Source organism: Nerophis ophidion, linkage group LG17 (genome assembly GCF_033978795.1).
Source record: "Nerophis ophidion isolate RoL-2023_Sa linkage group LG17, RoL_Noph_v1.0, whole genome shotgun sequence".
Taxonomy (NCBI): domain Eukaryota; kingdom Metazoa; phylum Chordata; class Actinopteri; order Syngnathiformes; family Syngnathidae; genus Nerophis; species Nerophis ophidion.
In genome coordinates, this window is record NC_084627.1 from 20,386,436 (window position 1) to 20,458,524 (window position 72,089).

Here is a 72,089-nt window from a genome sequence, read left to right on the forward strand (position 1 = left end):
CTGGGGATAGGTTGATTGGCAACACAAACTTGGCCCTTGTGTGTGAATGTGAGTGTGATTGTTGTCTATCTGTGTTGGCCCTGTGATGAGATGGCGACTGTTCCAGGGTGTACGCCCCCTTCCGCCCGAATGCAGCTGATAGGTTCCAGCACCCCCTGCTGCCCCAAAAGGGACGAGCGGTGGTAAATGGATGGATGGAAGAATTTGCATTACATCGCTTTTGTGTCGATGAGACATTCCTCCCACAAACCAGATGCACAAATAAATGTGACCTACACACTCCCCTGAACAACCAGCAGAGGGCACTGGAGCCAAAGGTCATAGACACGGTCAGACACTGGCGAGCCAATCAAGAGGCAAACTCGAGAGGGTCATATGATGATTGATATATGATGATGACTTGACACACATCAGTATCTACATCGGGACAAGGTCATTAAACAGCATTGTTACAATAAAATAAGCAGCTAGCACGGACTTTCAGTTCAATAGCTACTACAACCTTAACGTTAGCAAGCTCAGGCCCATTATGTGTTCTCTCTGTAAAGACGTGGATTGTTTATGTGCAGAGAACTCCAGGCATTTTGCATATGAGGCATATAATGCTCTGTGGCCCAGACTGCTTTGGCTTCAATGCCCTTTGCTGGTTGTTCAGGGGAGTGTGTAAGTCACATTTATTTGTGCGCCTAGTTTGTGGGAGGAATGTCTCATCGACACAAAAGCAAAAAAGCGATCCAATGCAAATTCAATACAAATACAAAAATCAAGCATATTTATATTCAAATCTCAAAAATACATATAAAAATACACATTTATTCATCCAAATTCTTGATTTATTTGCATGTCACAATTTTATATTTATACATTTTATTTGTATATATTTTCAAATCTCAAAACTATATTTACAAATACGTGTTTATTTATACAAATTAATGTTTTTGTATAGCACATTTGTATTTGTATATTTATTAATATATGCATATGTTTTAATATCATATTGATATATATAAGTTGATTTGACAATATTTTCCTTATATATATATATATTGCATTCCATTTTAGTTACTTTATTATTTAGTTATTTATCTACAACCCCCTGGCGCTGTTTTTTTTACTGTTTCTGTACTTGTTTTGTTTATTATTTCTTGATTGTATGTAAATGTTGTTTATTATAAATACAGGTTTATAATTAAAAAAACAAATTAATAAATAAATAAAAAATAAACATATTTGGCTCAGACTATCAGTAGTGAAGTGGAAATTAATAATTTTAAAAAGCTCAAATAAATATAACTTATAAAAATGTATCTATTTTTTTTAAATAAAAAAACAAATTGCTTGGTGTAAGTTCATCTTTCCATCTTTATCAATAGAGCTTGTACAACAAGTAATACAAATTTCCAAAATATTTTTTACATTTCATTGAAATAAGTACACATAAAATATAAAGATTAATAAATACATAATTTATTTAATTCATGGTTACACATTGTTTGATTTTCTTATAAATTACTTACAATTATTTTCTCTCTTCAGAATGGTAGCAATTGTTCACAAGTAAAATTAGTAACAATATGACGAAAAATAATTCAAAAGAAATGTCATTTGAAATTATTTACTAATTTGACTTTGTAAAGACAACAGGGAATATTTACAGTTTTATAGATGGAATGCAAATAATTAAAGAATGATCAGTTTGTCTTCTTATCTTCCTGTTCAGTCGATTCATTGGCAGTGGCCTCTTCATTGTGCTCAGGCTGAAAGAAAGAATGAATGAAATGTAAAAAACAAATTAACTACAGTTTGGATTAACTTAAACAGATATACATAATCATGTGTCATGTGAACCTTACCTCCAAATTAATGTTTATAATATCTAAAAGCCAATAATTTTTCAATACATTACCATTACACTAGTTTTGGGGGAGTATGCTTGGCTGGAGCTGTATGATACAACTTAATGTCCTATCTTCTGTGTTCTGTTTGCTTTCCAGGAGGGGAGGACAATTATGTAAAACTGCATTTATTAGTCCTAATATTTTTGGGGTCCCAAAGGTAACCCGGTCTTTTGCAATCAGCCAGTTGGCGACCCATTAAATACAGTCAAGAAAATAAGTATTTGAACACCCTGCAAATTTGCAAGTTGTACCACTTAGAAATCATGGAGGGGTCTGAAATGTTCACGGTAGGTGCATGTCCACTGTATGAGAGATGACCCAAAAAGAAAAATCCAGAAATCACAATCTATGATTTTTTTAACAATTTATTTGAGCGATACAGCTGAAAATAAGTATTTGAACACCTGTATATCAGCTAGAATTCTGACAATCAAAGACCTGTTAGTCCGCCTTTAAAAGTCCTCCTCGACACCACTGTATTATCCTGAATCAGATGCACCTGTGTGAGGTCGTTAGCTGCATAAAGACACCTGTCCACCCCATACAATCAGTGAGACCCAAACATTCAGCATGGCTAAGAGCAAAGAGCTGTCCAAAGACACCAGAGACAAAATTGTACAACTGTATTATCCTGAATTAGATGCACCTGTGTGAGGTCGTTAGCTGCATAAAGACACCTGTCCATCCCATACTAACAGTAAGACCCAAACATTCAGCATGGCTAAGAGCAAAGAGCTGTTCAAAGACACCAGAGACAAAATTGTACAACTCCACAAGGATGGAAAGGGCTACGGAGAAATTGCCAAGCAGCTTGGTGAAAAAGGTCCACTGTTGGAGCAATCATTAGAAAATGAAAGAAGGTAAACATGACAGTCAATTTCAATCGGAGTGGAGCCTCATGCAAGAGATCACCTCGTGGGGTCTCAATGATGCTAAGAATGGTGAGGAATCAGCCCAGGACTACACAGCAGGACTTGGTCAATGACCTGAAAAGAGCTGGGACCACTGTTTCCAAGGTCACTGTTGGTAATACACTAAAACGTTATGGTTTGAAATCATGCATGGCACGGAAGGTTCCCCTGCTTAAACCAGCACATGTTAAGGCCCGTCTTGAGTTTGCCAATGACCATTTGGATGATCCAGAGGAGTCATGGGAGAAAGTTTTGTGGACAGATGAGACCAAAATTGACCTTTTTGGTCATAATTCCACTATGCGTGTTTGGAGGAAGAAGAATGATGCGCACCATCCCAAGAACACCATCCCTACTGTGAAGCATGGGGGTGGTAGCATCATGTTGGGGGTGTTTTTCTGCTCATGGGACAGGACGACTGTACTGTATTAAGGAAAGCATAACTGCAGCCATGTATTGTGAGATTTTGGCCAAAAACCTCCTTTCCTCAGTCAGATCATTGAAGATGAGTCATGGCTGGAGCTTTCAACATAACAATAACCCAAAGCACACAGTCAGGAAAACCAAGAAGTCGCTTTGTAAGAACCATATCAAGGTTCCGGAGTGGCCTAGCCAGTCTCCAGACCTAAATCCAATTGAAAATCTTTGGAGGGACCTGAAAGTCTGTGTTACTCAGCGACACCCCAGAAACTTGACTGATCTTAGGTAGAAAAGCGCTATACAAGTACAACCCATTTAACCCATTTATTTTGAGAAGATCTGTGTGGAGGAGTGGGCCAAAATCCCTCCTGCAGTCTGTGCAAACCTGGTAAAGAACTATAGGAAACGTTTGACCTCTGTAATTGGGAACAAAGGCTACTCTACCAAATATTAATGTTGGTGTTCAAATACTTATTTTCAGCTTTATCACACAAATAAATTGTTAAAAAATCATAGATTGTGATTTCTTGATTTTTCTTTTTAGCTTATCCCTCATACAGTGAACATGCACCTACTGTGAACATTTCAGACCCCTCCATGATTTCTAAGTGGGAGAACTTGCAAAATAGCAGGGTGTTCAAATACTTATTTTCTTCACTGTAGGTACTTAAAACAGGAGGATCATACACTCTTTGACCAATGTAAACATATAGCCTATGCTTTACATCATTATTTTAAAATGTGAAGGTATGGCAGACCCTTGCATTGACAGAATAGAATAGAATGTATTTTATTGTCACTATACACAGGTACAATGAGATTAAAAGCAACTCCAGTATCAGTGGGACAGTCTACAAATTTTGCAAAACGTAGGAAGAAAAGAAAAAGAAAAATAGTGCAAAAGGAAGTAAGGTGCACAGTCCAGTCCTTAGAAATATTTATGTATGTATTTATGTATTGCTGTATAAAACATAAGAATATTAGTTTCTTAGTTTTCAGAAAATGTGGCCCCTAAAACAATTTAGTTGAATACCCCTGAAATAGGTGGTTAGTATTGGTTAACGTGTGTGTTATTGGGATAATCAAAACAAAATTTTAACAATATCAGCATTCTAGGGCTTCACGGTGGCAGAGGGGTTAGTGCGTCTGCCTCACAATACGAAGTTCCTGCAGTCCTGGGTTCAAATCCAGGGTCGGGATCTTTCTGTGTGGAGTTTGCATGTTCTCCCCGTGAATGCGTGGGTTCCCTCCGGGTACTCCGGCTTCCTCCCACCTCCAAAGACATGCACCTGGGGATAGGTTGATTGGCAACACTAAATTGGCCCTAGTGTGTGAATGTGAGTGTGAATGTTGTCTATCTGTGTTGGCCCTGCGATGAGGTGGCGACTTGTCCAGGGTGTACCCTGCCTTCCGCCCGATTGTAGCTGAGATAGGCGCCAGCGCCCCCCGCAACCCCAAAAGGGAATAAGCGGTAGAAAATGGATGGATGGATCAGCATTCTACAACATATTTATTCTGCTTTACATCATTATTTAAAAACGTGGAGGAATGAGAGCATTGCATTGACATTCCTGTATAAACATAAAAACATTTGTTTGTTAGTTTTCTGAAAATGTGGCCCCCAAAACAATTTAATTGAATACCCCTGAAATAGGTGGTTAGTATTGGTTAACTTGTGTGTTATAGGGATAGTCAAAACAAAAACTTAACATTAATATTCTACAACATATTGATTCTGCTTTACATCATTATTTAAAAATGTAAAGGTATGGCAGAGCCTTGCATTGACATTGCTGTATAAACATAAAAATATCAGTTTGTTAGTTTTCTGAAAATGTGGCCCCCAAAACAATTTAGTTGAATACCCCTGAATCAGGTGGTTAGTATTGATTAATGTGTTATTGGGATAGTCAAAACAAAAACTAAACATTAATATCAATATTCTACAACATATTTCTTCTGCTTTACATCATTATTTTAAAATGTGAAGGAATGCCAGAGCCTTGCATTGACATTCCCGTATAAACATAAAAATATTTGTTTGTTAGTTTTCTGAAAATGTGGCCCCCAAAACAATTCAATTGAATACCACTGAAATAGGTGGTTAGTATTGGTTAACTTGTGTGTTATAGGGATAGTCAAAACATAAACTTAACATTAATATTCTACAACATATTGCTTCTGCTTTACATCATTATTTAAAAATGTAAAGGTATGGCAGAGCCTTGCATTTGACATTGCTGTATAAACATAAGAATATTAGTTTGTTAGTTTTCTGAAAATGTGGCCCCCAAAACAATTTAATTGAATAGCCCTGAAGTAGGTGGTTAGTATTGGCTAATGTGTGTATTATTGGGATAGTCAAAACAAAAACTTAACATCCATTTATCCATTTTCTACCGCTTATTCCCTTTTGGGGTCGCTGGCGCCTATCTCAGCTACAATCGGGCGCAAGGCGGGGTACAAAAACATAACATTAATATCAATATTCTATAACATATTTCTTCTGCTTTACATCATTATTTAAAAATGTCAAGGTATGACAGAGCCTTGCATTGACATTGCTGTATAAACATGAGAATATTTGTTTGTTAGTTGTCTGAAAATGTGGCCCCCAAAGCAATTTAGTTGAACACCCCTGAAATAGGTGGTTGGTATTGGTTAACGTGTGTGTTATTGGGATAGTCAAAACAAAAAACTTAACATTAATATCAATATTCTACAACATATTGCTTATGCTTTACATCATTATTTAAAAATGTGAAGGCATGGCAGAGCCTTTCATTGACATTGTTGTATGAACATAAGAATATTAGTTTGTTATCCATCCATCCATTTTCTAACACTTGTCCCTTTTGGGGTCCCAGGGGATGCTGGAACCTATCTCAGCTGCATTCGGGCGGGAGGCCAAGTACAACCTGGACAAGTCACCACCTCATCACAGGGCCAACACAGATAGACAACATTCACACTCACATTCACACACTAGGGACCATTTAGTGTTGCTAGTTTTCTGAAAATGTGGCCCCCAAAACAATTTCATTGAATACCCCTGAAATAGGTGGTTAGTATTTGTCAACATGTGTGTTATTGGGATAGTCAAAACAAAACAACTTAACATTAATAGCAATATTCTATAACACAGTGGTTCTCAGATGTCGGTACGCGTACCCCTGGGGGTACTTGAAAGTATGTCAAGGGGTACGTGAGATTTTTTTTTAAATATTCTAAAAATAGCAACAATTCAAAAATCCTTTATAAATATATTTATTGAATAATACTTCAACAAAATATGAATGTAAGTTCATAAACTGTGAAAAGAAAGGCAGCAATGCAATATTCAGTGTTGACAGCTAGATTTTTTGTGGACATGTTCCATAAATACTGATGTTAAATATTTCTTTTTTTGGGAAAACATGTTTAGAATTAAGTTCATGAATCCAGAAGGATCTTTATTACAATCCCCAAAGAGGGCACTTTAAGTTGATTATTACATCTATGTGTAGAAATCTTTATTTATAATTGAATCACTTGTTTATTTTTCAACAAGTTTTTAGTTATTTTTATACCTTTTTTCCAAATAGTTCAAGAAAGACCGCTACAAATGAGCAACATTTTTGCACTGTTATACAATTTAATGAATCAGAAACTGATGACATAGTGCTGTATTTTACTTCTTTATCTCTTTTTTTCAACCAAAAATGCTTTGTTCTGATTAGGGAGTCCTTGAAATAAAACAATATTCACAGGGGGTACATCACTGAAAAAAAGTTGAGAACCACTGCTTTACCTCATTATTTAAAAATGTGAAGGTATGACAGAGCCTTGCATTGACATTCCTGTATAAATATGAGAATATTAGTTTGTTAGTTTTCTGAAAATGTGGCCCCCAAAACAATTTAATTGGATACCCCTGAAATAGGTGTTTAGTATTGGTTAACGTGTGTGTTATTGGGATAGTCAAAACATAAAACCTAACAAAAATATCAATATTCTACAACATATTTCTTATGCTTTACATCATTATTTAAAAATGTGAAGGTATGGCAGACCCTTGCATTGACATTGCTGTATAAACATAAGAACATTAGTTTGATATCCATCCATTCATTTTCTACTGCTTGTCCCTTTTGGGGTTGCGGGGGCTGCTGGAGCCTATCTCAGCTACATTCAGGCGGAAGCCGGGGTACACCCTGGACAAGTCGTCACCTCATCACAGGGCCAACACAGATAGACAACATTCACACACTAGGGCAGTGGTTCTTAACCTTGTTGGAAGTACCAAACCCCACCAGTTTCATATATACATTCACCGAACCCTTCTTTAGTGAAAAATAGAATGTTTTTTTTTCAAATTCAAGACAAAGTTCTATGTTTTTGGTAACACTTTAGTATGGGGAACATATTCTAAGTACCGTATTTTTCTGAGTTTTTCGAAAATGCATAATAAAGAAGGAAAAAAACATGTAAGTCGCACTGGAGTATAAGCCGCATTTTTGGGGGAAATTTATTTGATAAAACCCAACACCAAGAATAGACATTTGAAAGGCAATTTAAAATAAATAAAGAATAGTGAACAAAAGGCTGAATAAGTGTACATTATATGACGCATAAATAACCAACGGAGAAGGTGGCTGGTATGTTAACGTAACATATTATGGTAAGAGTCATTCAAATAACTATAACATATACAACATGCTATACGTTTACCAAACAATCTGTCACTCCTGATTGCTAAATCCGATGAAATCTTATATGTCTAGTCTCTTACATGAATGAGCTAAATAATATTATTTGATATTTTACGGTAATGTGTTAATAATTTCACACATAAGTCGCTCCTGAGTATAGGTCGCACCCCCGGCCAAACTATGAAAAAAACTACGACTTATAGTCCGAAAAATACGGTAACGAAGACTTAATTTAGAGTTATTTGGACACTAGGGGAACATATTCTAAGTGATAAAGACTTAATTTAGAGTTATTTGGTTAGGGTAAAGGTTAGAGGGTTAGGCCATGCCGAATAGGGCATTAATAAGGACTTAATGACTAGTTAAGAGCCAATATGTTACTAATTTGCATGTTAATAAGGACCTATATTAATGGTGAATATGTTCCCCATACTTAAGTGTTACCATGTTTTTTGTACTGGTGCAAAAAATGAACCGTGCATGATCATCACCTTGTTCAAACAACAAAATCAACAGTGCATAAACTCACAACAAATTACACACCTGCAAATCAGTCAGCTGTTGCCTTATCCGTAATACACCGATAGGGAAAAGTTTGCATTTACACGTTGAGTCGGGTGTGTTTTGACCTTCACCGAACCCCTGAGGTTGACTCACCGAACCCAGGTTAAGAACCACTGCACTAGGGCCAGTTTACTGTTGCTAGTTTTCTGAAAATGTGGGCCCCAAAACAATTTAATTGAATACCCCTGAAATAGGTGGTTAGTAGGGCTGCGAATCTTTGGGTGTCCCACGATTCGATTCAATATCGATTCTTGGGGTCGCGATTCGATTATATAGCGATTTTTTCGATTCAATGCAATTCTTGATTCAAAAACGATATTTTTCCGATTTAAAACAATTCTGTATTCATTCAATACATAAGCTTTTATAATTGTAAAGGACAATGTTTTATCAACTGATTGCAATAATGTAAATTTGTTTTAACTATTCAACGACCCAAAAATATGACATATTTTATCTTTGTGAAAACATTGGACACAGTGTGTTGTCAAGCTTATGAGACGCGATGCAAGTGTAAGCCACTGTGACACTATTGTTCTTTTTTATTTTATTTTTATAAAAGTCTAATGATAATGTCAATGAGGGATTTTTAATCACTGCTATGCTGAAATTATAACTAATATTGATGCTGTTGTTGATAATATTAATTTTTGTTTCACTACTTTTGGTGTTTGTGTCTCCTCAATTGCTCTGTTTATTGCAGTTCTGAGTGTTTCTGGGTCAGGTTTGGTTTTGGAATTGGATTGCATTGCTTTGGTATTGCTGTGTATTGGTTTGTTGGATTGATAAAAAATAAATACATTAAAAAAAAAAAAAATCGATTTTTATAAAAATGAGAATCGATTCTGATTCGCACCACGTGAGAATCGCGATTCGTATTCAAATCAATTTTTTCCCACACCCCTAGTGGTTAGTATTGGTTAACATGTGTGTCATTGGGATAGTCAAAACAAAACAAAAATAACATTAATAGCAATATTCTATAACACAATTGTCTTCACTTGTCAACCTACCACTTTGGAAGTCCCATTACACTTTTCACCAACATTTGAGTCCCCGGTCCCTGATTCTTGTACTGCTTTTTTGGTCCAGAATGTATTGATTATCGGGGAAATAAAAGGATAAAGGATGGGCTCCAGGAACCTCTTGTAGACCCACAACAGAACAGGAATGACAATACAGGGGATGCAAACCATGACTGCAGACTGTTCAAAGTGAAGACCCTGCAATACAGATCTGAGATTATTAACTTGCTGATTAAATGTTCTTGGATCAAAACACTCATTGCATTTAACACCAAACAAATTTGTGTTTTCCATGAAAAGTCACACTTATTCACCCCCATATATTGTGAAATGAATAGAAAATAGAGTCAAGATATTGACAAGGTTAGAAATAATGATTAGTATTTGAAATAAGATTTTTTTACACATAAACATTTGCTTTCATCCAAGAATTCTCCATTTGCAGCAATTACAGCATTGGATACCTTTGGCATTCTAGCTGTTAATTTGTTGAGGTAATCTGGAGAAATTGCACCCCATGCTTCTAGAAGCAGCTCCCACAAATTGGATTGGTTGGATGGGCACTTCTTGCGTACCATACGGTCAAGCTGCTCCCACAACAGCTCAATTGGGTTCAGATCTGGTGACTGCGCTGACCACTCCATTACCGATAGAATACCAGCTGCATGCTCCTTCTCTAAATAGTTCTTGCACAATTTGGAGGTGTGTTTTGGGTCATTGTCCTGTTGTAGGATGAAATTGGTTCCAATCAAGCGCTGTCCACTGGGTATGGCATGGCATTGCAAAATGGAGTGATAGCCTTCCTTATTCAGGATCCCTTTTACCCTGTACAAATCTCCCACCTTACCAGCACCAAAGCAACCCCAGACCATCACATTACCTCCACCATGCTTAACAGATGGCGTCAGGCATTCTTCCAGCATCTTTTCAGTTGTTTTGCGTCTCACAAACGTTCTTCTTTGTGATCCAAACACCTCAAACTTTGATTTATCTGTCCACAACACTTTTTTCCAGTATTCCTCTGTCCAATGTCTCTGTTATTTTGCCCATCTTAATCTTTTTCTTTTATTGGCCAGTCTCAGATATGGCTTTTTCTTTGCCATTCTGCCTTGAAGCCCAGAATCCCGCAGCCGCCTCTTCACTGTAGATGTTGACACTGGTGTTTTGCGGGTACTATTTAATGAAGATGGCAGTTGGGGACCTGTGAGGAGTCTGTTTCTCAAACTAGAGACTCCAATGTACTTATCTTCTTGCTCAGTTGTGCAATGCGGCCTCCCACTTCTTTTTCTACTCTGGTTAGAGCCTGTTTGTGCTGTCCTCTGAAGGGAGTAGTACACACCGTTGGGGGAAATCTTCAATTTCTTAGCAATTTCTCGCATGAAATGGCTTTCATTTCTAAGAACAAGGATAGACTGTCGAGTTTCAGATGAAAGTTCTCTTTTTCTGGCCATTTTGAGCGTTTAATTGACCCCACAAATGTGATGCTCCAGAAACTCAATCTGCTCAAAGGAAGGTCAGTTTTGTAGCTTCTGTAACGAGCTAAACTGTTTTCAGATGTGTGAACATGATTTCACAAGGGTTTTCTAATCATCAATTAGCCTTATGAACCAATGAGCAAACACATTGTACCATTAGAACACTGGAGTGATAGTTGCTGGAAATGGACCTCTATACACCTATGTAGATATTGCACCAAAAACCAGACATTTGCAGCTAGAATAGTCATTTACCACATTAGCAATGTATAGAGTGTATTTCTTTAAAGTTAAGACTAGTTTAAAGTTATCCTCATTGAAAAGTAAAGTGCTTTTCCTTAAAAAATAAGCACATTTCCATGTGATCCGAAACTTTTGAACAGTAGTGTATATATATTATGTTGATGCCGTATTTCATGTTTACTGGACGTGTTGCCGTGTGGCTACGGCTAACTAGTATTACGTCAGCAGGTTCGCTGCTAGGCTAACACTACCTAGCATCTTGCTTTAAATAACTGATGCGTTTTGATATAATGATGTAGTTATAACAATTGAATAGTAAACAACCGTACTTAAATGGGTAATAGACCTCACCTTTCGGAAGAATGACCTACACTAAACGTTGACACTTCAAGCAGTATTTATCATGAAGAATGTTTGCGGTAACGACTGGCACAACTATAAACCAACACGCATGCGCATAGTCTGTTTCCGCTGAAAGAGATGTCGTAAAGCGGAAGTTGTCAAATAAAAAGAGGAACGGGCGGAAGTAGTGATATAAACATGAGGGGCGCCCGTCTTTAAAACACCACCGAATGGATTTCTGAATTATTACTCCGTGAGTTACATTTGCTTTTTAAGAAATGTGAAAATGTAAATAATCAGTGTTATTTTTGTTGCTGTACACGCTACTGTTAGATATTTAGTGCGCTTTATGTAATAGTTGTAAACAAGCTAGGTAATCACACATAAAAACACAATTAAGAGAGCTTCATCCTCTACCATCAGTTTAAGTGTTCAAACTCAAACTGTTTACTGGTGCCTATCTCAGCTACAATCGGTCGGAAGGCGGAGTACACCCTGGACAAGTCGCTACCTCATCACAGGCCAACACAGATAGACAGACAACATTCACACACTAGGGACCATTTAGTGTTGCCAATCAACCTATCCCCAGGTGCATGTCTTTGGGGCTTCACGGTGGGAGAGGGGTTAGTGCGTCTGCTTCACAATACGAAGGTCCTGCGGGGTCAGGGTCCAATCCCAGGCTCGGGATCTTTCTGTGTGGAGTTTGCATGTTTTCCTCATGACTGCGTGGGTTACCTCCAGGTACTCTGGTTTCCTCCCTCTTCCAAAGACATCTCATAATGTGAATCAGAATTTATTTGACTGTTTATGAAGAACTTTACTATGTTTGGATTAAAATTGTGTACACATTTAGAACAGGAAGTGAACAAATGTCCCATTAATTGCTATGAAATGGAAAGGAGGTAAGTTAAAGTTAAAGTACCAATGATTGTCACTCACTCACTAGGTGTGGTGAAATTTGTCCTCTGCATTTTGACCTCTGTTCACCCCCTGGGAGGTGAGGGGAGCAGTGGGCAGCAGTGGTGGCCGCGCCCGGGAATCATTTTTGTTGATTTAAAGGCCTATACTGAAATGCCCATCCATCATTCCCTTTGGGGAGATTTTCTTATTCAAACGGGGATAGCAGGTCCATTATATGTGTCATACTTAATCATTTCGCGATATTGCCATATTTTTGCTGAAAGAATTTAGTAGAGAACATTGACGATAAAGTTTGCAACTTTTGGTCGCTAATAAAAAAGCCTTGCCTGTACCAGAAGTAGCAGACTATGTGCACGTGACGTCATGGGTTGTGGAGCTCCTCACATTGTTTACAATCATGGCCACCAGCAGCGAGAGCGATTCGGACCGAGAAAGCAACGATTTCCCCATTAATTTGAGCGAGGATAAAACATTTGTGGATGAGGATAATGAGAGTGAAGGACTAGAAAAAAAATGACAGGGCAGTGGAAGCGATTCAGATGTTATTAGACACATTTACTAGACACATTTACTAGAATAATTCTGGAAAATCCCTTATCTGCTTATTGTGTTACTAGTGTTTTAGTGAGATTATATAGTCGTACCTGAAAGTCGGAGGTGTGTGGCCACGGGTGGGGTGACCGCCACTGTCTCTGAGGGAAGCCACGTTTCTCGACGAGGCGAAGCGAAGGCAGCTGGTCGGGCCGGGCTGAGCTTTTTCTCCCCCTCCTCCACGGTGGAAGCATCCCACGTTCAGGGGCGCCCGGTCGGAGGAGGCAAGAGAGTCCGCAGCTGCCTCTTTGACAGGTGCACGAGGAACGACGCAAGCTTCGCTCATGTTAACGATAAGAACCGATTTATTACCATAATTTTCTCACCAAAACTTGCCGGTTGACTTGTGGTGAAGAACCATGTCCGCTTGACCGCTCTGTTCCATAGTAAATCTTCACCTTCGGGAATGTAAACAAGAAAACACCGGCTGTGTTTGTGTTGCTAAAGGCAGCCTCAATACACCGCTTCCCACCTACATCATTCTTATTTGACGTCTCCATTATTAATTGAACAAATTGCAAAAGATTCAGCAACACATATGTCCAGAATACTGTGTAATTATGCGATTAAAGCAGACGAATTGTAGCTGGGATCGGGCTGGAACAATATGCCTGCTACAATCCGTGACGTCACGCCCACGCGTCATCATACCGCGACGTTTTCAACAGGATACTTTGCGCAAAATTTAAAATTGCAATTTAGTAAACTAAAAAGGCCGTATTGGCATGCGCAGCAATGTTAAGATTTCGTCTGATTGTGTGGTCGGCAGTAGTGGGTTTCAGTAGGCCTTTAATCCCCAATTCCAACCCTTGATGCTGAGTGTCAAGCAGGGAGGTAATGGGTCCCATTTTTTATAGTCTTTGGTATAACTCATCCAGGGTTTGAACTCACAACCTACCGATCTCAGGGCGGACACTGTAACTACTAGGCCACTGAGTAGGTTAGAGCAGTGGTTCTCAAGCTTTTTTCAGTGATGTACCCCCTGTGAAAATGTTTTTGATTCAAGTACCCCCTAATCAGAGCACAGCATTTTTGGTTGAAAAAAAGAGATAAAGAAGTTGAATACAGCACTATCTCATCAGTTTCTGATTTATTAAATTGTATAACAGTGCAAACTATTACTCATTTGTAGTGGTCTTTCTTGAACTAGTTGGAAAAAAAGATATAAAATAAGTAAAACTTGTTGAAAATAAACAAGTGATTCAATTATAAATAAAGATTTCTACACATAGAAGTAATCATCAACTTAAAGTTTTGGGGATTGTAATAGATATCCATCTGGATTCATGAACTTAATTCTAAACAAAGAATTAAATCTAACATCAATATTCATGGAACATGTCCACAAAAAATCTAGCTGTCAACACTGAATATTGCATTGTTGTATTTGTTTTTCATAGTTTATGAACTTACATTCATATTTTGTTGAAGTATTATTCAATAAATATATTTATAAAGGATTTTTGAATTGTTGCTATTTTTAGAATATTCTTGAAAAATATCACGTACCCCTTGGCATACGTTCAAGTACCCCAGGGATACGCGTACCCCCATTTGAGAACCACTGGGTGAGAGGTTAATCGGTATAAAAAAAGCTCTGATTCTCCCTACTCCATTTGCTTCATCAACGGCACAGCAGTGGAGATGGTTAGCAGCACCAAGTTCTTGGGGGTGCAGATAACTGACATTACCTGGTCCCTACACACTGGAGCTCTTGTAAAAACACCTCAGCAGCGCATGCACTTTTCGTGTCAGGTGAAAAGAGCATAGGTCCCCCCCCCCATTCTCACCACATTCTACAGAGGCACTATAGAGAGCTTACTGACCAACTGCATCTCTATCTGGACTGGAGCCTGCAGTGCCTCAGACTAGAAGTCTCTGCAGAAAGTGGTGGGGACGGCGGAAAAGATCATCAGGACTCCTCATTCTCCTATCCAGGAAATCGCAAAAAGCCGCTGCCTGACCAACACTCAGAACATCTGCAGAGACTCCTACCACCCCCACCAGGGACTGTTTTCACTGCTGGACTTTCAAAAGAGGTTCTGCAGTCTCAGTAGCAGATCAGGTTCTGTAACTGCTTTTTCCCTCAGGCCATAAGACTCTTGAACGCATCATAATAATCCCCTCAACTCCCCCCCAAAAACAGATTAACTCGCTGGAATACAAAGACAATATAACATACATCCATAAACGTGGATGCATATGCAAAAGAACACTATGTTTATCTGTACAGTAATCTATTTATTTATATCTGTACCTTATTTCTCCTTTATCCTGCACTACCATGAGCTAATGCAACACAATTTTGTTATTATCTGTACTGTAAAGTTCAAATTTGAATGACAATTAAAGGAAGTCTAAGTCTTTTCGGACATGTTGTAATGAGAAACTGGAAACGTGACGTACTATGTTGCGATTGTAAAGAATGGAAATATAACTTTTGCATTAATTATTTTCAGCGCAAGAATGCCACTATTGACACAATCGCAGGGTGATAATGACGTCTACGTGTTGACTGGCAGTTTGGACAACGCTCGCAATTTGTCCAACATCCTGAAAGCCATTGCTTTTAAAGACCACGCCATCTTCACTGCCACCCCCAACGGGCTAAAGGTTACTGTGGAGGATTCTAAATGTCTTCAAGCCAATGCCTTTATCCAGGTGTGTTCATAATCCATCATTCTTAAAATAAGTTGCTCTTGCTGAAGGAATTGTTTATTATGACACCGCTTGCTTCTTTTATATTGCAGGCTGAAATCTTCCAGGAGTTCACCATCAAAGAAGATCTGGTTGGATTTCAGCTGAACCTCGCTGTTCTGTTAGATTGCCTTAATATCTTTGGAGGAAGCACAGTACCGGGTGGTGAGCAAATGTGCCTCATTATAGACTGGGTTGTGCATCTTCTCAGTGCATGTTCATGTACGTTAAACAGGTGTGTCAACCGCCCTGCGAATGTGCTACAGAGGCTACGGTTACCCTCTGACCCTGTTCTTGGAGGAGGGCGGTGTGGTGACAGTTTGCAAGATCAACACACAAGAGCCCGAGGAGCCTATTGACTTTGAGTTCTGCAGCAGCAATGTCACAAACAAGGTAGAGTTCAAACGACACTCATTGCAATAAACTATAATGGAATTATGAATGGAAATATTTTTCCTATAGGAAAATAACTAGGGCAGCACGGTGAGACAGGAGTTAGTGCATGTGCCTCACAATACGAATGTCCTGTGTTCAATCCCGGGCTCGGGATCTTTGTGTCTGGAGTTTGCATGTTCTCCCTGTGACTTCGAAGGTTCCCACCGGGTACTCCGGCTTCCTTTCACCTCCAAAGACATGCACCTGGGGATAGGTTGATTGGCAACACTAAATAGTCCCTAGTGTGTGAATGTGAGTGTGAATGTTGTCTGTCTATCTGTGTTGGCCCAGCGATGAGGTGGCGACTTGTCCAGGGTGTACCCCGCCTTCCGCCCGAATGTAGCTGAGATAGGCTCCAGCACCCCATGCGACCCCAAAAGGGACGAGCAGTCGAAAATGGATAGAAATGAACTATAATGTTTGTTTTTTTTATTACAAACATGCCTATAAGTACATCACATGTTTACAATTCAACATACCGTATTATTCTGAGTATAAGTATTTCCGGAGTATAAGTCACACCTGACGAAAATGCATAATAAAGAAGGAAAAAAACACATAAGTCGCACTGGAGTAGAAGTCGCATTTTTTCGGGATATTTATTTGATAAAACCCAACAACAAGAATAGACATTTGAAAGGCAATTTAAAACAAATAAAGAATAGTGAACAACAGGCTGAATAAGTGTACGTTATATGACGCATAAATAACCAACTGAGAAGGTGCCTGGTATGTTAACGTAACATATTATGGTAAGAGTCATTCAAATAACTATAACATATAGAACATGCTATATACCAAACTAATCGCTAAATCCCATGAAATCTTATACGTCTAGTCTCTTACGTGAATGAGCTAAATAATATTATTGATATTTTACGGTAATGTATTAATAATTTCACACATAAGTCACTCCTGAGTATAAGTCGCACCAAAGTCGCGGCCAAACTATGAAAAAAACTGCGACTTATAGTCCGAAAAATACGGTACTTGAAAAACATTTGAATTAAAAAAACAAGTTATGTAGTAGTAGCAATTTTTAGATGGATTTTTCATACACATTTAAAAACTTCTTTGTTGTCTACATAGCATGTAACGGTGTTTTTTTGGAAAACCATCAATCCATCTTCTTCCGCTTATCCGAGGTCGGGTCGCGGGGGCACCAGCCTAAGCAGGGAAGGCCAGACTTCCCTCTCCCCAGCGACTTCATCCAGCTCTTCCCAGGGGATCTTGAGGCGCTCCCAAGCTAACCGGGACACATAGTCTACCCAACGTGTCCTGGGTCTTCCCCGTGGCCTCCTACCGGTTGGACGTGCCCTAAACACCTCCCTAAGGAGGCGTTTGGGTGGCATCCTGACCAGATGCCCGAACGACCTCAACTGGCTCCTCTCAATGTGGAGAAGCAGCGGCTTTGCTTTGAGCTCCCCCCCAGATGGCAGAGCTTCTCACCCTATCTCTAAGGGAGAGCCCCGCTACCCAGCGGAGGAAACTAATTTCGGCCGCTAGTACCCGTGATCTTTGGATAACATTTTGCATAAATTATTTTTTATGGACCGTCTTCAAACCGCTTTCTTACTGTCTCCTCAGGACACGCCGTTTTGTGCGCGGTCTTATTTACGTGGCTCCGATTCGACTGCATCCTCTCCCCGTCAACCATGTTGTAGTGTTTAGCGCTTCCATAGCGGGTCTATTGACAGACATAAGTTGGAACTACCGTATTTTTCGGACTATAAGTCGCAGTTTTTTTCATAGGTAAGCCGGGGGTTCGACTTATACTCAGGAGCAACTTATATTTAAAATTATTAACACATTACCGTAAAATATCAAATAATATTATTTAGCTCATTCACGTAAGAGAATAAACGTATAAGATTTCATGGGATTTAGCGAATAGGAGTGACAGATTGTTTGGTAAACATATAGCATGTTCTATATGTTATAGTTATTTGAATGACTCTTACCATAATATGTTACGTTAACATACCAGGCACCTTCTCAGTTGGTTATTTATGCGTCATATAACGTACACTTATTCAGCCTGTTGTTCACTATTCTTTATTTATTTTAAGTTGCCTTTCAAATGTCTATTCTTGGTGTTGGGTTTTATCAAATAAATTTCCCCCAAAAATACGACTTATACTCCAGTGCGACATATATATGTTTATTTCCTTCTTTATTATACATTTTCGGCAGGCGCGACTTATACTCCGGAGCGACTTATACTCCGAAAAGTGCAGTATATGCTACTTTGTGTAAGAAATGGCAACAGCGGAGGATGAATGTGCATGTACGAACTAGTCTGCCCCATAACCATAGGATAGAGGAAAATAAAAGGCTTATTGACTACAGCGGAGACTACAATAGCAGCAAAGCACTTTGGGTAAATTTTTACACTATACAGAGGTATCCACTTTAGTCACAATTGGGAAAAACTTTATACATTCCTAATGGCTTCTTTGAAGGAGGGCAAGACTGTTTCATTAATATCTCTACCATGCATTAATTTTTTAATTCCAAGTTTTCGGGACTTATGCAGATCCCAAATACACATAATCAAGTACCAACAGGTAATAAAAGTTGGTTTTGCATAATACATGGGTGTCAAACCCCGCCTACTGCCCGAATGCAGCTGAAATCGGCTTCAGCGACCCCCCGGACAAGCAGTAGAAAATGGATGGATGGATGAATAGGTCTCAAACGTAAGGTCCGGCCCGCGAACAGGTTTTATGCGGCCCGCGTGATGAATTTGCCAAGTATTCAAATGAGCTGTATTTTTTTTTTTTTCAACGAAACAAACTGCTGTTCTAAATGTGTCCACTGGATGCCACAATAGCAATTCTGTTAGGCAAGCAAACGGTTTATACCGGGGCCCAGCAAGAGGGACACAATAAAGGGTGGCTGTGGCTCCTCCTCCTCGACACACATGAGACTTAAAGCCTGCCGTTATATGTCTTTTGCTTCGAACACATCGTCATTTGGCACCCATGCTCCCCCAAAATGTCTGTCAAACACGGGAAAAGTGAAATTGACTCTTTTGAATAGTTTTTACCTCTGTTTCTTACATTTTGTTGAGTTAGCACTGGATTGATATGCAGACATGACAAAGGAGGTATTTGATACCTAGATGAGTTTACAGGTTGTGTTGTTTGTTCAATCCCAGAAAGACCGTGACTTCAAGTTTAATCCCGACTTTGTAGATACACTGAGACAAAGTCTAAGTTCATTGTGTTTTTGAAGCTGTACCAATTTCCTCCGAATTTTCAACAAGCTTGAATTGTTTTGTCCAGAGGATTATTTGTGATTTTTACATTTTTAGAATGTGCTTGTTCTATTTTCGGCCAGAGTGAAACAAACAAATCAACTTGGCGTTGTCTTTATTTTGAAGTTATCATGCCATGATTTTACCATTCCGGCCCACTTGGAAATAGATTTTCCTCCATGCGGCCCCTGAGCAAAAATGACTTTCACAGCCCTGGCATGATAGTTAGCTGAGTTTATTAGCTTTCATACTAATATAAATAAATGAGTAACGGTTGACGGAAAAAATGTTTTTGGTACAAAATGTGTGATAACTAAATGAGAAAACAAGTGGTAAATTGTGGGAAGACGGGTAAAATAAATATAATAGAATAGAATAGGGATTTATTTGTCATTATTACAGTGAACAGGTTCAAAGAACAATGAAATTGGAGCAGATCCCCTAAGGTACATACACGATAATTTGGTGATATAAATAGTAATTTTTTTTTTTTTTAAAAAGATAGAAAAGAAGATATGTATCTATATATGTATATATCCACACACATGCATATATCCATACATATGCATATATATATATACATATACACCTAACATTATTGTACATTTTAGTCCGAAAAAACATAAAAAGACATGACACATGAGGACATGATGGACACATTGTGCTCATTAAATTGAAATATTGTATGATAAATATACTCGGCGAATGTCAGTGTGAATGTCTATATGTGTTGGCCCTGCGATGAGCTGGAGTCTTGTCTAGGGTGTACACCTCCTTCCGCCCGAATGCAGCTGGGATAGGCTCCAGCACCCCCCTCGATTCGAGAGGGACAAGCGGTAGAAAATGGATGAATGGATGAACTTGTATAGAAAAAATAAAATATGTTATAGATGATAGATAGAAGACACCGTGGTTTAGCGTTATTTGCACTTGTGTCTGTATTCTGTCTAAATACATGAAATATAATTCCACATATAAAAATGCTATGGGGTTTTAGTGCTGTTTAAATAAATGGATGGATTTTGTGTACTAGACACAGATAGGACACATTATTAATCATCAAAGTACATTTTAGTATCTGTACAAGTGTTGTGAACTGTCATTCAAGTGTAAAAACAAGTTTATTAACCAGTGTTTAATTTTGAGGTGTTAAAAAGATAAAACCCTCACTATATAAACATGACGGCAGATAGCAAAGGTAATTTATGTCGTAGATGTGCCACATGCTGGAGATTAAAATTAATATTCTCTTTTACGAGAAAAAAAAACAAGTGAACTAGAAAATGCTTTCAAATGTAATATCGGAAATTATCGGCATTTGTTTCAAAAAGTAAAAATTATGACTTTTTAAACCTTAAAGGCACTGCCTTTGTGTGCCGGCACAATCACATAATATCTACAGCTTTTCACACACACATGTGAATGCAAAGCATACTTGTTCAACAGCCATACAGGTCACACTGAGGGTGGCCGTATAAATAACTTTAACACTGTTACAAATATGCGCCACACTGTGAACTCACACCAAACAAGAATGACAAACACATTTCGGGAGAACATCCGCACCGTAACACATCAGAACAAATACCCAGAACCCCTTGCAGCACTAACTCTTCCGGGACGCTACAATATACACCCCCGCTACTCCCAACCCCCCAACACCTCAACCCCTCCAACCCGCCCACCTCAACCTCCTCATGGGAGAGCGTGTCCCAAATTCCAAGCTGCTTTTTTGAGGCATGTTTAAAACAATAATGCACTTTGTGACTTCAATGACAAATATGGCAGTGCCAGGTCGGCATTTTTTCCAAAACTTGAGTTAATTTATTTTGGAAAACCTTGTTACATTGTTTAATGCATCCAGCGGGGCATCACAACAAAATTAGGCATAATAACTTGTTAATTCCAAGACTGTATACAGGACTGTCTCAGAAAATTTAAATATTGTGATAAAGTCCTTTATTTTCTGTAATGCAACTAAAAACATGAATATGTCATACATTCTGGATTCATTACACATCAGCTGAAATATTGCAAGCCTTTTATTATTTTAATATTGCTGATTATGGCATACAGCTTAAGAAAACTCAAAAATCCTATCTCAGAAAATTAGAAATATTTCCTCAGACCGAGTAAAAAAAAAAAGATTTATAACAGCAAAACAAAATCAAACATTTGAAAATGTTAATTAATACGCTCAGCACTTGGTTGGGAATCATTTTACACGGATTACTGCATCAATATGGCGTGGCATGTAGGCAATTGGCCTGTGGCATTACTGAGGTGTTATGCATGCCCAGGATGCTTCAATATCGGCCTTTAGCTCATTTGCATTATTGGGCCTGGTGTCTTTCAGCTTCTTCTTCACAATACACCACAAATTCAGGTCAGAGGAGTTGGCATGCCAATGGAAGACAGTACTGCCATGGTCAGTACACCAGTTACTGCTGGTTTTGACACTGTGGACAGGTGCCAGATAATGCTGGAAAATGAAATCATCATCTCCATAGAGCTTTTCAACAGATTCAGCTTCAATAGCCGTATTCCCATGGTCAAGCTACTCCTGAACTCTAGACAACGGAAGTTCCCTCAGTCAGCAATGGTTTGGGGAGCCATGTCAGCTGCTGGTTTTGGTCCACTGTGTTTCATCAAGTCCAGAGTCAATGCAGCTTGCTTCCATCTGTTATAAAGCTCTACGGAGATGATTATTTAATTTTCCAGCATGATCTGGCACCTGCTCACAGTGCCAAAACCAGCAGTAACTGGTGTACTGACCATGGCATTACTGTCCTCCATTGGCCTGCCAACTCTCCTGACCTAAACCCCATAGAGAATTTGTGGTGTATTGTGAAGAAGAAGCTGAAAGACACCAGACCCAATAATGCAAATGAGCTGAAGGCCGCTATTGAAGCATCCTGGGCATCCATAACACCTCAGCAATGCCACAGGCCGATTGCCTCCCTGCCACGCCGCATTGATGCAGTAATCCGTACAAAAGTATTCCCAACCAAGTACTGAGTGCATTAATTGACATTTTCAAATGTTTGATTTTGTTTTGCAGTTATAAATCTTTTATTTTTACTTGGTCTGAGGAAATATTCAAATTTTTTGAGATAGGATTTTGGAGTTTTCTTAAGCTGTATGCCATAATCAGCAATTAAAATAATAAAAGGCTTGCAACATTTCAGTTGATGTTTAATTAATCCAGAATGTATGACATTTTCACGTTTTTGGTTGCATTACAGAAAATAAAGGACTTTATCACAATATTCAAATTTTCTAAGACGGTCCTGTATATCGGTATCGGTTGATATCGATATCGGTAATTAAGAATTGGACAATATCGGAATATCGGAAAAAAAGCCATTATCAGACATCTCTAAAGTGGACCCTCTGAAGTTGACCCACCATTTGTTCTGCTAAAACAGTTTCCTCCTAGCAAAACAATGGAAATTAAAATAGTCATGTGACCTATATTAACCGTGGCTGGCAGTATGTCAAATTCTGTCGTAAAAGGGAAAAAAAGAAGTGCGTCCTCTCAGCTCAACCCCCGATCTGTTTTGATTTAGAGACTCTTTTTTTTCTATCGGAACAGTCATAAAACCCTTTGGCTCTACCATGAATTGATTAACGTGGACCGCGACTTAAACAAGTTAAAAAACGTATTCGGGTGTTACCATTTAGTGGTCAATTGTACGGAATATGTACTCTACTGTGCAATCTACCTATAAAAGTCTCAATCAATCAATCAATTAATCAAAAAAGACTGTAGAGCAGCAGCAGTCTGTGGTGTGGCCCGGGAGCCATTTGCAACCCACAGCACATCGTCCAAATAACATCAAATAACAGTAAAAATGCAAAAGATAAAAAATAGACAGTGTAATGAATAAAATAAAATTTGATACAGCTAATAATGTTTTGTCACCTATCACACAAAGCTGACAAAGTGTTCTGTCTTTATGTCTGTTTTGATAATTTTTTTCACAAAGTCAAAAAAATATATATCAAAATGGCCCCTGCATGCTTTTTGAGATTATATATTCTTATTTTCTTGTAAGAAAAGTTTTGTACAAGAAATGTTAACATTCTCTCATCTTGGCGTTTAGTAATGGAGCAGTTTGATTTTTTTGCAATGTGTGTTGTTGCACAAAGAAAAATATGTGCTGGATCGGTGCTCACTGAGCTGAAGTCTTGCTGATGTTTTTTTTAATGAATTTGGGGACCTTTTAGAGGGGTAAAGGTAAAGGTTTTACACTGTGCAGAGATGTTAAACTGTGTGCTTTTCTTTGACTCTCATGTTGGTTATTTAATCAAAGGTAATCCTGCTGTCTGAAAGTCTGAAGGAGGCCTTTTCTGAACTGGACATGACCAGCGAGGTGCTCCAGATCACCATGTCCCCCAGCCAGCCTTATTTTCGGTACATAGCCTCTTGTTTAAGAGCAAAATATAAACTGTATTTTTTTTCTTAACAAATCAACTACTGTATTTATTTTTTGGTGATTTTCCACTTTAGGCTCTCAACTTTTGGCAACTCTGGGAATGCTCATTATGATTATCCTAAAGACTCTGACATGATGGAGCTGTTCCAGTGCTCCCAGACGCAAACCAACAGGTGAGGGAGGAGCATACATTTTAGTATACATTGATTGATTGAAGCTTTTATTAGTAGATTGCACAGTACAGTACATGTTCCGTACAATTGAACACTAAATCGTAACACCCAAATAAGTTTTTCAACTTGTTTAAGTCGGATTCCACGTTAATCAATTCATGGTAAATTCATTATTCTAACATACAATAATATGATACTGTCTGGCAGTGGAAAATCCAGCAGCTCTACTTCACCAACTCATATGTAATTCAACTCCACCTCGTCCCTAGCCATAGTTGGATGTATCCATTACTGCCTACAAGACCAAATTAGATATTAGATTAATTTGTATTGAAATGTTTGTATCATTTTGATGAACGTTTTATTTTGGCACATTTGTTTCGACTTTCTCATTTTTACTCAAGTGAAAAAAAGGGTAATTGATGAGAAGTATTTATTAAAAAAGTTAACACGAATGGATGGTTAACTAATGCTCAGAAAATTACTTATAAAAAGTAATTTATACCTACTTGTTACTTTGCTAAAATAGTAATTGAATTACTAATGGAATTACTCTTAAACAAATGCAATTGATTATATGAAAAGTAATTATTGCATTACTTTAAAAAAAAAAAATCAAATATCTGAGATGTTTCATGAGAGCAGTGTGTATGTGCCTTTTGAAATTGTCGCCAAGTGACGTGCGAGGGCACACTCCAAGCAGGGTTTAAAGTTAAAGTACCAATGATTGTCACACACACATACTAGATGTGGCGAAATTATTCTCTGCATTTGACCCATCACCTTTGATCACCCCCTGGGAGGTGAGGGGAGCAGTAGGCACCAGCGGTGCCGCGCCCGGGAATCATTTATGGTGATTTAACCCCCAATTCCAACCCTTAATGCTGAGTGCCAAGCAGGGAGGTAATGGGTCCCATTTTTATAGTCTTTGGTATGACTCGGACGGGATTTGAACTCACGACCTAATAGTTTATAGCTCAGCTGTGTTTTTTAGCTTAGCAGGGCAGCTTGCCAACGGTGATAGCAGCTCTGTTGAATGTTTTCACTGGTTTGTTACCTGTAGTTAATAAAGAAATTGAATGTACTTATTGTCAGGGTCAAATACCATGAGACATTATAAAGACACAGAAACAGAGAATATAAGACAAACCAGTGATTGCATTTCTTGTACGAGAGTAACCTGGAGCAAGTGGTCAGTTACAGGCTCCTAATTCACTCTGAAAACTTTCTCCACTGTCCTCGCCTTTTAATTCATTTGGGAATACCCTAAATTACAAACACACACACACACACACAGCTGCACTAAGGGAAGAAGGCGTATTTGTGGTGAGAACTTAACATGCAAATACAGAGGATACAGGAACTTCCTGCGTTGCACTGTGCCATCTGCCAATTCCTCTTTGAAGTTGGTAGGTCAACCTAATTTCAATCTAACGCCAAGTTTCATTTCTCTTCAGCTTGTCTACACAATGCATGAGCAAACAATCATATTTGAATAAAATTAGATAACTTATTTATAATTAATCCAACACTTATATGGCCATCACATCTTCTTGTCCACAAACAGGGTATTGTTTGGATTGCAAGCTACTCACTTCATTAATGTGTTCTTCATTATTCCCTTGTAGTAGTGGTGTGTATTACATGCTGTTTGCTGTGTAATGTTGCATCAAATTCATTTTAATGTGGTTGTTGCTCTCATTAGTAAAGATATATCCTACTTTGTACTTGTCATGTTCACATACAACCACATCACAAGTAAGGTGCCACGTTGCATGATTAAACGCATCGGTAATGGCGTAATGTATTTTACATAAAAGTATGTCATTAGTGAAAGTAATGGCTTTACTAACGTCGTTATAGGCCTGACCTCTGAAGTCAGCATATTGACTTAACAGCATCTCTGCTGTTTGCAGCCAAGTAGTGCACTACATTTTGCCTCGCAAGAATGATGAAGTAATGTGTGTCAACTGAACAGATACAAGATGGCTTTGCTGAAACCGTCCACCAAAGCTTTGGCTCTGTCCTGCAAAGTGTCAGTGAGGACCGACAGCCGGGGCTTCCTGTCGCTGCAGTACCTGGTCCGGAATGACGACGGGCAGATCTGCTTTGTGGAGTATTATTGTTGTCCCGATGAAGAAGTGGAATAGGAGTGATCGGCTCATCTTACCCTTCTTGCTTCAATTCAGTTGAGTGGTTCAAATATGGCAGGTGCTGCTTGAACGAGGTTGGTGAAGTGGATTCTTGACTAAAACAGGTTCAGGCAAGGGGAACTAGCGGAACACTTTCTTGTACACGGACTATGTTAATAAGAACTTTCATGTTTAAGCATTGTTCTTGCAGCGCTGCACAGAAGTGATGGGTAGATTTTCCAAGGATGCTCATTTCAAATTTGGATTAAAATCTACTTTGTCATGAAATAAAATATTTTTACATATCACAGTCTAGTCTTATATAATTTTGATCCAGCTGAGACATGTCATAATTTTATTATGGCATATAAACTACTGAAATTAGAAAAGCATTGAACACCACAACATACCCTTCCTTGCATCCGAGTTATTATACTATATATGCACTATAAACATTTTCTGGTAATAAGGCGAGCTCAAGTTAAACTTAATTGGGCATTGTCTTCACAATTGGTAACAAAAAGATACCATTGGGGCGGTATAGCTCGGTTGGTAGAGTGGCCGTGCCAGCAACTTGAGGGTTCCAGGTTCGATCCCCGCCTCCGCCATCCTAGTCACTGCTGTTGTGTCCTTGGGCAAGACACTATACCCACATGCTCTCAGTGCCACCCACACTGCTTTATATGTAACGTAGATATCGGGTTTCACTATGGTAAGTGCTATATAAATATAATTCACTTGTTTGCTTGTGTTTATTTCAAGAAGTTTAACATACACAATTTCAATATAATCCTGATAAAGCTGTTTTAGTAAAATGCTGAAACAATTGTACTAAAATAAAAGTTACGTTGACATGTAACTTTTAATGTGTAAATACATCAAATTCACAAAAAAATATTCCGATGAATGAATGTATTTTCGGCATGTTTCTGTCTGTCCTTTCACCTGCTCGTCATTTGCTTCCTCGTCCTTTTGAACATCTTCTTATTCTTTTTCTTTTCGACTTTTTCCCCTGCCGGCTCCGTCTCAATCTGAACAGGTTTCTTCTCCGCCGGTGTGTCAAAAACATCATCCGTGATGTCTGTAATGATGTTGGGCTTAGCTTGCTCCCTCTTTATATTTTGCAGCTCCTTCACCATCTGCTTCTCGCGCACCCGGGCCGCCGCTGCCAGACGAATCTCTCGCCTTTGCTGTAGATTTAACAATTGTGATTTAGCACCGTTGGCAAAAAATGATAGTGTATCCGGAAAGTATTCACTGCCCATCACTTGCTCCACATTTTTTTATGTTACAGAATTATTCCAAAATGGAATCAATTATTTTTTTTGCCCTCAAAATTCTACACACAATACCCAATTATGACTGAAAAAGTTTAGTAAATTATAGCTAAATGTATTAGAAATAAAAAAAACTAAGACATCACATGCGTAATTATTCACAGTCTTTATGAAATACTTTGTTAAAGCACTTTTGCCAGCAATTAGTTTTGCCCTTTCCTTTTTGCAGCCCCTCTCATGCTCCATCAGGTCAGATGGGAAGTTTTGTGCACAGTCATTTAAAGACTTTTTTACCCACATATGTTCAATTGGGTTCAAGTCTAGGCTTTTAAATTTTTTTATTTTTAATAAATTTGAAAAAATGCCTATAAAAAAAAAAACAGATCGTCCTCATAGGGTGTGTAGAATTTTTGAGGACAAAAAAATAATTCATCCCATTTTCGAATAAGGTGGTAACATCACAAAATGTGGAAAAAGTGAAGAGCTGTGAATACTTTCCGGATGCATTGTTCTTTATTTCCAACGTTTTTTAAAACTGTGACCCATGAGAGTCATCTTGAGGAAAAACGACTTTTTTCAGTTCACACAAATGTTTAGAAAAATTCCAAAAGACACTCCAAAATTTTGTAGAAGCATAAAAGCTGTTATAGCTGTAAGGAAAATCTATTTTCAATCCCAATAGTTGTACTGGAAAAGTGTCCCAATAGTTCTATACATCCATCAATTTTCTACCACTTGTCCCCCATCTAACGCTAAATCTCAAATGAAAAGCGAGTGTTACCATGTTGGGAGACTTAAAGCCTGCGTTCTCATAGAGCGTGGGTCCGCCAAAGCTGCCCTGGAAGATCTTGATAAGGTTGAGGACAAAGCGAGGTCCGATTTCAACGAGCGCGGCATCTTCCTCCATGATCTGGAAGCGACAAAATAAGCCATCAATTTGATTCTGACACAGTGTGAGGGGGGGAAACAAGTTACCTGGTAGTTTCGGAACCAAATCCTGTTGTCTGCAATGGTGAAAGTGAAGACATGGTCCACAAAGGGCTGACTCTTGGGGTGATAGCGTGGTGTAGAAAAAGTCTGCAATTCATAAATCAAAAAGTTATGAATGAGTTCAAAGAAAGGAATCCCTCTCTTCCTTGCTTGTTTTATCCAGATAATGATCATGTTAAAATACACATCAATACATGAAAGGATTTTGCATTTGATTCCAAGATGGCGGCGCCCGTACGGGCTGCAACATTGCGGAGCTGCTGCTAAAGATGGAACATTTGGCAGAAATACCGGACAATTCTATAAACTTTATGGCTGGCTCACATCGTGGTCACTCCGTGATCACGTACGACCGCCAGACACTTCTGGATGTGGACATATCGGGCCGTTTTGGACTGATTGACGCTTGCGTGCTAGACTTGCTAACTAGCATGGGAATACGTCGGCGGCTACATCCAGCGGCCTGTGAAGCAGGGGAGTCTAGTAGCAGCGGGGGCCGTCTACGGAGCAGACGCCAGCGGTGTGATCGGAAACGCGGATGTCGAGCGGGGCTAAAAACAAAGCAGAAGGCTAATCCCCACAGAACACCACTTCCCTCCATCCTGCAGACGGATTTAAATGAAAGATGCGAGACTACTGGTCTGGGTAAGGAGTCAGTTAAATTAGAACAAGTTTTTTCTGCTTTGAGTGTTTCAGAGTTGGACATGTGTTCTACCGAGGTGGCTAACTATGATGCGTGCAGTTTATCAAAGCAACAAACAAACAATCGGAAAATCCCCGTTACTGAGGTGGCTAACCATGATGCGTGCAGTTTATCAAAGCAACAATCAAACAATCGGAAAATTCCTGTCGTATCAATTCCTAGATATGGTCGTAATTATACTGAATGCACTGGGCATAATAAACACAACATTATTAATATTGCTACTACGGATAATTTGATCAAAAATTCCCTGAAACAGCCCACTACCTATAATATAGGTTTTTTAAACATAAGATCATTGTCTCCCAAAACGTTGTTAGTTAATGATATTATCAGAGACAACAATCTTAACGTCATCGGTCTCAGCGAAACCTGGCTTAAACCAAACGACTTTTTTGCGCTAAATGAGGCATGTCCTCCTAACTTTACACATGCGCATATTGCCCGTCCGCTTAAAAGGGGGTGGGGGGGTCGCACTAATATACAACGAAAACTTTAACCTTAGTCCTAACATAAATAATAAATATAAATCGTTTGAGGTGCTTACTATGAGGTCTGTCACACCGCTGCCTCTACACCTGGCTGTTATCTACCGCCCCCCAGGGCCCTATTCGGACTTTATCAATGAATTCTCAGAGTTCGTTGCTGATCTAGTGACATACGCCGATAATATAATCATAATGGGGGACTTTAATATCCATATGAATACCCCATCGGACCCACCGTGCGTAGCACTCCAGACTGTAATTGATAGCTGTGGTCTCACACAAATAATAAATGAACCCACGCATCGCAACGGCAATACGATAGACCTAGTGCTTGTCAGGGGTATCACCGTTTCCAAAGTTATGATACTCCCGTATACTAAAGTATTGTCCGATCATTACCTTATAAAATTCGAGGTTCAGACGCATGTTCGTCAAACTAATAATAACTGCTATAGCAGCCGCAACATGAATACAGCCACAACGACAACTCTTGCTGACCTACTGCCCTCGGTAATGGCACCATTCCCAAAGTATGTGGGCTCTATTGATAACCTCACTAACAACTTTAACGACGCCCTGCGCGAAACCATTGATAACATAGCACCGCTAAAGTTAAAAAAGGCTCCAAAAAAGCGCACCCCGTGGTTTACAGAAGAAACTAGAGCTCAGAAATTATGTAGAAAGCTGGAACGCAAATGGCGCACGACTAAACTTGAGGTGCACCATCAAGCATGGAGTGATGGTTTAATAACTTATAAACGCATGCTTACCTTAGCTAAAGCGAAATATTACTCAAATCTCATCCACCGTAATAAAAACGATCCTAAATTTTTGTTTAGTACGGTAGCATCGCTAACCCAACAAGGGACCCCTTCCAGTAGCTCAACCCACTCAGCTGATGACTTTATGCAATTCTTTAGTAAGAAAATTGAAGTCATTAGAAAGGAGATAAAAGACAATGCGTCCCAGCTACAACGGGGTTCTATTAACACTGACACGATTGTATATACGGCGGATACTGCCCTCCAAAATAGTTTCTCTCGTTTTGAGGAAATAACATTAGAGGAATTGTTACAACGTGTAAATGGAATAAAACAGACAACATGTTTACTTGACCCTCTTCCTGGGAAACTGATCAAGGGGCTCTTTGTATTATTAGGTCCATCAGTGCTAAATATTATAAACTTATCACTCTCCTCGGGCACTGTTCCCCTAGCATTCAAAAAAGCGGTTATTCATCCTCTTCTTAAAAGACCTAACCTCGATCCTGACCTCATGGTAAACTACCGACCGGTGTCTCACCTTCCCTTTATTTCAAAAATTCTTGAAAAAATTGTTGCGGGGCAGTTAAATGAACACTTAGCGTCTAACAATCTATGTGAAACCTTTCAATCCGGTTTCAGGGCAAATCACTCCACGGAGACAGCCCTCGCAAAAATGACTAATGATCTATTGCTAACGATGGATTCTGATGCGTCATCTATGTTGCTGCTCCTCGATCTTAGCGCTGCTTTCGATACCGTCGATCATAATATTTTATTAGAACGTATCAAAACACGAATTGGTATGTCAGACTTAGCCCTGTCTTGGTTTAACTCTTATCTTACTGATAGGATGCAGTGTGTCTCCCATAACAATGTGACCTCGGACTACGTTAAGGTAACGTGTGGAGTTCCCCAGGGTTCGGTCCTTGGCCCTGCACTCTTCAGCATCTACATGCTGCCGCTAGGTGACATCATACGCAAATACGGTATTAGCTTTCACTGTTATGCTGATGACACCCAACTCTACATGCCCCTAAAGCTGACCAACACGCCGGATTGTAGTCAGCTGGAGGCGTGTCAATGAAATTAAACAATGGATGTCCGCTAACTTTTTGAAACTCAACGCCAAAAAAACGGAAATGCTGATTATCGGTCCAGCTAGACACCGAACTCTATTTAATAATACAACTCTAACATTTGACAACCAAACAATTAAACAAGGCGACACGGTAAAGAATCTGGGTATTATCTTCGACCCAACTCTCTCCTTTGAGGCACACATTAAAAGCGTTACTAAAACGGCCTTCTTTCATCTCCGTAATATCGCTAAAATTCGCTCCATTCTGTCCACTAAAGACGCTGAGATCATTATCCATGCGTTTGTTACGTCTCGCCTCGACTACTGTAACGTATTATTTTCGGGTCTCCCCATGTCTAGCATTAAAAGATTACAGTTGGTACAAAATGCGGCTGCTAGACTTTTGACAAGAACAAGAAAGTTTGATCACATTACGCCTGTACTGGCTCACCTGCACTGGCTTCCTGTGCACTTAAGATGTGACTTTAAGGTTTTACTACTTACGTATAAAATACTACACGGTCTAGCTCCATCCTATCTTGCCGATTGTATTGCACCATATGTCCCGGCAAGAAATCTGCGTTCAAAGGACTCCGGCTTGTTAGTGATTCCCAAAGCCCAAAAAAAGTCTGCGGGCTATAGAGCGTTTTCCGTTCGGGCTCCAGTACTCTGGAATGCCCTCCCGGTAACAGTTCGAGATGCCACCTCAGTAGAAGCATTTAAGTCTCACCTTAAAACTCATTTGTATACTCTAGCCTTTAAATAGACTCCCTTTTTAGACCAGTTGATCTGCCGTTTCTTTCCTTTTTCTTCTATGTCCCACTCTCCCTTGTGGAGGGGGTCCGGTCCGATCCGGTGGCCATGTACTGCTTGCCTGTGTATCGGCTGGGGACATCTCTGCGATGCTGATCCGCCTCCGCTTGGGATGGTTTCCTGCTGGCTCCGCTGTGAACGGGACTCTCGCTGCTGTGTTGGATCCGCTTTGGACTGGACTCTCGCGACTGTGTTGGATCCATTGTGGATTGAACTTTCACAGTATCATGTTAGACCCGCTCGACATCCATTGCTTTCCTCCTCTCCAAGGTTCTCATAGTCATCATTGTCACCGACGTCCCACTGGGTCATTATTGTCACCGATGTCCCACTGGGTGTGAGTTTTCCTTGCGTGGGCCTACCGAGGATGTCGTGGTGGTTTGTGCAGCCCTTTGAGACACTAGTGATTTAGGGCTATATAAGTAAACATTGATTGATTGATTGATTTAACTAACAGACATTTTATTCACTGATACAAAATCACCAAATAAGTGTAAATCAAGGTTGAACACAGCCAACCATTATAGGCCCTTCATATGTTCTGAAAATTAAATGAATTACCGTATTTTTCGGACAATAGGGCGCACCAGATTATAAGGCGTACTGCCGATAAATGGTCTATTTTCGATCTTTTTTCATATATACGGCACACCGGATTATAGGGCCCATTAAAGGAGTCATTTTTTTTTCTAAACGTAAACACTTGTGGTCTACATAACATGTAATGGTGGTTCTTTGGTCAAAATGTTGCATGGATGATGTTTTACAGATCATCTTCAAGCCGCTTGTTAACACTCGCTTCCGGATACGCCGTTTTGTGGGCGGTCATATTTACGTGGCTCACCTTCAACAGCGTCTTCTCCCCGTCATCTTTGTTGTAGCGGTGTAGCGTGGAAGGAGTGTGAAAAGATGGAACTAACTGTTTTAATGACATTCAGAATGTACTTATATAAATAATGGAGCAGCATCTCCTCATCCGGAAACAACAACGTGTCCCGTGAAAAAACGTTCGACCGGAATTCTTTAATAACTAAAGTTCCTTGGGTGAATAATGTAAACTCACTACACTGGTATGTTTTATCGCTTTCATGGCGAGTTTACTGACAGATACAAGTAAGAACTTTACACTATATTAGAAATGGATGAATGTCCCACAACAAGAAGATAGAGAAAACGAAGAAGCTTATCGATTATGGTGTTGACAGGGACTAAAAAGGCGGACTCACGCAATTTTTCAGGATTTATGCAGATCCCAAATACAGATCAGCAGGGACCAGAAGGTAATAAAAAGTTGCTTTCACATAATATTGCGAAACAAAATGCCAGATAATGTCTTACCTTATACACACACACACAAACCATAATAATACTCGATGTTGAAGCACATCAAGCGGTGCGGTTTCATAGCCTACCAAAGTCGTACTAAAACATTTTGATAGATTTTTGAGCGTTGTGAGTAATGTTTTATATTTTTAATGGAACATATAAAATGTTGATGTTGTTTACTTAAGTCATATTGCCATTATAGTGCAGTCTACACGTATATCTTGTATTTGACTGCCATCTACTGGACCCCAGGAAGAATAGTCTCCACTGCGGTGTAGACTAATGGGGATCCTTAATAAACTAAACTAAATCTACTAGTCACACTTATCATTACACAATGTACCATTGCTTCGAGGTCGGTAAGCAAAACCAGAATTATTCCACACATTAGGCGAGTTTTGAGGAAAAAAAAGGATCTTAAGTGCGCCTTATAGTTCAGAAAATACGGTTATCATTTTTTAAGAACAGTTCAGCTTATACCAGTACATTTTTCTTGGTTTTAGCATATTTAATGTACAAAAGAGGCCATCCAATCTCTTTCACTTTTCAGTATGCAGCTATACGTGGAAAGATTTTGGACATTATACCACTATAAATTGTGTAAAACTTAATTCTACAAAATTTAAACAACATTTAGAAACCAAAACGGATTTCATAGGCCCCCAACAAATTACTTACCTAGTTTATTACTGATAAAAATCACATGTAGAGCAGACATGGCATCTGCAAAGCAGATATTTATGGTGGACTTTTAAATTAAGACCATCATTTTATAGTGGAATTATGAAGACCATAATATATTATACAGCTCAAAAGTTTGAAGACCCTTTCACATGTAAATAAATGGGAACTTTTCAATGGTGTTGTGGACTATATTCATGATATAGGTAAATACGATTGTCACACACACACTGGGTGTTGTGAAATTTGTCCTCTGCATTACACCCATCCCCATGTTCACCCTCTGGGAGGTGAGGGGAGCAGTGAGCAGAGAGGCAATGGGTCCCATTTGTTGTAGTCTTTGGTATGACTCGGCCGGGGTTTGAACTCACAACCTCCCAGTCTCAGGGCGGACACTCTAACCCAGTGGTTCTTATCCCGGGTTCGATCGAACCCTAGGGGTTCGGTGAGTCGGCCTCAGGGGTTCGACGGGACCTCTGTCGCGGAGGTCAAGACACACCCAACTTATCGTAAAAATATTATGGATACCCCCAAACAATGTTCCCTCTAATTTCCATCTGATTCGCAGGGGTTTAATTTGTTGCGAGTTCATGCACTGTGATGGTTTCATTCATTGAACAAAGGTGATGCACGGTTCATTTTGTGCACCAGTAAAAAAAACATATAACTTTGTCTTGAATTAAAAATAAAAAAAGAAGGGTTCGGTGAATGCGCATATGAAACTGGTGGGGTTTGGTACCTCCAACAAGGTTAAGAACCACTGCTCTAACCACAAGGCCACTCAGCTGGTATAAATATATTATGTGTCATTTATTGTGAAGGCCATTCCCTAAAGGTGAGTTAACATGAATAAAGCTACCAGCATTACTTAAAGAATATATTAACCCATAGTAACTAAACTAAAAGGTATACATTTTGATGCAGATTTGTCACCTTTCAACAACGGAAGAATGCTAACCTGGCTTCTTCGTCGTCAAACCCACATTGCATTGTTGGACAAGCAGGTAACAATAATATACCTTTTACTGTCTCTCTCTGGGGAATAATACTACATTTGGCAGTATTGTTGGAGGTCTGCATGTTGTACTTATTAGCGCTCTTGTTGATCCTTTAATAAAAAAAATGCACCCACCTGGATGAAAAGCTCTTTAAGCAAAGCATAGTGGGCCTCCCGGTCAAATTTCTGGAAGAAGAAACGACAAGTCAGTTACTATGGCAAGTTGGCAACCATCTAACCCAATTTTTTTTTTTTGTCATACCCACCGGATCAAACGACAACAGCGGCCTGGATCCTTTCAGGCAGTTTCCTGTCATCTTGAGCTCAGCCAGTGTATGTACTGTGGTGAAGTTTAAATCAATTACATTTTAACAGTTTGGACTACGAGGGACTGGAGAGCGGCGGTAACTTACTATTCTGAACCAGGAATTTTGCAGAGGGTCCATGAGGGCTGTTTGAAATCCTGCATGGCAAAAGCATTATTCAGTTTTAACAATGTGTGACGATGCAACTGAGTCAAACATGAGAAATTACAGAACAAATACTCAACCACAAATAAAGGTCCTGTTTCTTCTTGGCTTCAAAGAAGAGGCACTTGTTGCAGTTTTTGATCTCGCACACCTATGGGAAAAATATTTATTACAAATACATTAGATAAATAATAACATATTATACAGTAATTAACATATTAGGTAAAAAAAAAAAACTCACTTCATTAATCACAAACAGCTTGTCCTTCCTGTCCATTTTTGTATCTAAAAGGAGTTTAAGATGATGCTATTAGAACAATCACAAACTGATGATAAAATTAACTGGAAATCTCATGTAAAAAAATATATAACAAAGTAGCAAGAAACACGTCGATAATGAATAAAGCAAAAAATGTTCTAGACCAAAAATCCCTCCATATCCTCTACTGCTTACTAGTGTTACCATATCTGATTTATCTTGCAGAAATATGGGGAAATAACTACCAAAGTTTACTTCATTCATAAATAGTGTTACAAAAAAGATCAGTTAGAATAATACATAATGTTGGATATACCCTGTAGCAGTGGTTCTTAACCTTGTTAGAGGTACCGAACCCCGCCAGTTTAATATGCGCATTCACCGAACCTTTCTTTAGTGAAAAATAAAATGTTTTTTCTTAATTTAATGATGTTACTATATTAAAGAAATACTATCCATCAATCCATTTTCTACCGCTTATTCCCTTTTGGGGTTGCGGGGGGCGCTGGCGCCTATCTCAGCTACAATCGGGCGGAAGGCGGGGTACACCCTGGACAAGTCGCCACCTCATCGCAGGGTCAACACGGATAGACAGACAACATTCACACACTAGGGCCAATTTAGTGTTGCCAATCAACCTATCCCCGGGTGCATGTCTTTGGAAGTGGGAAAATACTAATAAAGATATATTTTACAAAAAGAAAGTTAGAGGAATGTACACATGATCCCATGTTTACATCTCATTGTGCAACATGTGAATGTTTTAGTGGGACCTAAATGCGATATCTGAAAGGGGTACAAATTATTTCAAACCCCACCTTGTACAGAGCTCATGAAAAACAATTTTTTTTTATGTTATTGTAAGTGGGCCAAAACACTTATATTAAAAATAATCTCATGGAAATGATTGCTGTCATTTGATTATAATAATAAAACATTGAACTTGTTATTTAGTCAGGTTTGGACGGAGGCTCTGTCGATGACTCGTATGATGACGCGTGCTTTTGACGTCTCGGGTTGTAGCGGACATTATTTTCCAGCCTGATCCAAGCTATAAGTAGTCTGCTTTAATCGCATAATTACACAGTATTTTGGACATCTGTGTTGCTGAATCTTTTGCAATTTGTTCAATTAATAACGGAGAAGTCAAAATAGAAAGATGGAGGTGAGAAGCTTTTAGCCTTTAGCCACACAAACACACAGTGTTTCCTTATTTAAAATTCCCGGGGGTGAAGCTTTACTATGGATCAGAGCGGTCAAGCGAACATGGATCCGACTACATGTCAACCGGCAGTTTTCGGTGAGAAAATTGTGGTAATAATCGGCTTTTACCGGAGATCCGCGGAGCTTCTGTCCTGCTGCAGCTTCGTGACTTTCCTCAGAGACTCTGGCGTCAACACATCCGTGGCCACACCCGTCCGACTTTAAGGTACTATTTAACTCACTAAAACACTAGCAACACAATAGGCAGATAAGGGATTTCCCAGAATTATCCTAGTAAATGTGTCTAAAAACATCTGAATCGCTCATAATTGCAATTGCCTTTTTTTTTTCCTTTTCTGGTCCTTCACTCTAAATTTCCTCATCCACGAATCGTTCATCCTTGCTCAAATTAATGGGGAAATTGTCGCTTTCTTGGTCCGAATAGCTCTAGCTGCTGCTGGCTATGATTGCAAACAATATGAGGATAAGAGGAGCTCCACAACCCGTGACGTCACGCGCAAATCGTCTGCTACTTCCGGTAAAGGCAAGGCTTTTTTATTAGCGACCAAAAGTTGCGGACTTTATCGTCGATGTTCTCTACTAAATCCTGTCAGCAAAAATATGGCAATATCGCGAAATGATCAAGTATGACACATAGAATGGACCTGCTATCCCCGTTTGAATAAGAAAATCTCATTTCAGTAGGCCTTTAATGCAGTATGAACAAGAATTTTTCAATGTAGACACATATAACCATAATGCTGTGATTATGTGCATCAAGTGTTAATTCGTGGCCAAGGCAAAATATCGCGATTTATATCGTGTATTGCGATATGGCCTAAAAATATCGAGATATTAATAAAAGTTGTGTACATTGTGCAGAACTGACCTGCTTTGGAATGTGGCATGATGCTCCTAAGGTCTTGCATTAAATGTCTTGTTCTGAAGTCTATGCCTCTGGAAGAAAAAATGAGAACTCTTTCCTTGTTGATCCATTTGCCCTGGAGATAATAAACCAAGAACATAGACAACAAACATTAAGTTAGTCATGTTAAAATAAGGACATAGTACTTCTATCCAGTTAGCACATTGCAAAGCTATGTGCTAACAAGCGAGCTTCATTCAAGCGCAAGCACGTACCATAGACACCGGTGCCGGGACGGTGATAACATTTGTTGTTTCCTGTGGGTTTTCACTCGGTGGGGTTCCTCCCTCCGCGGACATTTTGAGTTGTTTTGCCTTTTTTCCACCGACATGCTGTCCCCCACGTTTTCGCTTAGGAGCCGACATGTTTGTTTGTACGACAACACACGCTCTGGCACACAACTCTCGCGCGGTTTGACGAGAGTTCGACCCATGTGCGAGAAGTGAAAATGAGGGACCCCTACTGGCGTAAAGGTGGCATTACACACAAATACGCTACTTTCGTTTGATTGATTGATTGATTGAAACTTGTATTAGTCGATTGCACAGTTCAGTACAAATTCCGTACAATCGACCACTAAATGGTAAATTCCGAATAAGTTTTTCAACTAGTTTAAGTCGGGGTCTACTTTGATTGATTTGTTGATACTTTTATTAGTAGATTGTACAGTTCAGTACATATTCCGTACAATTGACCACTAAATGGTAAATTCCGAATAAGTTTTTCAACTTGTTTAAGTCGGGGTCTACGTAAATCAATTCATGGTTGTGGAACGATGTTGTGTTACGATGGATGTGAACTCATCTAAAACAGTGGTCCCCAACCACCGGGCCGTGGCCCGGTACTGGGCCGTGGCCTAATAGGTACCGGGCCGCAGAAGAATTTTTTATACATTTTTATAAAAATTTAAAAAATAATATGTATATATTTTTAATTAAATCAACATAAAAAACACAATATACACTTACAATTTGTGCACCAACCACAAAAACCTCCCTTATTCATGTCAAAAACGTCCCTTTTTCAAATCACCTTTTCATATGATGTACTTAGTCCATACGTACACAAACATGTACTGCATGCGTAGTGACATGCACATTTTTATTTTTACACTTTATTTTCCAAATTCAATTGTATGTTATACTCTTCTGACACCACCAGATATCAGTATAAGTGTCCATACGTCGAGATATGATCCCAATTCAGTAGTGTACACGATTTTGGAAATAAGAGCTAAAAGGTGCTGTCCACGCATGTGGCCACTAAGGCCTTTAAAGAAGTATCCATCCATCCATTTCTACCGCTTGTCCCTTTTTGGGGTCGCTGGCGCCTATCTCAGCTGCATTCGGGCGGTACCCTGGACAAGTTGCCACCTCATCACAGGGCCAACACAGATAGACAGACAACATTCACACACTAGGGACCATTTAGTGTTGCCAATCAACCTATCCCCAGGTGCATGTCTTTGGAGGTGGGAGGAAGCCGGAGTACCCGGAGGGAACCCACGCAGTCACGGGGAGAACATGCAAACTCCACACAGAAAGATCCCGAGCCCGGATTGAACCCAGGACTACTCAGGACCTTCGTATTGTGAGGTAGACGCACTAATCCCTCTCCCACCGTGTTGCTCATATAATATATTTATAAACTCATTTGTATACTCTAGCCTTTAAATAGACCCCCTTTTTAGACCAGTTGTGAAGTGAAGTGAATTATATTTATATAGCGCTTTTCTCTAGTGACTCAATGCGCTTAACATAGTGAAACCCAATATCTAAGTTACATTTAAACCAGTGTGGGTGGCACTGGGAGCAGGTGGGTAAAGTGTCTTGCCCAAGGACACAACGGCAGTGACTAGGATGGCGGAAGCGGGAATCGAACCTGCAACCCTCAAGTTGCTGGCACGGCCACTCTACCAACCGAGCTATGCCGCAGTTGATCTGCCGTTTCTTTTCTTTTCCTCCTCTATCCCACTGGAGGGGGTCCGGTCCGGTGGCCATGGATGAGGTTCCGGCCGTCCTGAGTCGGGACCCAGGATGGACCGCTCATCCAGAGCCGGGACCCAGGATGGACCGCATGTCCAGAGATGGGACCCAGGATGGACCGCTCACCTGTGTATCGGCTGGGACGTCTCTGCGCTGCTGATCCGCCTCCGCTTGGGGTGGTTTCCTGCTGGCTCCACTGTGGACGGGACTCTCTCTGCTGTGTTGGATCCACTATGGTTGAACTTTCACAGTATCATGTTGGACCCACTCGACATCCATTGCTTTCGGTTCCCCTAGAGGGGTGGGGGGGTATTTGCCCACATATGCGGTCCTCTCCAAGGTTTCTCATAGTCATCATTGTTTTCCTTGCCCTTATGTGGGCTCTACCGAGGATGTCGTTGTGGTTTGTGTTGTGATTTGTGCAGCCCTTTGAGACACTAGTGATTTAGGGCTATATCAATCAATCAATCAATGTTTACTTCCATCCATCCATCCATTTTCTGCCGCTTATTCCCTTTCGGGGTCGCGGGGATAGCCCTAAATCACGAGTGTCTCAAAGGGCTGTACAAACCACAACACAAACCACTACCACATCCTCGGTAGGCCCACATAAGGGCAAGGAAAACTCACACCCAGTGGGACGTAGGTGACAATGATGACTATGAGAACCTTGGAGAGGACGAGAGCAATGTAAATAATCATTGATTGATTTATTGATTGATTGATATATAATATTTATTTTAATAATTTTTTAAATTATTTTTTATCATTATGATTTTTTTTTTCTGTGTAAAAAAATTGTTTTGTGTAAAAACATATTTGATATGTATATACCAACAACATAGTCTGTAACCAGTATGTACTCACCCTGAGGATATAAACTCCGATGCAGTAAACGGCGGTATGCACCTATAACATTAGTTGCGACCCGCCATAAAATGAAAAAGAAGAAGAAGAAGAAGGAATTATCGCGAGAGTTGGCATTTATCATTCAGCGGTCTCGAAAAAAGCCTGCTTGAATTTAATTACAAATGTATTAAATGAAGCATTCCAAAACTTTTAATGGAATACAAACACTAAATGTAAATATGCTCAAAACTAAAACCAGCTAACGGTTGTTGTTTATAAGTTCATATACCGGTAGGTAGCGTGTTACTCTTAGCTAAATGCTAACTACAGTTTCGCCGGTGGACACATTTACTCTACTTGTAGTGTATTTATTTGATTAACAATCATGAAGTGTCATTACGACGTTTTGGGAGTCAAACGGGAAGCAGATGACGACGATTTGAAGAAAGCTTACCGTAAACTAGCCCTGAAATGGCATCCAGGTAAGGAAGAATTTCTAAAAGGGAGACCAGACCCTTTCTGATGGTTAAAACCAACGTGTGATGTTTCCAGATAAGAATTTGGATAATGCTGAGGAAGCATCCGAACAGTTCAAGCTGATTCAGGCAGCCTATGACGTCCTAGGTGACCCCCAGGAGAGAGCATGGTGACTATACGTTTTTATCTCAACTACGGCTGGGGGATATGGCCTTTTATTAATATCCCGATATTTTTTAAGCCATACCGCGATACAGGATATATATCGCGATATTTTGCCTTAGCCTTGAATGAACACTTGATGCATATGAATTGATTAACGTAGACCCCGACTTAAACAAGTTGAAAAACTTATTCGGGTGTTACCATTTAGTGGTCAATTGTACGGAATATGTACTGTACTGTGCAATCTACTAATAAAAGTATCAATCAATCAATCAATCAATATAGTCACAGCAGTATGATGATTCTATGTGTCTACATTAAAACATTCTTCTTCATACTTCATTGATATATGCTCATTTTAAACTTTCATGCAGAGAGGGAATTCACAATTAAGTCAATTGACCAAAACTGTATTTATTAAACAGTTATTAAGCAGTGGCACAAGCATTCATGCCATTTCCAAAACAGAAAGTGCAAGACTGTCAGAGACATTTTAAAACAAGGTATTAGTGAACTTTTGTGCATGATGTCATTAAGATGACATATCAAAACAACACCAAATTAAAGTGCACTTTTTGTACAGACCACTACAATAGTTTAAAACAAATAAAGTGCACTTTTGTGCATTATGTCAGTCAGATGACGTATCAAAACAACACTAAATTAAAGTGTACTTTTTGTACGGAAGGCCACTACAATAGTTAAAAACAAATAAAGTGCACTTTTGTGCATGATGTCACACAATATATTTCAATAAGTGTTACATTAAAAGGAGCTGCATATCAAATAGTGTATGTCCTACGGCAGTGGTTCTCAACCTTTTTTCAGTGATGTACCCCGTGTGAACATTTTTCTCATTCAAGTACCCCTTAATCAGAGCAAAGCATGAAAAAAAAGAGATAAAGAAGTAAAATACAGCACTATGTCATCAGTTGCTGATTTATTTAGTTGTAGTGGTCTTTCTTGAACTATTTAGAAAAAAAGATATAAAAATAACTAAAAACTTGTTGAAAAATAAACAAGTGATTCAATTATAAATACAATTTCTACACATATAGGTAATCATCAGCTTAAAGTGCCCTCTTTGGGGATTGTAATAGAAATCAATCTGGATTCATGAACTTCATTCTAAACATTTTTTTACAAAAAAACTAATCTTTAACATCAATATTTATGGAATATGTCTATAAAAAAATCTAGCTGTGAAGACTGAATATTGCATTGGGTTTTTTTTCACAGTTTATGAACTTACATTCATATTTTGTTTAAGTATTATTCAATAAATATATTTATAAAAGATTTTTGAATTGTTGCTATTTTTAGAATATTTTAAAGAAAAATCTCACGTACCCCTTGGCATACCTTCAAGTACCCCAAGGGGTACGCGTAACTCCATTTGAGAACCACTGTCCTACAGTGCGGACGTGAAAATAGTTGCTTCGGCATTTTGTTGGTGTCGCACCAAAATGACATGTTGACATGCTGTTTGAAGCACTCTTCATTCTCTAGCGGGTGGCTTTTCAAATGATGCTACAAATTAGCAGTGGTGCTACGTTTTATGGAAACGCTTTTGTCGCATAACTGTTCAACATATTCCCGCTTGGGAATGAATTCTTCCTCCATTTGTTACCAGATTCGCACCTTCTTTCTCTCGTATTACCACTCGCACCACTCCGCTAGCATCACAGCTAATGTCACCATGCTGCTACCTCTCTGCTCCGCGGGAGCGTATGACGTTGCTCACGTGACAGTATGTGACGTGTGTAAGATGGTGTGCTTGTTTTAAGTCTCTGAAAAGGAGAGACAAGAAAGAGGGAAACAAGCATGCAGTTTAATGCTAGCGGCTTAAAGCAACTGCGTGAGAACGTATACTTGAATATCACGAAATAGTCATTTTTTATATCGCACAGACACAAATCCACGATATATTGAGTATATCGATATATCGACCAGCCCTAATCTCAACTATAGCATGTGTTCAGGAATTATGTATTATTGTGGGTGATATGTAAATTCCCCCATTTTGTGTTTATCAGGTATGACAATCACAGGGATGCTCTGTTGAAAGGTGGAGTAAGCGGAGACTACGAGGACGACAGCATTACCTTGGTCCAGTTCTTCACTGTCACATGTTACTCTGGTTTTGGGGACGACGACAAGGTTGGTGATCCTCAACCGATTTACCTTTAAGATGTGCCAAGTCCTCTAAACTGCCATACAATTGCTTTGCATCTTGTTGGACCTTAGGGCTTCTTCACAGTCTACAGGAATCTCTTTGAGGCCATTGTGAAAGAGGAGATTGAGTGTGGAAGAGCGGATAGTGATGATGATGAGGAGGAGTTTCCGCCCTTTGGGGATTCTCAAAGTGACTACGATACAGTAAGTGAGCCCCACGCTAACTGGTTCCCACCGGGAGTTCACATTTAAGTAGTCGCACAGTACCAGAGACTTCAACAAGGCCATCTTTTTCGCTGTCGCTGTACACCTTAAAGTGTCAGTAGAGTGGAAAAAGAGGTAGAATGAAGCTATTATCATATATATCTGATGTATGGCACTGAAAGACTTACAAAAAAGTATCAATCTCACAGAGATTCCCAAGCCATTTTGAGAGATAATTAGCTAGCCAGTCACGTGATGGCGAGACGTAGTGGTAGGAAGCGCAGATCCCTTCCCCACCAACAACAATGCAAATCATGCAGACTTTCTGAGATCCAACAACGATTACTTTGGGAAAAAGTATGATCCAGAAACTCATATCTCTGATCCTGAATTTAAGGTCCACAAGCTAAAAGTTTTAGAAGCTATGCTAAACAGCTTTAGTGAAACACTCAGCAGTAAAAACGAGAAATACAAATATGATACTAAGAAAGCTTACTGTACAATGTCTGCTCTCACTGTGATGGCAACCGACAGGATGTCTAAATTTTCCCATTTAGATGGAACAATTAATCATAATGCATATTTACAGTATGACTGTTTGGATACTATGGTCGGCGTTAGGGCTGGGGGATAAATTGATACACTCGATATATCGCGGGTTTGTCTCGGTCCGATATAGAAAATGGCTATATCGTGATATTCAAGTATACATTCTCACGCAGTTGCTTTAAGCTGCGGGCATTACACTGCATGCGTTTCCCACTCTTTCTTGTCTCTCCTACTCACAGAGACTTAAAACAAGCACACCTTCTTACATACGTAACGTGTGCGACGTCACACGCTCCCACGAAGCAGACAGATAGCGACATGGTAACGTTAGTTGTGATGCTAACGGTGTGGTGCGGGTGGTAATAAGAGAGAGAGAAGGTGCGAATCTTGTAACCAATGAAGGAAGAATTAATTCCCAAGAAAAACAGCACGTCTGGCGGGAATATGTTGAACAATTATGCGGCAAAAGCGTTGCTACAAAAAGTAGCACCACTGCTAATGTAGCATCATTTGAAAAGTCACCCGCTAGACAATAAGGAGTGCTTGAAACGCAGCATGTCAACATCTCCATTCAGTGCCACACCAACAAAATGCCGAAGCAACTATTTCCACATCAACCCCGTACGAAAAAAATAGTCAACAACAGAAGTAGATAACGTCCGCAGTAACCTACCACATAGCGAAGGACATACACTATTTGATTTCCTATTATGCAGCTCATTTTTATTTGACAGTTATTGAAATATCTTGTGTAACATCATGCACAAGAGTGCACTTTATTTGTTTTAAACTATTGTAGTGGCGTTCTGTACAAAAAGTGCACTTTAATTTAGTGTTGTTTTGATATGTCATCTTAGTGACATTATGCATAAAAGGGCACGCATAGCTTGTTTTAAAATGTCTCTGACAATCTTGCACTTTCTGTTTTGGAAATGACATGAATGTCATTACACCTTGGTCAATATTCAAGTCATGAAATGTAAATTGTATTGTTGGCGGTTGGTTTTCTGGTCGAAATAGAGGACCTCCCATTTGCTCCATTGTAAGCAGACTTTTATTTACATTTATTTACAAGTTAGAATGCGTAAAAAACCCATCCGTCGGCATGTCTTTTATAATGTTTGTTAACGATGGGTAGAATTCCAAAAGAAAGTGCAGTTCCCCCTTAAACAGAAGTAATAACCGATAAAACTATATAATGATTATAATGTGATGTAATCATAATAATACATACGATATTTTGAATGCTGATTGCAACATCTCCGAATTTGGTAATCAAACCCAAGATACACTGAGATGCATGTAACTATCAAACAGCTTGTGTGTAATAAGGTCAATACTTACAGTAAAAACTCTTTTCGAGATCAATAAAAGAAAAGACTGGCAAATTCAGCTTTATAGCAAAGGCTACTTCCTGTCTACAGCAACATACCTTAGCCTATACACGTCTGCCAGCTAACATATCGGAATGGACATGACATGCAAAATTTATTAGATAATACTTGCAAATGAGACTCGTCAGTGTAAGAAATCAAGATATAACAGCAGGACAGCAATAGATCAGTGTCAAATTTAAAATAAAATATATTTGATCAATAAATACAATATATCACTACATGAACACACACTAAAGTACCTAAAAAAATTGTTTAATTGCGTACCGGTATTGATTCCCCGGTACCGAAAATTGGTATAGTATTGGTTCGAATGTAAAAGATACCCATCCTTAGTGATGAGAACTGTAATTTATTTTATGTATGTGATTCACCCACAGACAAAACAGGAAACTGGTGAACCAGAACCAAAAATGTACATTTTTTTGTGTTGTTTTTTTTTGCCGCCACAGAAATCTACCGATAATGACAATGACAATGATGACAGCCAAAAAAAGGGAAATGTAAATGTGTTCTTTATTAGGGTTTTTTATGACCATACAACTGGAACTGTAATCTACTGACACGTAGGTATTTTAAAGGTCTGGCTGTTCTGCGTAGTATAAGCATTGAATTTACTAGATATTTACAACTTCGATTTTTACCACGAAGATACTAACATGACATACACGTTTCTTATATACTATTCAAATCCAGCAACACCAATTCAAAACACCACTTGGTCACATATCGTTAGGCCTTGATGGAGGTCTCCTATGAAAAGTCTTCCTCCATATTGTTTAAGTAAAAGTTGTGGCTTATGTTATCTTGGTCAACTCCATTGTTCCCATTTCCCAGGTGGTGCACGTCTTTTACGGCTACTGGCAGAGCTTTTGCACACGCAAAAACTTTGCCTGGAAGGAGGAGTACGACACCAGGCAGGGTTCCAACCGCTGGCAGAAGAGAGCCATGGAGAAGGAGAACAAGAAAACCAGAGACAAGGCTCGGAAGGAGCGCAACGAGCTTGTGCGCCAGCTGGTGGCCTTTGTCCGCAAGCGCGACCGTCGGGTACATGTGCACCGCAAGCAGTTGGAGGAGCGCAACGCCGAGAAGAGCAAAAAGGTGGAGGAGCTGAGGCGCAAGCAGAAGCTCAGTCAGGCTAAGTGAGCAGTGCTAATTATGCAGATTTTTTTTTTTATATTCAGGCTTGCCGTTGAACATTACTAAATATTGCTGTCTGTCTCCCAAGGTTGGCGGAGGAGTACAAGGAGCAGAGCTGGGCCGCCATGTCGGAGCTGGAGAATGAGCTGCAGAAGATGGAGGCTCAGTATGGGGAAGTGTTTGGAGACGTGTCGGAGAGTGAAAGCGAAGAGCTGGAGACTTTGGAAAAAGGACTTGGTCAGTCTGAGTTTTTCCTTTTTCTGACTTTTTTTTTTTTTTTAGATTTTTTGTCTTAAAACAAATACCTGATACAACCTCTATTAAAGGAGACCAACCAGATGCAGACAACATCAACCTCGACTACTTCGATGATCTTTACTGTCCAGCCTGCGACAAATCCTTCAAATCGGACAAAGCGTGAGTGACATGTTTGATGTTTACTTTTGGGCTTGACCTACTCTATGGGTAAAACAATCTCGAAAAGCCTTTAATAATAGTCTGGCTGTCACATGAACAACATTTCTGACCTGCCACATTCACCTGTAACCTGTAAGTATATAGATATTTGGCAGATATGGCACTTACAGAGCCCTCACTCATGAACACTTTTTAAAAGGACTGTCTAAATATGGCTTTTTGTGTAGCTCATTACAGTAGGAGGCAGAATGCATCGTAATTTTGCTTCTTAACACGCTTCATGCACACCCAATCTGCCATTGAGTTAAAAGGTGGCAGAAGATGATTGGTATTGGGGATTGGTATTGCCAATTTGCCAACTGTTAATATTTGGTAACATGTCCCTTGGCAAGTCTCACTGCAACAAGGTCCTTTTGGTAGCCATTCACAATTTTCGAGCAAGCTTCTGGCTGAATTTTTGACCACTCCTCTTGACAAAATTGGTGCAGTTCAGCTAAATTTGTTGGTTTTCTGACATGGACTTGTTTCTTCAGCATTGTCCAACGTTTTGGGAAGGCCATTCTAAAACCTTAATTCTAGTCTGATTTGGCCATTCCTTTACCACTTTTGACGTGTGTTTGGGGTCATTGTCCTGTTGGAACACCCAACTGCGCCCAAGACCCAACCTCTGGGCTGATTATTTTAGGTTGTCTTGAAGAATTTGGAGGTAATCCTCCTTTTTCCTTGTCCCATTTAAAGCAACAGTTCCATTGGCAGCAAAACAGGCCCAGAGCATAATACTACCACCACCATGCTCGACGATAGGATTGGTGTATTTGGGATTAAAGACATCACCTTTTGTCCCCAAACATATTGCTGGGTATTGTGGCCAAACAGCTCCGTTTTTGTTTCATCTCACCCACAAAACTTTCCTCCAGAAGGTCTTATATTAGTCCATGTGATGTCAGATGAAACAAAAAATATGATTTTGGTTTATAGCGTAAACAACTAAAAGCTAAGGTTTTGCCGAGGTCATGCATTATTGCCGGGTTACCTGGACGTAGTCGTTATCACTAAAGAAAAAATCTTATCTGTGGGATAGAATTCCTCTGCCATTTTCAAGTATTTTTCTTTTATAAGATTTTTTTGAGTAGTCAGCTTGAAGTGTCCCACTTTTGGGGAAACTTCCTGGTTTTGCTTCCTTGTTTCGCCATATTTTTCCCCTGACTGGCCAGTCCATAATGATTTACCCAAACTTTAGCCAATTGTGACTCATCACACGAACATTCTCATTCATCTCATTTATCCAGGTCCTTGTATTTTTCCATGTTTTTTTTTGGCCTGGATTCGCAGTTCATTTTCTCTCTTTGTAGCTTGTATCTTTTGATGTAAGCTACCTAGCTACATGGGTTTAAAAATGGCTAAGCTACAGAAATAGTTACTCTCTCAAAAAGTAGCCAAGCTACCGGAAAATGTTGTTGTTACTCCCCATCAGTGCCTACCTGGCTACCAGACACCCTCGCAACTGATAAATAGCACCATTGATAAATTGGAAATTGTATCAATATCGATCAATGTAAAAAATGTATAATGTGATAGAGTTTTCAGCCAGATCGCCCAGCCCTATTTGTGACATTAAAAAAAAAAGATAGAAATGAAAGTTCAGTTGTATTTCTAAACTAGATTTTTTTTCAGGGTTTATTTTTTTACTCCATTTTTGTCTCCTAAACCCCAACAATGTTATTCTTAGTTTTTAATGCGTTTATTACAGTTACATTCGCATGTCATTACCAATTATGCAAATTAATGATGATCTCTGTTTGTGTATTTATAGCAAAATTAAATTTGTTTGAATTTTTTAAAATATATTTTGTTTTCAAAAAAAAAAATAGACTGACCACTCTAACAATGTGTTACTTTTATAGTACCGTATTTTTTGGACTATAAGTCGCAGTTTTTTTCATAGTTAAGCTGGGGGTGCGACTTACACTCAGGAGCGACTTATGTGTGAAATTATTAACACATTACCGTAAAATATCCAATAATATTATTTAGCTCATTCACGTATAAGATTTAATCTGATTTATCGATTAGGAGTGACAAATTGTTTGGTAAACGTATAGCATGTTCTATATGTTATAGTTATTTGAATGACTCTTACCATAATATGTTACGTTAACATACCAGGCACCTTCTCAGTTGGTTATTTATGCGTCATATAACGTACACTTATTCAGCCTGTTGTTCACTATTCTTTATTTATTTTAAATTGCCTTTCAAATGTCTATTCTTGGTTTTGGGTTTTATCATATAAATTTCCCTAAAAAATGCGACTTATACTCCAGTACGACTTATATATGTTTTTTTTCCTTCTTTATTATGCATTTTCGGCAGGTGCAACTTATACTCCGAAAAGTACGGTATATGTTTTAGAAAATCTAACTAAATGGGTAAAAAAGCGCAAACCGATGTAAGGTAATGAGAGAAAGTTTACATGTTGACGCCCCTAACACAGAGCTGACACGCAAGCAGTTTTTATTTCTTAATTTTTATTTTAGGCAGCACGGCGGAACAGTAACATGAACATGAACCTAACAGTACAAAGGTCCTGGGTTTGATCCTGGGCTCAGGATCTTTCTGTGTGGAGTTTGCATGTTCTCCCCGTGACTGCGTGGGTTCTCTCCCGGTACTCCGGCTTCCTCCCACCTCCAAAAACATGCACCTGGGGATAGGTTGATTGACAACACTAAATTGGCACTAGTGTGTGGATGTGAGTGTGAATGTTGTCTGTCTATCTGTGTTGGCTCTGTGATAAGGTGGCGACTTGTCTAGGGTGTACCACGCCTTCCGCCCGAATGCAGCTGAGATAGACTCCAGCACTCCCCGTGACCCCGAACGGGACAAGCGGTAGAAAATGGATAGATGGATGGGAAAATAAAATTCAATTTATTTATCAATAGTAAATTTGTTTTGTATTGGTTCATATATATATATATATATATATATATATATATATATATATATATATATATATATATATATATATATATATATATACACATATATATATATTAATTAATTAATGGACCATTATTTAAAGCATGCAGTTCTCACATTTGCCAGCAGACGTCTCTGCTGCCCAGCAAAAAAAAAAACCTCCGCTTTATTCTAACCTATCTCAGCTACAATTGGGCGGAAGGCAGTGTACACCCTGGACAAGTCGCCATCTCACCCCAGGACCAACACAGATAGACAGACAACATTTACACTCACACTCACACACTTGGGCCAAATTAGTGTTGCCAATCAACCTATCCCCAGGTGCATGTCTTTGGAGGTGGGAGGAAACCGGAGTACCCGGAGGGAACCCACGTAGTCACGAGGAGAACATGCAAACTCCACACAGAAAGATCCCGAACCCGGGATTGAATTCAGGACTACTCAGGAACCTTCGTATTGTGAGGTAGACGCACTAACCCTTCGTTCCACCGTGCTGCCCTCTCTGCTTTATGTCAACTAAAAAAATACATTTAAAAACCTATGTTTTTCTTCTTCTCCAAAGTATGAAAAACCATGAGAAATCAAAAAAACACAAGGACATGGTTGCGTTGTTGCGGCAACAGCTGGAGGACGATGACTCACGTGCTATGGCCCTGGATGAGCAAGAGAGTGACGACAGACAGGAAGAAGATGAGACTGAGGAAGACAACCAAAGACAAAGGTGAGCCAACATGAGAACTGTTTTGAGTAACCTGGTTGTGCTTTTCATGCCAACAATGGTCTTGTTCAACCACACAGGTTGTCCAAGAAGCAAAAGAAGAAGAAGAGGCAGCAGAAAGTAGCAAATGTGAGTGATGCTTAGCTCAAGTTATCTCAACTTGATTACTACATGTACCTCTCCTCTTAAGCAGAGTTTTCCAGTGGAGGAGGATGTGGAAAAGGAGGCACCGACAACAGATGCTACAGACCCCGCTGCAGATACTACTGAGATGTGTCCGAGCCCAACAGAGACTGAAAAGCAGAAACATCTTCCTCCTCCCACTGAAGTCACGACGTCAGTGGTTCATCTTTCCTGCTTTATGGTTGTTCTTGTTGTTTCTTTATTTTTGTTAATTAACATACTCTTCTGTCTACATGTCTAGTTCTGTTAATACCAAGCCAAAAAAGGCAGGAAAAGACAAATCAAAGAACGTCAACTCATCACATCTAGGAGGAGATCAGTTTACTGAGGTTGGTATAAGAGCGCAAACATACCTCTGAAAAATCTTCTACATTTATCACCTCAAAAAATCATGAGCTGGCACCTAAAATTAAATTTCAACTATATTACTTTGGATCGAGAAAAAAACAATTTTTAGACTTGTGTAGTAACACCAGTTTAGATTTCTTTAAAACAACTAATTACCACCAGTTATATATAATTGCCCCCTTATTTGATAATGTTTATATTATTTGTGCTGTTGACCTGCTGGTGTACTAAGGATGTAATTCATGCTGTAAGCTCCAACATCCAGCCATTAGAGATGTCCATTAGGGGTGGGGGATACTGCAAATAAAATAAATTTAAGAAAAAGTAAATACAGGGCTAGTATTGCTGATATTTTGTATCGTACTTACTTTTTTAAGATCATTGAAAGATTTTGTGATTTTGCCTTAATTTGTGATTTTAATAAAAATAAAACACAGGAAAAAAGTTTTAGGTATACCAATATTTATATCGAAAATTGTGTTTGTGAACACTTTAACAATATTTAATATAACTATGTATAAATAAATCAAAATCAATCAAAACATATCTCCTGTTATTACATACATTTATTGGGCTGCAACTGAGAATTACTGTATATTAGTAATCGAGTACTCTATCAATTAGTTTGTTTGACTAATGAAGTCATCAGATAAAACACATTTTATAGCCTTAATGTGTATTTCAGGAAAAATGGTTTAAATAAAAAAATATTGTTCTGTTTACTTTAATCTTCTTCTTTTTTCTCCAATAAATGCACTTAATTAACAGTGAAATTACACTTTTAAAATGTGTGAAATAATAGAAAGGAAAAAAAAAATGCCCACATCGATCACAGCACCCACACATCACCACTCTGATGTGTGCTCAATTTAAGCGGCCGTGCAGAGACTATGTCTGCATATTTAAAGTGCTGGGCACTCAACGCGGTGCAGACTTTATAATGTTTTATCAGTTGCCCATTATTGAATAATCAAAGTAACAAAATATAAATCATTCCTTTTTTTTAATCAAATTAATTGCTTAATCGTTACAGTCTTACACGATTATTTCAGCAAAATAAAGTCAATAGTGCAAATGACATTGGTGATGCTACAAAAGACTTAAAGTTAATATTATTTGCAGGTGGTACAACAGTGTTTTTTTCAGAAGAGAACACACAGGCTAATACAAATAACAAAATAAATTAACAAATTAAAAAGATGGTTTGACAAAAAGAAACTGTCCTTAAACCTCAGTAAAACTAAAGTAGTGCTATTCAGTCACAGTAGAAGGGAGAGTCAAACATAAATACCAATAGGCGGAGTAGATATTCAAAGAGTAAATTAAATCAAATTCTAGGTGTATTGATAAAATGAATTGGAAATCTCATATGAAAAATATACAACATAAGGTGGCAAGAATTATGTTAATAATGAATAAAGCTAAATATGCATGGGACCAAAAATCACTTCATATTTTTTACTGCTCACTCGTATCAGAGTTATTATGCACAAATATGGGGAAACAACTACAAAAGTTCACTTTATTCATTAACTGTGTTACAAAAAAGATCAGTTAGAATAATACATAATGTTGGATGTACAGAACATACAAACCCCTAAATTTAATCGAAAATATTGAAATTCCAAACAAAAATTGCAAACAGCTAAAACAATGTACAAAGCAAAACTATAACCGGCTACCCAAGAATGTCCAACAATTATTCTCAACAAAAGAGAAAAAATATGCACCTACAACACTTAAGACATTTAGTATATCAGTATGTGGAATTAAATTATGGTATGGATTAAACAAATAAATCAAACAGTGTACTAATATTATCCAATTCAAGAAACGGTTCACAAAGTACAAAGAAAAAGAACCATGATAAACATTCTGAATTTGATTTTCGTATTTATCTCACCACATAAAATACTACTTACTTCACTAATTATTCATTTTTAATGTTATTACTTATGGGGTATATTGTGAATAGATTAAGAACAGAAAGTGAACCAATGTTTTAGCAACTGCTATGAAAAGGAAAAGGGGTAGGATTAAATTCTTCCTACTTCTTTTTGAACATGTTGAAAAGAGAACCTGGAAATTGTGATGTATCATCTTGTAATTCTATGCATGTTCAAAATAAACTCAACTCACTTCAAATTAGCTAAACAAAAGCCATAGCGATCATTACAATTATTTGGCCTTTTGCCCCCGTAGTTATTCTATGTATATAACAATATAGAAATGTAACTTCCAACAATGTAACAATATTTTATGGAACCAGATAATAACGCATACCAGATAACCACAGAAATTTTTATAAGAAGGTGATGACATAAATTAAAACATGCATTTTTAAGAAGATATGAAAATGGGAGCTGTAAGACGATAACAAAAACAGTTTAAGATGTACGTACACCTTTTAAAAACACAGGCACTGTACAAACATCTGACTGTATGTCCCTCAAGATGGAACGGAAGGCTTCGAGTGGAAGAAGTACAGAGAGTTTCAGTTTATTCTGTAGTGTTCTTTCATGCCAAAGGGGCAGAACAATGAAAGCTCTTTTCCCTAATTCAGTCCATACACGTACATTTAAAACACATTAAATAATGTCGAAACAGCTGTAATATTAATCATAAATATACAGAGATTAATCACATAATTTATTTTAACAGTACATGTTCCTTTACCCGCATCATGGCTGGTTACCTGAAAAGCGGCACGGGTTGTTTTATAGTCAGTGATCAGGTCAATGCATTTTTTAGTACAAAGATGAATGGGTAGACTCTGACTGGTGTGCCTGCTGGCAAATTTCACTCAAAATACACCTTGACTGGATTTAATAGTATAATACCGTTTGCAAATTTTTAACAAATAAATGACATTCATTTAAGTAAAACATTTACAAAAATGTTCCCGTATGACATTCTAATAATATATCTGCATTTGTGACCAAATATTGGGGTCTTTTTTAAGTTTATTCAAATTATGCATGCAAGTAACCTAATAATGATTAATCCAAAGACATTAGTGTGATTAAACTGATTTAGATATTAATAATTTGACAGCAACAATATTAATATATTCTTATTATTATTAATATTTTATTATTAATATATATAATTATCAATTACACATTGTACTTTTTGTTATAATGTCCCAATGTACCGAAAATGCATAATAAAGAAAGGAAAAAACATATATAAGTCGCACTGGAGTATAAGTCGCATTTTTTTAGGGAAATTTATTTGATAAAACCCAACACCAAGAATAGACATTTGAAAGGCAATTTAAAATAAATAAAGAATAGTGAACAACAGGCTGAATAAGTGTACGTTATATGACGCATAAATAACCAACTGAGAAGGTGTCTGGTATGTTAACGTAACATATTATGGTAAGAGTCATTCAAATAACTACAACATATAGAACATGCTATATGTTTACCAAACAATCGGTCACTCCTAATTGCTAAATCCCATGAAATCTTATACGTCTAGTCTCTTACGTGAATGAGCTAAATATTATTTGATATTTTACGGCACTGTTTTAATAATTTCACACAAAGGTCGCTCCAGAGTATAAGTCGCAACCCGGCCAAACTATGAAAAAAACTGCGACCTATTGTCCGAAAAATACGGTAAGTGGATTGTAATTGTGAAATATTAAAATTTAACGACACTATCTGCACTTTCACCCAGAATGACGCTAAGATGTAAAATGCCTTCTTTACCGTCTACTAAGTTAAGTGTTATGTCATATTTGCAAAACTCACCACAAACTCATGGCAGAGGCCATAATAATGATTTAAAAGAAAAACATAAAGTAATGTTATATTGTTCTCCCTATGTCCAGAAACCAATAAACCTCCGCTGTGTGACCTGTAATGGCGAGTTCCCTACAAGAAACAAGCTTTTTGACCATCTGAAGTCCAGTGGCCATGCCTCCGCTCTCTCATCAAATGGCTGTCCAGTCTCGGCCAGCAAGAGCAAAAAGGACAAACGGAAGAACAGATGACGCAATTTGATCCACGGGAGAGTTGGACTCAAAACCGAATGAACTGCAGTTTGATGCAAAGTAGCTTTCCCATGACTCTACAGCACAGCATGAATGGGCTCATAATTCCCATCCATTCCTCAAGCAATTGTGTCTAATGTGTATAGTAGCCTTTTACTTGGCTAACAAATAAAAGGTTATTAAAACGGGGATTATTCTTAACACTTGTGGAGTTTTTGGAAAGCATGTGCGTTTTCTCAGCTACAATCGGGCGGAAGGCGGGGTACACCCTGGACAAGTCGCCACCTCATCGCAGGGCCAACACAGATAGACAGACAACATTCACACTCACATTCACATTCACACACTAGGGCCAATTTAGTGTTGCCAATCAACCTATCCCCAGGTGCGATTGTAGCTGAGATAGGCGCCAGCTCCCCCCGCGACCCCGAAAGGGAATAAGCGGTAGAAAATGGATGGATGGATGGATGTGCGTTTTCTGTGTGTGCCGAATTACACTCACCAAGAATTTGCTCTTCACCAGAAATAAGTGCTGGAAAGGTTTGAGGACACGTCGCTTCCTTGGCGAGGCACATGTGATGAGTCATGTAATAAGGTATGAATTATAAAGTAGAGCACATACAAGTGGACATGAAAGGGATGTGCATCTGTAAGAGGAATGTGTTACCTAGGGCAACAAGGTACTTCAGAGACAAAAAGGGTGGTAACAAGATAGCAGAACGATGCTCCTGACCATAAAATGCACCACTTTAAGTCCCAGGTCAAGTGGCGAAGCAATCTCCACAACACTTTGAAGACTTAAGAAATATATATATATATATATATATTAGGGGTGTGGGAAAAAATCGATTTGAATTTTTTTTTTTTTTAATCAATCCAACAAACCACTACACAGCAATACCATAACAATGCAATGAGATTCCAAAACCAAACAGAGCAATTGAGAAGAGACACAAACACGACACAGAACAAACCAAAAGTTGTGAAACAAAAATGAATATTATCAACAACAGTATCAATATTAGTTATAATTTCAGCATAGCAGTGATTGCCCGATTGTAGCTGAGATAGGCGCCAGAGCCCCCCGCGACCCTGAAAGGGAATAAGCGGTAGAAAATGGATTGATGGATTAAAAATCCCTCTTTTACATTATCATTAGACATTTATAAAAATAAAAAATAAAGAACAATAGTGTCACAGTGGCTTACACTTGCATCGCATCTCATAAGCTTGACAACACACTGTGTCCAATGTTTTCAAAAAGATAAAATAAGTCATATTTTTGGTTCGTTTAATAGTTAAAACAAATTTACATTATTGCAATCAGTTGATAAAACATTGTCCTTTACAATTATAAAATCTTTTTTTTTTTTTTAAATCTACTACTCTGCTAGCATGTCAGCAGACTGGGGTAGATCCTGCTGAAATCCTATGTATTGAATGAATACAGAATCGTTTTGAATCGGAAAAATATCGTTTTTGAATTGAGAATTGAATCAAATCAAAAAAATCAATATATTATCGAATCGTGACCCAAGAATCGATATTGAATCGAATCGTGGGACACCCAAAATTCACAGCCCTAATATATCCATCCATCCATTTTCTACCGCTTATTCCCTTTCGGGGTCGCGGGGGGCGCTGGCGCCTATCTCAGCTACAATCGGGCGGAAGGCAGGGTACACCCTGGACAAGTCGCCACCTCATCGCAGGGCCAACACAGATAGACAGACAACATTCACACTCACATTCACACACTAGTGCTAATTTAGTGTTGCCAATCAACCTATCCCCAGGTGCATGTCTTTGGAAGTGGGAGGAAGCCGGACACTTCACCTGTCATCATTTTCAAAATGGAGGAGGCTGATTTCAATAATTTGAAATCGCATAAAGGGAAGAAGATTAAGAGCTATTCAGTAGGATTTAAGGTCCATGCTATCACAGTAAGCAGCTATGTTGTATTAATATTCCAATGCTGCGTGTGTCAAATATGAGTCATTAAATTACTCTCGCCTCCTGGTGGTAGAGGGCGGTAGTGATCCTTCTTGCGACTACTCAGCTGCAGAAGAAGTAACAACAAGCTGCAAGAGTTCATTCATTTTTTATTTATCTCCTTCATTGATGTGCATTTTCAACGATACATAATTGTACCTCAAATATACAATTTAAATTCACAAAACAATGCCTGAGAAGGAGCAGGATGAAGAAAATCTTATAATTTCCTGCCCCCTTTGACATTATACATTATCTTACTTCATGAATATCATTTAAACCGACGCATATATCCACATGTAATGAAACAATCAAAAAAGAAAAACACAAGAAGCGCAAAACTTTATAAAGTATAAACCAAACAGAGAAAATAATAATAATAATATACACCTCACGGAATGATACAGAGCAAATACAAAACCAGACAAAAAAATAAGTAAAATAATAAATAAAAAGCAAAATTTAAACACTTATGGCTGTCCATATGATCTAATTGTTCTATCTTTATATATTTTTTTCAATTGGAATATATTTTTACAGTTTTTTATCTCGTTGTAAAGAGAATTCCACAATTTTACCCCCACCACTGATGTACACATTTGTTTTAAAGTTGTCCTTGAATATTGTTGTTTGAAATGACCTTTTCTTCTATGCTCTTTATTCTCAGAAGTGATGACAAACATTTTTTGTAAATTTGCTGGTAATGTTTTACTTTTAGCCTTAAACATGACACACAATGTCTGTAGCTTTACTAGCTCCTCTAGTTTCAATAGTCCAGAGTTAATAAATAATATGTTAGTGTGTTCTAAGTAATCTACTTTATGAATAATCCTTATAGCTCTCTTCTGTAGCTGACACAATGCCTTTATGTTCCTCTTATATGTGTTCCCCCACACTTCCACACAGTAGCTGATATATGGCAATATACTGTAAGTGCACAATACAATATACGCATTGCCCTATAATCTAACACATATTTTACCTTGTTTAATATAAAAATACTCTTAGACATCTTTTTTCGTACATGTGCAATATGAGATTTCCATGTCAGACCGTCATCCAGTATCACTCCTAAAAATCTAAGTTCAGAAACCCTTTCAATATCAATTCCATCTATTGACAGTTTGATGGTGTCCTCTCTTTTCCTCTTACCAAAAATCATAAACTTTGTTTTTTTTTACATTTAATAATAATTTGTTGACATCAAACCATCTCTTAAGTTTAATAATTTCCTGTTCAATAAGGATTGATAACGCTTTTAAGTCATGTCCCGAACTATAAAAGTTGGTGTCGTCCGCAAATAAAACAAATTTTAATAACTGATTCCTCACATATATCGTTAATATGCAAGATAAACAATTTAGGTCCCAAAACTGAACCTTGTGGAATTCCACATTAAATCCTCATTTGTCCAGATGTATTACCCAAAAAATCCACAAACTCCTGTCTATTATCTAAATAACTTCTTAGCAATTCTAAAACTATTCCTCTCACACAAAGTGAGTGCAACTTGGACAATAATATAGAATGATCTATAGCATTTGGCCCGCCCTGTAATTAAATGTGGCCCTTGAGGCAATATCAAATTAACATTAGAGCTGGCCCGCCGGTATTATACAGCGGCATTCACCGCTAAAACTCATACTTGCCAACCCTCCCGATTTTCCCGGGAGACTCCTGAAGTTCAGAGCCCCTCCCGAAAATCTCCCGGGGCAACCATTAGCCCAAATTTCTCCCTATTTCCATCCGGACAACAATATTGGGGGCGTGCCTTAAAGGCCTTGATCTTGTGCAGTCGCTAGTCTAAAGTCAACAACAACAGGCGTGTGCCCATGAGAGACAAGAAGGGAGTTTGTCGTATCTTCGCTGCACTGTCCTTCGGGAGAGTCTCCAAACCAGGGAAACAATCCAAGTTAGAATGTATTGTATGCGAGTGAAAATAAAATTTGCTCCTCAGAAATCCAGTTCTCACGTCCACTTTTCCTCCAATATGTAGCTTTCACACACACAAGTGCAAGCAAGGCATACTTGGTCAACAGCCATACAGGTCACACTGAGGGTGGCCGTATAAACAACTTTAACACCGCTACAAATATGCGCCACACTGTGAACCCACACCAAACAAGAATGACAAACACATTTCGGGAGAACATCCGCACCGTAACCACAACAAACAGAATAAATACCCAGAACCCCTTGCAGCACTAACTCTTCCGGGATGCTACATTATACACCCCCGCTACCAACGAACCCCGCCCACCTCATTATTTTATTTTCAAATTTATCAGCCTGTGGAAAAAGTTAATGTTGATATTTACCTCAGAAGGCTGCAAATAGAAAAGAGGCATTACATGTTTTTATTTAAATTTTATTTCATATACCATTGATGTTTTTTTCGTTTGTTTTTTGAAAGTTGATTTTGCACTATTAAATTATATAAGCGTTGCTTGTTCCATATTCAGTGTTAAAGCAAATCAGTGTAGCAAACTGAGCAATAATTAAAGTTTAATTCATGCACTTTCTCAAGGCTTGAACGTTTGATTAATTCATTATTTTCTTTTCAATATTATTATCCCTGGAAAAAGTTAATTTTGATATGTACCTCAGAAGGCTCCAAAAAGAAAAGAGGCATTCAAGTTTTATTTGATATGCCACTGATTTTTATTTATTATTAGAAACTCGATTTTGCATGTCTCTATAGTTATATAATGCTTGCTTGTTCAATTTTCAATGCAAAACTTGTTTGGGTCCCAATAAAAAAGGTTAATTTGTTGAACCTTGGCCCGAGGCTTCGTTCAGTTTTAAATTTTGGCCCACTCTGCATTTGAGTTTGACACCCCTGATCTATAGTGTCAAATGCTTTTTTAAGATCGATAAAAACCCCGATAGTGTATTTCCTATTATCAGTTGCCGTTGCTATATCCTTCATTATATTCATTACAGCTGAAGCAGTGGCTCTATTAGTTCGGAATCCATACTGGCTCTCACTCAACAGCAAGTTCTTCTCAATAAAACTGTCTAATTTTTCTACAAATATTTTTTCAATTATTTTAAAAAATTGTGACAGCAGTGACACTGGTCTGTAATAAGTAAATATATGTTTATCTCCCGTTTTATAGAGTGGAATTACCTTTGCTACCTTCATTCTATTTGGAAAAGTCCCTGTTTGAAAAGAGAGATTAAAAACATAACATAGAGGTTTGATGATACACTCAATAGTCTTTTTTTTACAATTATCATGTCAATACCATCACTGTCTGTTGATGCCTTATTTTTCAGTTTGGTTACTACTGATAGAATTTCATTTTCACTAACATCTCCTAAAAGCATGGACTGTAGCACTTTGCTTCCCCCTCTCCATCCACTCTGTATATCTTTATGTTCTTCAATACTCTCTGCCAATTTGGGTCCAACATTCACAAAAAAAGAATTGAATCCATTTGCTACTTTCATATTTGTAATCATCTTATTATCCTCATTGTTAAAATAGCTTGGCGGGTTTGTAGGCCCCGATGTTTTACCTATTACCTTGTTCAGAATATTCCAAGTTCCTTTAATATTGTTTTTATTTTTTTTCTAGTAAGTCATTGTAATATTCATTTTTAGCTTGTCTCATTTTTGTTATCAATTTGTTTTTGTAAACCTTATATTTTTTTTCAGCATCCTTTGTTCTTACTTTTATAAAGTCTCTATAAAGTTTGTTTTTCTTTTTACAAGCATTTTGTAGTCCCTTTATAATCCAAGGCTTTTTATTGCAGCTGTCTCTTTGTTTCCATACATTCGGACAATGCATTTCATACAATGATAAATATATATTAGGAAAAGCCTCATATGCAGCATTTGCCTCTCCCACATACACCTCATTCCAGTCCGCTTCAAATAAGCCCTTCCTAAATTTATTTATTGCCTCTTCAGTCCTTTTCCTTGTATACCTATGGGGTTTCTCCTCCCTCCTTCTATACATTTGGCAGTCATAAGTAAGAAACACAGGTAAGTGGTCACTTATATCATTAATTACTAATCCACTGTTTATATTATTTTCTATCTCATTTATAAAGATGTGATCAATTAACGTTGCACAATTTGTCGCTATTCTACTGGGTTTGGTGATCAATGGATAAAGCCCTCTACGATATACCACATCCAAGAAGTCTCTTTTTGATTTATTTCTGGGTGAGCTTAACAGGTCTATGTTATAGTCGCCACACATGACCAATGTTTTCTTTTCCTTTACCTTACACAGTAATTCTTCCAGACTATCATTAAATATTTCTACCTTAGACCCAGGTGTCCTATATAAACACGTAACAATAACATTTTCTCTTCTTTTCTACGTCTACCTCCCCAGTTACACATTCCAATAAATCGTCAATTACCACTGACATACATTCAAGAGGTCTACATTTCAAGTCGCAGTCAACAAACAGGGCCACACCTCCTCCCTTCTTGTTTTTTCTACTACTGTGAAACAACTCATAGCCGTCAATGGAGAAGTCGATACCTCCGTCTTTATCGATCCATGTTTCAGAAAGTGCTATTATTTTGATTTTGCTGTTTAAAGTCTTCAAGTATTCGTCAATCTTCGAGAAATTTGCATATAGCTTCTGCAGTTGAAATGTATTAAAGAAAATGTATTACCTAAGCTAACATTGTCATTAAATTGTTCCTCGGTGTAGTAGTCACAAGTAGCATTGATTCAGTTGAACAGATGGTTATCTGGGTCAACATCATATTCAAAGTCATGTAATTTATAGTCCATGTATTCAGCTCTTGAAAACGCTTGATTCTCAGTTGTCTCCCCTTCTCGACGCAAAGCCTTCCCCGTCTCCAGCCAAGGATGAGCCATGTCAGTCATACGCAGAGGTGGGTAGAGTAGTCAGAAATTGTACTTAAGTAAGAGCACTGTTACTTTAGAGATTTATTACTCAAGTAAAAGTAAGGAGTAGTCACCCAAATATTTACTTGAGTAAAAGTAAAATGTATGTTGTGAAAAAACTACTCAAGTACTGAGTAACTGATGAGTAACCTGTTTCTTTAATGATTACGGCAACAAATAATGCACAAAAAGATAAAAATAGCAATGAGCAAATTCAGAGCCAGGAATATCTCTTAAACAACTAAAACACTAATATATATTAAATAATAATACATTAAAGTAAAAAAAATTAAGGCAAATTGAGCCACAATAACTTAACAGCACCATAGGCTCAGTAGACATTCATTTATTGATTGATTGAAACTTGTATTATTAGATTGCACAGTACAGTACATATTCCGTACAATTGATCACTAAATGGTAACACCCCAATAAGATTTTCAACGTTAATCAATTACTTAATAAATGACCAAGTCGAGGTGATCTACCTCATATATACATATACACACATATCATACACACACATATCATATATATATATATATATATATATATATATATATATATATATATATATATATATATATATATACATACATACATTTATAAAAACAGTATATAATTTATATTTATTTATTTTGCCGTTTTTGTTGACATGTTAAAGGTGTTTTTGTTGCGATCCGTGACTCGGATCTTCAAATATTATTGTTTATTTTTCCATCTTTGTTCTCATTCTCCGTCTGATCCGTTTATTTCCCGTTTAGTCCATCACCATGGTTACTTATTAGTTTCAGCTGTTACTCCCGGTTCCTGCACACCTGTTCACTGCTAATTACCTTCCCTTTATAAGCCAGCCTCTTCTGTTTATTCTTTCTGGGACTCTAATTTGCTCACATGCAACAAGTAACGTTAGGTATGTTTTTCTCGCTAGCTCATTAGCTAAGCCACTTTTTTGTCATCTTTAGCTCACATGCTAATCATCTTTGTTTTCATTTTTTGTGCCATCGTGCCAAATCTTAGTTCTTTATATTTCCTAGCTTTCACGCTAGCGTCTTTTGTTTCCCTTTTTATTAGCTCCAGTGTTTTTGTTCAGAGCTCACTTTTTGTTAATAAATTTGTTAGATCTTACCTTTGTTGTGTTCTTCGTTTGACGCATCCTCGAGGGAATCGAACCCGGTGCCACGATGCCGAACCGGCGTTACGGTTTTAATGAATATACATGCATGTTTAACACATAGATTCCTATCTTTCATGAAGACAAGAATATAAGTTGGTGTATTACCTGATTATGATGACTTGCATTGATTGGAATTATAGTGCTGATAACGTCCACGTTTTCAAATGGAGGAGAAAAAAAAATCCTCTTTTCTGTCTAATACCACATGAAAGTCGTTGGTTTTTGGCATCTTATTTGTCCAGCTTCCATATTTGTTTTTATACACTTTACAAGAAATACATTGGCGGCAAACTCCGTAGCTTGCTAGCTTGTTTGCGCTGGCTTTGGGAGACTCTTATTTTGTTCGCGCAGGCGCGATGGAGCGGCACTTTTATTGTGAAGACAGGAACTGTGCGATTAACCTTTTGACGGGAAGTACGGTTAAAATAACAAGTGTCTTTTTTCCTTTAGACTTTTGATTGATTGATTGAAACGTTTATTAGTGGATTGCACAGTACAGTACATATTCCGTACCATTGACCACTAAATGGTAACACCTCAATAAGTTTTTCAACATTCTACGTGTGACGGTCATGTGACCGCCTGGCTCTGTCTGATTGGTCCAACGTCACTAGTGACTGCATTTGATTGGTGAAATGCAGACATGCGCGGATCCTACTTTGAATGTGTGTCTGACAAAATCAAAACAAACAAAGCGTGCATTAACAGATCGATAAAAAAAAGTAGCGAGTAGCGAGCTGAATGTCGATAAATGGAGCGGAGTAAAAGTAGCGTTTCTTCACTACAAATATACTCATGTAAAAGTATGTTGCATTTAAACTACTCTTAGAAGTACAATTCATCCCAAAAGGTACTCAAGTAGATGTAACGGAGTAAATGTAGCGCGTTACTACCCACCTCTGGTCATACGCCCAGCAGGTCTCATCTATATTGATCCAAGTCACGGAGCTCTCGGATCGTGACAACTTTGGCTTCTTCATATGGTCCATTTAGCCGAATCATGATTTTACATTTTTGTGTCCATGTTGCTTGTATCTTGTTTTCTTTTCTGAGGATGTGTGCTTGTCTTGCAATGTCGGTGTTGTTCTTTGTAAGATGTTCATTGATGTAAACCCCAGTTCCCTTCAGCTTCCTTCCCTGGCGTAGTAACTCCGTCTTATGTTTTCGATTCACAAACCGGATCATGACGGCTGGGTTGGTTCTACTGTCCTTCCTGGGGATAGTATGGCACGCCGAAATGCTGCCACTTTGAAGAGATATGTTTTTACTTGTGAAAAAATTAATTTCTTGCCGTTCAAGTGTCTCAAGTTCGTCTGCCGGGGCTTCGGCGTCCTTGTCAGCGTCCCTGCTGTGAGTCCCGGCCACTCTTGCATACGTGCGATGTTTGGTTTCCAGTCCGCTTATAATCAAATCGTCCATCTGCTATATTGTTCAAGTTCGTCAAGTCTTGCTTCTAGGTCGACAATTTTCTTGTTTTTCTCCTTGATGTTTTTTAGCATATTAATTTTGGTCAACAACTCCATGAGTGTGTCTTGCTGTTTGGCCACTGTCCTTACATCCTCCGACAGGGAGTTAATAGATTTTCTAATCTCCTCCACGTCTTCCTCGAGTTTCTTGTGTTTCGCAGTCATTTTCTTGATTCACTTGGTTTTCTTTTGCCAGTCTCGTCACCGCGAGGTGGTCCCGCTGCTCCCGGTCGCTAACCGTTAGCCGCTAGCCGAGCCACTCCTTCGCCGCCCCGCTGTCGTCACTCGCCACCGCTAGAAAGTTGCCGATGGAGTGAGGTACACTCCTTTGTCCACAACTCAAAGATGGCTTTCACTTCAGGGCGATGAACCGCAAGAAGGACGCCATGCTTGCTTTGATCGTTCGGCTCGTAGAGGGCGATAGTGATCACTGGCACTCCTCACGCTTGCACTTTTAACATGGAGGATTACATATCTTAAATAAAACTGTTTTCTAAACTGGACTTTCAATCGAAACAGGAGGTAATAAAGGAAGATCTCCATCGAGACAGAGAGACTTTTAAAACTGAAGAAAGATAAGGAAGACTTCTATAAACAAGTTATTGATGCTTTTGATCAGAAGGAGCTGCGCATCGACTTCATTTATAATTAAAGGTAAGACCATAATAACCATCCATCCATTTTCTACCGCTTATTCCCTTTTGGGGTCGCGGGGGGCGCTGGCGCCTGTCTCAGCTACAATCGGGCGGAAGGCGGGGTACACCCTGGACAAGTCGCCTCCTCTTCGCAGGGCCAACGCAGATAGACGGACAACATTCACACTCACACTCACACACTAGGGCCAATTTAGTGTTGCCAATCAACCTATCCCCAAGTGCATGTCTTTGGAAGTGGGAGGAAGCCGAAGTACCAGGAGGGAACCCACGCATTCACGGGGAGAACATGCAAACTCCACACAGAAAGATCCCGAGCCTGGATTTGAACCCAGGACTGCAGGAACTTCGTATTGTGAGGCAGACGCACTAACCCCTCTTCCACCGTTATTAAATGTGCTTTTCATGATAGTATCCTTACATCACACACAAATATATAAGCGCAGGCCTAAATTTACAGCATGCCTTTGGTAAGCGCCGGAGTGAGAAGAGGTTTTAAATTAATTAGCGCCCTGGCGGCAATTCAAGGCAATACGGTAGTGTCAAAGCGCTTTGAGTTCCTTAAAAAAAAAAAGCAGAAAAGCGCAATACAAGTACAACTCATTTACCATTCATAGTTGCAAAAAGGCTGAATGGGGGAAAACATGTAACTGCCGGGCGCGCTGGGTTCTCCAAAAACGATCGTTTCAAGGTTGTTGCGTTCTAAATATTTATTTGCCGTTGAAATCAGTGAAACAACTTTGCAAACTTTTCTAACAATTTAGATGGATTATTAATATGAATGCACTCAGCAAAGTCGGACTCGCTCTCGCCTCCCCTCAGTCCAATCATCAAAATGCCAGTTGAACAGCTGATACCACTACTGCTGATGTACCATTCCACACGTGACTTACAGCCCTGCCAATCACCAATGTCATGCAAAGGAAATTAAGACTACAAATAACATTAGCTGGCACCTACAACTCTGTACAGAAAGTATTCAGGTTTCTTTAAAGGGGAACATTATCACCAGACCTATGCAAGCGTCAATATATACCTTGATGGTGCAGAAAAAAGACCATATATTTTTTTAACCGATTTCCGAACTCTAAATGGGTGAATTTTGGCGGATTAAACGCCTTTCTGTTTATCGCTCTGGAGGGGATGACGTCAGAATGTGACGTCGCCGAGGTAACACAGCCGCCATTTTCATTTTCAACCCATTGTAAACATTGGGTCTCAGCTCTGTTATTTTCCATTTTTTCGACTATTTATTGGAACCTTGGAGACATCATGCCTCGTCGGTGTGTTGTCGGAGGGTGTAACAACACTAACAGGGAGGGATTCAAGTTGCACCACTGGCCCGAAGATGCGAAAGTGTCTGCCGCCAGACCCCCATTGAATGTACCAAAGTGTCTCCACATTTTACCGGCGATGACGGACATGGCACAGAGATGTATGGATAACCTGCAGATGCATTTGCAATGATAAATTCAACGAAATCACATAGGTGAGTTTTGTTGATGTTGACTTATTTGCTAATCAGACATATTTGGTCGCAGCGTGACTGCCAGTTAATCGATGCTAACATGCTATGCTAATCGACGCTAACATGCTATTTACCATCGGTGCTAAAGCAGACATGGCACAGAGATGTATGGATAACCTGCAGATGCATTTGTAACAATAAAGTCACAGTAATCACAAAGGTGAGTTTTGTTGATGTTGACTGCCAGCTAATCGATGCTAACACGCTACGCTAATCGATGCTAACATGCTATTTACCGGCGGTGCTAAAGCAGACATGGCACAGAGATGTATGGATAACCTGCAGATGCATTTGCAACTATATTACGTTTCCTTCCACCCACATTTAATGCGAAAAAAACACTTACCAATCGACGGATTTAAGTTGCTCCAGTGTCAAAAGATGCGAAAGTCCTGATCGTTTGGTCCGCACATTTTACCGGCGATGCTAACGCAGCTATTCGGCCATGCTATGGCTATGAATAGCGTCAATAGCTATTCGCTCAATAGCTTCAGTTTCTTCTTCAATACTTTCATACCACAACCATCTGTTTCAATACATGCGTAATCTGTTGAATCGCTTAAGCCGCTGAAATCAGAGTCTGAATCCGAGCTAATGTCGCTATATCTTGCTGTGGTATTCGCCATTGTTTGTTTACATTGGCAGCACTGTATGACGTCACAGGGAAATGGATAGTGGCATCGCAAATAGCGAAAATCAAGCACTTTAAAGCTTTTTTTAGAGATATTCGGAGACCGGTAAAATTTTGAAAAAAACTTCAAAAAATACAACATGCCACTGGGGACTGATTTTTATTGTTTTTAACCCTTTTGAAAGTGTGATAATGTTCCCCTTTAAATGTTTTACTCTCTGTTTCATTGCAACCATTTGCTGCGATCAAAAAAAGTTCATTTTATTTCTCATTATTGTGCACCCATCACCCCATCTTGACAGAAATAAACAGAAGTGTAGACATTTTTGCAAATTAAAAAAAAAAATTAAAATATAATTAGCACGATCATAAGTATTGACTTTGCTCCTCATTTTCGACGAGAAGCACAGTTTTGATCTCGTACAGCAATCAGTCTTCTTAGAAATTATGTTGCACTCTGGAGTAGGTTTTCTACCAGGATATTTCTGCATTTGACTGCATTCATCTTTCCTTTAATTGCAATCAGTTGTCCCGTCCCTGCAGCTGAAAAACACCCCCATAGCATGATGCTGCCTCCACCATGTTTTACTGTTTTGATTGTATTGGGCAGGTGATGAGGAGTACCTGGTTTTCTCCATAGATACCACGTAGAATGTTTTATTTCTCATAGTCTGGGAGTCCTTCATATGTTTTTTGGCAACTTTATGCAGGCTTTCACATGAGACGCTTCTGTCGGGCCAGTCTGCCATAAAGCTCCGACTGGTGGAGGGATGCAGTGATAGTTGACTTAGTGGAACATTCTCTGATTTCCTAACTGCATCCTTGGAGCTCTGCCACAGTCTCCCGTCCAAAGGCAAAACCCAGTAACTCAATTTTGGTCGAAACTGAGCTGATAATAATTTTGGAGTTCCTAGGGGATATGCTTTACATTAGTGTATGTGATATTGTAATTTGTTCCGTAAGTAAGCTGTTCGGCGCATGGCAGGACCTAGCAACTACCACATAACCGCGTGGATACAACAGAAAAACCTAGTATCTCAAGGGACCAATCGGATCTTCTTCGTCAGTCGCCTTATTGTCTTTAATGGGACATTTGCACGAATGGGGGCCGACGGTCAACCTGATTATGTGATATTATGGCACGAGGGGATATTTGGAAGATTGGCCCAGGACGTTGCAAGCACCTTCATTAAATGTATTGTTCTTGATTCTTCCCCTTGCACACTCTTTTGGGCAGATAACTTTGGAGGTCAAAATAAAAACTGGACGCTGTACACGGCTCTTGCCCAATGTGCAAACGCAGAATGGGGTCCACCCGAGATTGTGATAAAATATCTGGAGGAAGGGCACGCGTTCATGAGAGCAGATTCAATCCATGGCTCAATCGGCAAGAAAATGAAAGCTCAAGAAAACATCTATACGTTTGATGACTTTGTAGATCTCTGTAAGACAACATCAAGATAGATTGCTTTTCCTTTGTTTTCCCAAAATCAGCTAGAAGTGAGTTACTAGGTTTTGCCTTTGGACTGGAGCAGTGATCTTTGGGTTCTTCTTTACCTTTCTCACCAAGGCTCTTCTACCACATTTGCTCACTTTAGATCAGTGGTTCTTAACCTAGGTTCGATTGAACTCTAAGGGTTTGGTGAGTCGGCCTCGGGTTCGGCGAAGCCTCCACCGCGGAGGTCGAGACACACTCGACTCATCGTGTAAATAAAAACTTTTTCCTATCAACTAATTATGAATACCACCAAACAATGTTCCCTTTAATTTTCCATCTGATTTGCAGGTGTGTAATTTGTTGTGAGTTCATGCACTGTGTTGGTTTTGTTCTTTGAACAAGGTGATGTTCATTTCGTGCATAAGTAAAAAAAAACATATAACTTTGTCTTGAATTTGAAATAATGTTTTTTTATTCTTCACTAAAAAAGAATTCGGTGAATACACATATGAAACTGGTGGGGTTAGGTACCTCCAACAAGGTTAAGAACCACTGTTTTAGATGGACGGCGAGGTCTAGGAAGATTTGTGGCAGTCCCAAATTTCTTCCATTTAATGGTAAATGGGTTGTACTTGTATAGTGCTTTTCTACCTTCCAGGTACTCAAAGCGCTTTAAATCTAATTCCGCATTCACCCATTCACACACTGAGGGAGCTGCCATGCAAGGCCCTAACCAGGAGCAAGGGTGAAGTGTTTTGCACAAGGACACAACGGACCTGACTTCGTGGTAATAGACCTCAGCGGTGGAGTGGGTGGATGATGGTTGCATAGAAGCTCCACAACGGTCACAAAGGCGGGAGAAGGCTGCAGCAAAGATGGGCCCCCAATTGTTTTTGTCTCCATGCCATTGGACCCTGGCCTTATCTTTGCCAAGAACAGTGTGGTGGCTGTCTGTGCACCAGTCTTCCCACTTTAAAAGATTCCACGCACAGGCGTTCTCCTGAAGGTAGACCCACCAACAGTAGGACACTCATACTCTTTTTGAGTGATCACCGACGACGATATATATGTATGTATGTATGTGTATATATATATAAATATGTATGTATATTTGTATATATACAGTGGGGCAAAAAAGTATTAAGTCAGCCAACGATTGTGCAAGTTCTCCCACTTAAAATGATGACAGAGGTCTGTAATTTTCATCATAGGTACACTTCAACTGTGAGGGACTGAATCTGAAAAAAAAATGCAAGAATTCACATTGTAGGAAATGTAAATCATTTATTTGTAAATTATGGTGGAAAATAAGTATTTGGTCAATAACAAAAATTCTACTCAATACTTTGTAACATAATCTTTGTTGGCAATATCAGAGGTCAAACGATTACTATAGTTCTTTACCAGGTTTGCACACACAGTAGCTGGTATTTTGGCCCATTCCTCTATGCAGATCTTCTCGAGAGCAGTGATGTTTTGGGGCTGTCGCCGAGCCACACGGACTTTCAACTCCCTCCACAGATTTTCTATGGGGTTGAGGTCTGGAGACTGGCTAGGCCACTCCAGGACTTTCAAATGCTTCTTACGGAGCCACTCCTTCGTTTCCCTTGCGGTGTGTTTGGGATCATTGTCACGCTGGAAGACCCAGCCACGTTTCATCTTCAAAGCTCTCACTGATGGAAGGAGGTTTTGGCTCAAAATCTCACGATACGGATCCATCGCCCTGTCCCCTTATCAGAAAAACAGCCCCAAAGGATGATGTTTCCACCCCCATGCTTCACAGTAGGTATGGTGTTCTTGGGATGCAACTCAGTATTCTTCTTCCTCCAAATACGACGAGTTGAGTTTATACCAAAAAGTTCCATTTTGGTTTCATCTGACCACATGACATTCTCCCAATCCTCTGCTGTATCATCCATGTGCTCTCTGGCAAACTTCAGACGGGCCCGGACATGCACTGGCTTTAGCAGGGGGACATGTCTGGCACTGCAGGATTTGATTCCCTATCGGCGTAGTGTGTTACTGATGGTAACCTTTGTTACTTTGGTCCCAGCTCTCTGCAGGTCATTCACCAGGTCCCCCCGTGTCATTCTGGGATTTTTGCTCCCCGTTCTCATGATCATTTTGACCCCACAGGATGACATTTTGCGTGGAGGCCCAGATCGAGGGAGATTATCAGTGATCTTGTATGTCTTCCATTTTCTGACAATTGCTCCAAAAGTTGACTTTTTCACACCAAGATGATTGCCTATTGTAGATTTACTCTCTCCAGTCTGGTGCAGGTCTACAATTTTTTCCTGGTGTCCTAAGACAGCTCTTTGGTCTTGGCCATAGTGGAGTTTGGAGTCTGACTGTTTGAGGCTGTGGACAGGTGTCTTTTATACAGATAACGAGTTCAAACAGGTTCCAGTAATACAGGTAACGAGTGGAGGACAGAAGAGCTTCTTAAAGAAGAAGTTACAGGTCTGTGAGAGCCAGAGATCTTCCTTGTTTGAAGTGACCTAATACTTATTTTCCACCATAATTTACAAATAAATTATTTAAAATTC

The 72,089-nt window shown here is 38.9% G+C and overlaps 3 protein-coding genes across 4 annotated transcripts; 2 read left to right on the forward strand and 1 right to left on the reverse strand.

Moving 5' to 3' along the window:
• Nucleotides 1-11,678: 11,678 nt before the first annotated feature.
• On the forward strand, nucleotides 11,679-26,529 carry LOC133536185 (cell cycle checkpoint protein RAD1-like). Its single transcript, XM_061876494.1, has 7 exons — nucleotides 11,679-11,822; nucleotides 15,544-15,745; nucleotides 15,835-15,946; nucleotides 16,017-16,174; nucleotides 23,792-23,892; nucleotides 23,989-24,087; nucleotides 26,066-26,529. The coding sequence occupies exons 2-7, from the start codon at nucleotides 15,551-15,553 to the stop codon at nucleotides 26,235-26,237; spliced, it is 837 nt and encodes a 278-aa protein (XP_061732478.1). The 5' UTR covers nucleotides 11,679-11,822; nucleotides 15,544-15,550; the 3' UTR covers nucleotides 26,238-26,529.
• A 423-nt stretch (nucleotides 26,530-26,952) lies between these two features.
• LOC133536184 (ribosome biogenesis protein BRX1 homolog) lies at nucleotides 26,953-41,634 on the reverse strand. Of its 2 annotated transcripts, none has more exons than XM_061876493.1 (10): nucleotides 41,482-41,634; nucleotides 38,158-38,269; nucleotides 36,048-36,091; nucleotides 35,887-35,957; nucleotides 35,750-35,799; nucleotides 35,603-35,676; nucleotides 35,472-35,522; nucleotides 28,472-28,573; nucleotides 28,278-28,406; nucleotides 26,953-27,409 (listed from the first exon to the last, which is right to left on the reverse strand). In XM_061876493.1, exons 2-10 carry the CDS (start codon nucleotides 38,195-38,197, stop codon nucleotides 27,161-27,163), a joined length of 810 nt encoding a protein of 269 aa, XP_061732477.1. In that variant the 5' UTR covers nucleotides 38,198-38,269; nucleotides 41,482-41,634; the 3' UTR covers nucleotides 26,953-27,160. The 2 variants fall into 2 exon arrangements, with proteins under 2 accessions (XP_061732477.1, XP_061732476.1); XM_061876492.1 differs by lacking the exon at nucleotides 41,482-41,634 and adding an exon at nucleotides 38,409-38,613.
• On the forward strand, nucleotides 41,123-55,980 carry dnajc21 (DnaJ heat shock protein family (Hsp40) member C21). Its single transcript, XM_061876491.1, has 12 exons — nucleotides 41,123-41,509; nucleotides 41,580-41,673; nucleotides 43,706-43,829; nucleotides 43,917-44,048; nucleotides 46,829-47,133; nucleotides 47,220-47,368; nucleotides 47,458-47,548; nucleotides 51,090-51,248; nucleotides 51,326-51,374; nucleotides 51,439-51,581; nucleotides 51,670-51,757; nucleotides 55,618-55,980. The coding sequence occupies exons 1-12, from the start codon at nucleotides 41,413-41,415 to the stop codon at nucleotides 55,777-55,779; spliced, it is 1,593 nt and encodes a 530-aa protein (XP_061732475.1). The 5' UTR covers nucleotides 41,123-41,412; the 3' UTR covers nucleotides 55,780-55,980.
• The last annotated feature ends 16,109 nt before the right edge of the window (nucleotides 55,981-72,089 follow it).

What these genes read in the sequence shown, in the direction of transcription:
- dnajc21 (XM_061876491.1), top strand. Translation starts at nt 41,413, where the DNA reads ATGAAGTGTCATTACGACGTTTTGGGAGTCAAACGGGAAGCAGATGAC. An exon ending in GACCCCCAGGAGAGAGCATG is followed by an intron (nt 41,674 to 43,705) that starts GTGACTATACGT and finishes TGTGTTTATCAG; the next exon opens with GTATGACAATCACAGGGATG. An exon ending in GAGGAGATCAGTTTACTGAG is followed by an intron (nt 51,758 to 55,617) that starts GTTGGTATAAGA and finishes CCCTATGTCCAG; the next exon opens with AAACCAATAAACCTCCGCTG.
- LOC133536184 (XM_061876492.1), bottom strand. Translation starts at nt 38,558, where the DNA reads ATGTCGGCTCCTAAGCGAAAACGTGGGGGACAGCATGTCGGTGGAAAA. An exon ending in TTAAAGAGCTTTTCATCCAG is followed by an intron (nt 28,574 to 35,471) that starts GTGGGTGCATTT and finishes TATGAATTGCAG; the next exon opens with ACTTTTTCTACACCACGCTA. An exon ending in TTTGGTTCCGAAACTACCAG is followed by an intron (nt 28,407 to 28,471) that starts GTAACTTGTTTC and finishes TGTCGCTTCCAG; the next exon opens with ATCATGGAGGAAGATGCCGC.
- LOC133536185 (XM_061876494.1), top strand. Translation starts at nt 15,551, where the DNA reads ATGCCACTATTGACACAATCGCAGGGTGATAATGACGTCTACGTGTTG. An exon ending in AAGCCAATGCCTTTATCCAG is followed by an intron (nt 15,746 to 15,834) that starts GTGTGTTCATAA and finishes TTTATATTGCAG; the next exon opens with GCTGAAATCTTCCAGGAGTT. An exon ending in AGGAAGCACAGTACCGGGTG is followed by an intron (nt 15,947 to 16,016) that starts GTGAGCAAATGT and finishes TACGTTAAACAG; the next exon opens with GTGTGTCAACCGCCCTGCGA.